A 69,352-nucleotide genomic window follows, 5' to 3' on the forward strand; every position below is an offset into this window, starting at 1 on the left:
CCCCCGAGCCGGAATCGCGCCGGCGCGCTCTACCGGCCTGGGGAGTGGATAGGAGTGCCTTCTAGTTGGCGTGGTCGGGGGAGAGAGGGAGGGACGAACCAGCCGAGCACATATCCTTTAACGCTCGGTTCGCGAGGTTACTAGATGGACTGTTGTCGTCTGTAAACTAACTAAGTGTAATCATCTTGAAAACCGCCTAAGCAAACTCTGTAGGCGATGACAGGCTTGAGCCTATAGATATCAGACCATCTAAGGAGTTGAAGGAAGAGGGTTACTTTCCTAAGGTAGGTAAGGTAAGCGTAGCGTGGGCGCAGAGGTCCTTCGTTGCCTATCTACTATGGGACCAACCTCGGTTTGGGTGGTGTAGAATCTCCTTGAAAACAGCACGTATACGAACGACTTCGCACCAATGACCCCGTCGTGACATATACAACAGGTTCTCACCCGTCGCCTACCGGTCTCCTGACGAAGCATACAGTATCGACGGCTGATCCTGATGACGGGGAAGCTCAAGGCTTCTGTATGTCTAAAGATTGCCTGCTCTGCGGGTCATGGGGCACGCGCAGCCGGTGCTGGCTGTCGAGTGGACCATAATGACCAGGCGCAGGAGGGACCGGGCGGGGAGCAAACACGGCTGCTACAATTAGCCATGTTAACCGGATTCCGGAGGGCATTGCCTTGCTCGGAAACTATCCAATTGTATTGTGAGGGATCACGAGAGCAGAAGCTTACATAGCCAGGACAACTGCATCTGATGTATCAACATTGGTTTATTCTTCGAGTAAGAACTATAACTTAATCTTCAATTACAGAGCATAAGTACGAGATGCCGCACGTTCCACGGCGTTGCTTTTTGTGAATGCGTCTAACAATGGCCCCTCGCGGAAGCTACTCAGCCGGTATCTACAAGCCGATCGCGATGACCCGACATGTGGGAGCCAAGCTGCTCAAGTAACGAGAGCTGCGCTCCGGTTCGGTGCTTTGCTAAGTTGGCCCTATACGGACCCCGCGGCAGTATCGTCAGCAGCGGCCTCCTTGGCAGCAGTCTTCTTTGAGGTGGTCTTCTTAGAAGCGGTTTTGCTCGCGGAGGTCTTTCTGGAAGATGCCCCACTGGTAGAGGTCTCGTCAGCGGTGGTCTCATCAGCAGTGGTCGCGCCGGTAGAGGTCTCATCAGCAGTGGTCGCGCCGGTAGAGGTCTCGTCGGTGGTGGTCGCGCCGGTAGAGGTCTCATCAGCGGTAGTCGCGCCGGTAGAGGTCTCGTCGGTGGTGGTCGCGCCGGTAGAGGTCTCATCAGCGGTAGTCGCGCCGGTAGAGGTCTCGTCGGTGGTGGTCGCGCCGGTCGAGGTCTCATCAGCAGTTGTCGCGCCGGTAGAGGTCTCGTCGGTGGTGGTCGCGCCGGTAGAGGTCTCATCAGCGGTAGTCGCGCCGGTAGAGGTCTCGTCGGTGGTGGTCGCGCCGGTCGAGGTCTCATCAGCAGTTGTCGCGCCGGTAGAGGTCTCATCGACAGTGGTCGCGCTGGCGGACACCTTCTTTGTAGAGCCTTTGGCGGCGGATCGCTTCTGGACTTGGGCCTCGTCTACGGAAGACCCGTCTGCAGTCGTCTCACCAGCAGACCCCTCAACGCCTGAACCCTCTTCGCCCGTGAAGCCGTCGGCAGCAGTCCCGTCGGCGGCATTTCCGTCGGCGGCGGTCCCGTCGACGGCGGTCTCGTCGGCCGCGGTCTCATCAAGGGCGGTCTCGTCAGCCATCGGCTGCTCCGCAGGAAGACCCCCGGAACGAGAGTCCCCGGCGGCCGTTTGGGATGACGCGGGGCGTCTTGTAAAAGGCCGTCCGGAAAAGGGCCGTCCGCTAGAGGGCCGCCTGGTGGAGGGCCGCCTGGTGGAGGGCCGCCTACCAAAGGGGCGCTTGGCGGCGGTCAGCTGGAGTCGGTCCATAAGTAGGGTTTAACATACCTTGAAACGGCTGAAGAAGGATCCGGACTTCCTGCCCGTGGCTCTCCTCGAGAGTCCGTCGCCTTCCCAAAGCCCGTCTTCAGCCGCGGCTTCAGAGCTCGGAGAGACACTGTCTACCTGATATCGGACACTGGCGTCTTGGCCCTTAGACCCAAGTGCGGTGTGATGCCCGGAAAGAGGTCCGCCAGCAACCTGGACCTCCGCTGGTGGCATGTCCCCGCCTCGGGTGACGTGCATCCCGTTCGCAGGCGCCCCATGGCTGGACAACACCCATAGAGAGGCGCCAGATAGAAGCACGAGGAGTGGGCGCGGTCCGACCATGTTGGCAAAGAAAACTAAAAGGAACGTGGGCGAGTGTGGGTAGCGAGTGGCAGACGTTGAAGGTCAGGCAGAGGAAGGACGAGAGAGAAAGATGGCTGTTGTGGTAGCTGGTTGCCGTTTGGCCAGGAAAAGATCTGGCTTTCAACAGTAGATATATACTGCTTCCCATCAGCCTCTGGACCATGGAATATGCCACAGTGACCTAGACTACCTCCACCTCCTCTCCCTTTGATAAGCCTGCTTCGTGGGATATCCGCGGCGGGGGAAAGGCATGTTGGCCCGTCCGACCAAGCCGGCCCGGTGACATCGGAATTGACGAAGAACGGCATCAGCGAACGCATGGGTCATGACGACTGGGCTTCCCTCCTTCGCGTGAGCCGTCGCCCGACAAGGCTACCTCGTAGCAAGCAACCGACTGACGGCCTCACCGGACGTTTGGTCAGGCCCATCTGACGAGCCGGAAGAAGTCACTCGACGGGACAACGGAGAACCCCAATGCCAGGCGGTAATATGTTTAGAGAGCCTTTCTTTCGTGCGCGGGATGCGGTTAACTGTCTTCTAGCCGGTCTCGCAGGTTCTCGAAATAGTAGTCGTCACTGCCGATACGTATATTATCCCTACCGCCCTCCACCATAGCTTAATTAGTCTTCTGGGTCTGCGGAGGCTGGGCAGGGCAGGGCGTGCCTGGCTGTGACTTGTTGACGAAGACCTGGTATACGTAGCACCAATCTGCATTTAGCCGGGGAGGCCAGTGGTTAGCAGATCTAACGACATCCCGTCCAGTGGGCCGCAAGTGGGGCCCTCTGGCCGCTAGGAACTATGTTGGTCTCGCCGTCGGACAACCCGAGGGCTGCAAGAGAAGTGATAGAGAGTGCGGCGTGTCTGTCGTCCATCCAATCCACAGGGCCTCCTCTTCACTCAAACAGCAGTATGGCCTTTGTCCAGCACTGTAGAGGCGCGTGTAGTCCACGTAGGCCTAGCCTGTGGTATACGCGGAAAAGTCGCCAGTTTATAGCTAGGCAAGGTAGTCGACGGGTCGTACATCTAAAAGTAGACGCTAGAGCATGTTTTGATGAAGCATCGGACCTCCCGACGACGGCTTTGTCCGTCTCTTGGCCGATGGGTGCGGGTGATTCTGACCGCGTTGTCCCGGCCTCCTCCACGACCGCGTCCGAGGGGGCCGGCGGCTGCAAATAACAGAGGTCGTCACGACCCACCAGGCTCCGCCTTGGGATGACTTGCGCAGGCCCCTTTGTGTAATAAGTCTGTCTGTTAGTAGACTGTAAACATACTGCTGGGCGATATACGCATCTAGGTACTACAAAGCCTCGAGATCAGCGAGGAGGACTAACAAGTGCAATACAGCCGCAGCTTGCGTTGGTCGGACGAGAATCCAAGGGGCAAACAACATGAAAACACAACAAAGGAAGGTGGGTCGTATATTCCCACGGTCGTGGCCCATTCGGAAGTCCAGAAGTAATAGAAGCCTTTGAATATATATGTATTATAAAAAAAAAAAAAAAAAAAAAAAAAAAAAAAAAAAATAAAAAAAAAAAAAAAGGAAATTAAAAAAAAAATTTAACTAATTCATTGACGCCTTCTCGGCGCAGGGCAAGCTGTGTACCTAGTATACTGCAAAAGGTGCGTTACATTGCGGCCCCCACCGAGACCGCTCGGGCCGTCCCGCGCACATTCAAACCGTGGACTGCGACCTCGTCCATGCTTGTACGCCAGTTCCAGCTAAAACAACAGGAAACCAGATACAAGCTATCCGCGGTACACTCCCCGATTGGCTCACTTTCGCTCGCCATCCGAACCGCCCGCCATCCGCCCGATGACCGTCAGCCCTACCTTACTACGTCTAGCCCCACACGGTGTGGCCAGGGGTGCCGTCAAACAGCCAGCTGACGAAGCCCGGCTCCTGGTTCGGCGGGACACCGACGATCTGCGGGGGTGGCACCGCGTGGAGACGCGCGCCGTTATCGACTCCGAGGAGCTCTCTGGCCTTAGCGACCAGGGGCGACCTCAGGCGGACGAGATGCATAATCACCAGCTGCCGCAGATCGTATGTCAGGTCCTGCTGGACGTTAACGAGGGCCCCAGGGGTCTTTTCAATGATCCAGCTGATATCCTTCATGTCCTTGTCGTTCTTGTTGCGATGGTCTGCGGCTAAAGCGTAGACCTTGGACTTGAAGATCTTTCCAAGTCTCATTACGTGGATGTTAAGCGCCTTCTTGGCCCTCGTCTCCTTTTGGATATCCTTTGAGTTGGCTCTGAGATTTTCGGGTGTCGTGAGCGTGCCTATGATGTACGTCAATATCGCTCCACGAACGAGCGAGCTCCCCACCCCCCGGGTGGGGGTAGGGCAAGGCAAGGCAAGGAGTAAGGTAAAGCTAACCTGCAATGATCATATCAACCTCGATATACTTCGGCTTCGACGAGCTCCCTTGGTTGTGGTAGACCCGCAGGTGGGAATCGCTTGGCCATCCGGGGCCGGGGAGAATGAACTTCTTGTCCTTGCTCAGCGCTGTCTTGAGCTTTGACATCGTTGTCTGGACGACGATGTCGATGTCGCCGGTATAACGGCTGGGCTGGCCGTGGATCTTCAAGGCAAGGCCGCCGGCGACGGCCCAGGGGATCTTGTTCCGGTCTAGAAGCTGGCTGAGGGTGTCGAGGCTGTCCATGAGGTGGAAGAAGTTGACGTCGGATTCCGACTCCTTCTGGAGCATCGCTGCCTCCTGGGCACTGAACCAGCCCTTCTTGATGTCTCTGCCGACGAGCGAGCCGGCCGTGGTGAGATGCACGTGCGCTCCGGCGTCGTCTTCGGCCCCGAGATCTCCTGCTGATGACGGCAGGACGGGAGCGGCGAGGCCCGGAACATGCTGCGTTGCGAGCGGTACGGCCGAGGCCGAGGCCGCCAGAAGGCAGCCTAGAGTGGCAAGAGACCAGTGCATGACGAAACGAGCGAGGGAAACGATAGAAAAAAGATTGATGGGGAAGGCGAAGCCTGAAAACGACTAAAGGAGCGTGAAGCTGGATTTCGCGGGGAAGGGACGCCTTCAATGTAGGGATCTGCAGCACAACGTGTCGGGGACCTCTTCAAGTCGGATCGAGGACGTTGCGCAGACCGGAGGGGTTAAGTAGTGAGAGGATAACGCTTGCGACGCACCGTGTTCCGCGGAGGACGAGGAGTTTACTAGTCTTCCCCGCTATCGAGCGAATTGGTTTTCTGGCGATTCCGGCACTTTGGTAACAGCAATAACCAGGCCTGGAGACTGGGTCCGGTCGGGGATCTCAGCAAAAGGCTGACGGCGGCGTCTCCGAAAACTGAGAGCCCACTTCGTCCGTACGGCTGCCCGGACGGCAATATCCGACCGAGAGCCACCGCACACGCTGGTGTCCCTCATTCTCTTCGACGAGAATGGTTCGATGGGCATGTTGCGATGCTTTCCTCGTCCCAAGCGCAGCCCCGGCAAGCAATCGAAGAGGGCTCTTCCTCGCAACGGGCCAGCCGCCAGCTCGGCTGAAGGCGGCCACGACCCCCTCACCCCCCAATGAGAGCCAAGACGCGGGGGTCCCGTGTCAACAGCATCCAACTTGGACGCACATGTTCGTTCGACTGCATACAGCACCATACGAAAAGTCCTGCGGTGTCAAGATGTTCTGGACAGCGGGTTGACCGTCTGGCCCAGCGTTAGTATCTCCTCCTCGTTCCACAGCTGGGCTCCTCCTAGCTAAGGAGACGCCGAAATGAAATATCTAGGAATGTCATTGATTGGACGCATGTTTTCATGATAACTTTGTGACCAGCCGTCATGTGAGAGCTTCACCTCCGTCTCTCTCTCTCTCTCTCTCTATCCCTCTCGCATTTACTCTACTCACCATCGTCTTCAATCACCGAGGCGATAACACCTACGTCCTTACATCATGTCTCTCGAGGGGGATGCCGCGAGGCTGTACAGACCGCTGCGCACGCTTTGTGTCTTATTGATATTCGCCCTCTTCGCTGGCAGCTCTCTTGCCGCCGTCGCCGCCGCCAGTCCCGTCCCAAGAGGTGCACCTGTTGAACCAGAGGGCTTGGAAACGGATGCTTGGAACAGCAGTGTCGCGGCTGAGGCGTTGGTCCCCCGGGGTATCCAGCGCCCGTCTACCGCCGCGGACTCTCAGGTCAGAGAGGTCATTGAGATCCTGGCCGGCGCCCCGGGCAGCAAGATCCCCGGCCCGTCCCAGGCTTTGAAGGCCGTTGAGACTCAGCTGCAGAGGGGCCTCCAGGCTCGCGGCAGGAACAAGGGGAAGATCGAGGTCTTCTTCATCATCTATGGCGGGAGCAACGGCGACGTCCCCCTGCTCTCGTCGGTGCTCCAGGGCATGCTCGATAGACCGGCCATCTTCGACGTCAAGCACGCTATTGTCCTCGGCGACAGCTACCGGGACTTCTTCCCCGAAGGTCTCAAGGCCAAGTTCGCCAACGACAACCGCGAGTGGGCCTCGAAGACGAACCCGCCCCGGCGCGACCAGGCGGTCGCCATGTTTATGCAGAAAATGGCGTCCATCCTCCACGGTTGGTCGCCCGACCTCATCGTCGCGAGCCACTTCATCCCCCCCTCTGCTACAACGCCGGACCAGCGCCGCCAGATCCAGCAGCTGACGGCGCCCGCCCGGGACCGGATCCTCGTCGAGCTCCAGGTCTTTTACCTTCCCGGCATCCGCTCCACCGCCCTCACAAAGAAGGACATCAAGCCCAACCATATCCGGATCTACGCACAGCAGCCCGAGATCTGGGACAGCTCGTCCCCCAACGCCGTCGGGGCGGCCATGGTCGGCAAGCTACCCCGGCTGTCGGCTCGCTCCAGCACGGCCAGACCGGGCCGCCAGGGAGAGGTGTACTCGTGGATCGACAAGCAGGGAAAGCGGCCCATCTTCTACATGGGCATGGGTATGAAGGAACGCCCCTTCGACAAGGATCACGCCTTCCCGGCATTCTTCGAGGTCGCCAAGCAGGAGCTGGCCGCCCTCACCGACTGGAGCTTCATCATCCTGCACAACGTCAAACGGTCCGAGTCCAGCTTCCGGCGCGTCACCCACAACGGACGCGTCTTCCATCTCTTCGTGGGCGAGACGTCGTGGGCCACGCTGTTCCCGGAGATGTCCCTGGTACTGACCCACGGCGGCGTCGGCTCCATGACGGACGCCATCGCCGCGGGCGTCCCCCAAATCATCCTGCCGACGGACTACGCCGCCGACCAGACGTACTTCGCACGTCGGCTCGAGAGGATGGGCGTCGGCATCGGCCTGCCGCAGATCCCCTACGCCGCGCTCTCCAAGACGGACTACGTGTCCGTCAAGGAGATCCGGGACGCCTTCTCCAAGATCAGGACCAACAGGAAGCACTACACGGACGGCATCAGGCCGTTCCGGAAGAACCTGGCCGATACGAATGCCCTCGACAACACCTTCGAGCTCGTCGAGAGGATGTGCGCGGGTTTGATTGCCCGGACCTAGCGCCCCAAGGCTGAAACCCGTTAGTATCAAGACAGTCTGAGCAAGATTCGGCACGCCGTAATAAGTGTGGTGTGTGGTGGACGGCCATGGGATGGATGGACCTCATGCTCTGTTTAGTAGCAATTTACTAGGTAGTCAATGAAGTACAGTAGACAATGATGGCGTTCCTTCATAGATCTCGTTGCCCTCTAAACAGCGGCTAATGCTATTCCCAACTAGGATGGTTGGCGTTCGGGGATATGTCAAGTAGAAACAGTATAGTTGAGGCAGGTTGACTGCACTATTAGTCTCCCGACCCCAGCTCCCCTTCCACTAGAACGGGCCCTCTACCTCTTTGGGGTGGAGGTGGTTCGCTCGCGGGGACAGTTAACGAGGGCCTAGAGGCACAGCAGACGCGTAGCTGGCTCGCAAGCGACACGACCCGGAAGAAGGCGAAGAGCTTGTGAACCACGATGACGAAGGATAACAAACGAACATTGCTGCAATCCAGGGAAGTTACTAATTGGCAGCAGAGTGGAGGAAGGGGATAAGTCGCGAATGGGAAACGGTGTCCATTAGTGGAGACGATATCTCTCCACTGACATACGTCTCCAAGCCTGCTCCATACATTCCTACTAAATCGTTGGTCGCGCTACATTTCTGCCCAGATGTCGAGCTTGCTCGGTTTTCTTCTCGAAGCCGTCGCCCCAATGGCTCACGGAATCGGCGACGCGACCGCGGCAAGGCGCGGATAATGCCAATATCAGTGTCATATTAACCTAATATCAGCTCTCTGCGAGCTTGAGGTACGAGTGGGGGGTTTTGTTTGAAGATTGGACAAGCAGAAAATCCCCCAGCGTTGGCCCGTACGCGTCTGAGCATGTGCATCTTGGGATCGGTTGCGGGACGTGTGGAAGGAATCTGTTTACTATGATAGGGTACGTATCAATAGGTATCCGGGTGAGGCATCCGAAACCAAGACGACGCAGCACGGCTAGGCTTGCGCCAAGAACACGGTCTTAGTTGACAAATGACGGCCGACCGGGTCGACCGAGGGCGACGACGGGCAGGTCGGATCCTAGTGAATCGCCGAGCATATTTATATATACGCTAACCTCAGCCTCCCAGCCGTTGGGTGGTGTCTATTGTCGTCAGACGATGGATAATAGATGCGGTAACTGGCCATCGATCCGGCTGGTACCGAGTAACTATGCTACAGATCAACCAAGGACAGGAGACGTAATAACTTTCTTATGGCAGGCGACAGTGTACAGATAATCGCGAGTCCCTAATCAGTAGCTGCTGACCCGGTAGCTAAAATGCGCAGTTATCCAGCTTGCCTACGGGCTGTCCGAAGCCGGCTGTTTGCGGACAGAAGACTTCTAACGAACAACCTCCCGCCGCGGGGGCCAGAACCGAAGGAGACAGGGAACAAAGCATAGCTTGGCCGGCAAAGTAGACTTCAACAATAATACTAACAACCCCGACCCAACCCAACCCTGACCCCTTGTCTTTCTAGTGTCTCTTCCCGAGGGCTGATTGCCTCATCTGCGGCTACCTCGGCCCCACTTGGTTCAGATCACGACTAGGGTTATAATGTAAATTTAAGTGCCCAGATAATGCCATCCCATCGCCCAACTGGCGTTGAATTCACCCGAACTTCGATCGCGCCGCGCTGTGAAGGCCCCCAACCTTTCCCTTTTCCTTTTGCTCTGTTTCTCTCTTTCTTCCCCTCTGGTTTCCCTCTCTCTTCCCTTTTTTTTTTTTTTTTTTTTTTGTTTTGTTTTTTTTTTTTTTCCTCAATTATCTTCATTTACCGGGTTTACTGCGTAGTGGATACGTGCCCTTGCTAAGGTTCGAATGGCACTACCGGTTAGTTATAGCCCCGCAATTGAATGTTAGATGGAACCCAATCCGCGACGGTTCCCGGTCATCGTGTAACTGGGCCAGTACGGCAGAGATGGTCTCTCGCTGGTCATATATTCGACCTTACACAGAGCAAAGTGAAGTCTTCTGCGTGAGGTAGCTGTGTAGGAAAGAGCTACAGCATCGTGGCGCCATACGTCGACAATGGCTTTCAACGTACTAGTTGCGTCTTTGACGTTGATGGGGAGTAGTCTTTCGTTCCTAACGACGTTTGGCGCATTGATCTCCATCGGTCTCCACCGCACCCGGCGCCGGTCTTTCCGCCACATCCTCATTCTCAACCTCATGGTGGCTGGTAAAGTGGTTCCCGTCAAGATTGTTCCGAGAGGACGAGAGGGCTAACGGCTTCCGAATGAAAAAAGAATTCATTAACTCAGCCAACAACACCGTCTCGGGGATTATATACATCAGGGACAAAGGGTTACAACGTGGAACAGCCTGTGTCCTGAACAGCGTGATTGGTCAACTGTCAGTGCAAGCGTCCGATTTTTCCATCCTCGCCATCGCCATTGCCACACTTCTGGTAGTAAAACAAAAAACGTCCATGGCGGAGGGGACGTTCCTCGAGAGGGTCTCCATCTGCTTCTGCGTGTGGATCGTCCCTATTGCTACCAGCGTCGCGGCGGCTGGCATCGGCGTCGTGGGGCCCGTCAGCGGGAACTGGTGCTGGATAACGTGGGACAGACCCGATCTTCGATTTGCCCTCACCTACGTTTGGCGTCTGTGGATCATGTTCGCCACCGTTTCCATCTACGCTTACGTCTGGTGGTACCTGGGCCAGCGCCTTCGCCCCGCTGCAACGGCGCCGGCTTCCTTGGGCTGGACCGGAAGCTCGACGAGCACTGCTGCTCCGTTGACAGCACGCCACACGACGGTGAGTCGATTGGACGTGGATTGGCCACGGCCGCAAGTCGCGTCTATGGGTGGACGACACCCTCCACGGACGGCACAGCCGCTGGGATACGACCTTCCCCCACTAGCGACGGACGCCACAGCGTTTCCTGTTACGAGGTGTTTGACATCAGACAGCAGTACCAGAAGCATGCTATCGCGGTGTCATCCTCAACCATGGGGAGATGATTACCTGGCGGACTCCCGACCGAGCTCTAGCCGAGACGTCGGCGCGAGTGATAAAGTAATGCTGCCGAATCTCACCGCTGCGGCGACAGCTCATCATTCGATCGACGAGCAGACCCGGAGATTGGAGCGGCGCATCAAGCGCATGATGCTTCTCAACTCGTACCCCATCTTGTACATCCTGCTCTGGATCCCCGCCCTTGTGAACAGAGTGATGGAAGCGTCTGGGGTCGAATCGCATGGTTTGCTACTAGCGGCTCTGCAGAGCTCGAGCCAGTTCATCGGCTTCGCTAACGCGGTCACATACTGCCTCCATGAAGGCCTGGAGCATAGATCAAAGGAGAATACTGTTCGCTAGTCACTCAGAACATCGTGAGCCTGCAGTTGGGGTTCATGCATTCATATAGCTGGATGACCCAGATCCTGGACGCTTTCGCAAACGCGCCTCGTCACGTATGACGACTATCCAGCTCGTGTTATCTACGGTATTAGACCTACGGAATAGATAGTGTCTAAACTACTTGGTGATACGGAGAGGTGATTGGTCGATTAATAAGATAAACCGCGCGGAAGGTTATTAGTTAGCCTATGTAATTGAAGATTGACTCTTATGCTGATGATGATGGGGCCTGTAAACCAGCGGACGCGTTATAACGGGTATGGTACAACTTCGTTAGTAGTAGGTGTTACCTATCTCGCATTACAGCGGCGACGCCGGCATTTTCAGCCCCTTCTGCGCCGACCCCATCTTTCGTGGCTTTGCCCCTCACGCTCCAGCTCCGTGATGCGCCATGGACACTCCACGCTCTTTCCTTTCCGTCCACGACATCGATACACACCCTCTCTAGGGCTGAAGCATCGGTCACAGGCCAACGTCAACCTACAGCAGCATGGTGCCCGTGACAAGAATCATCCAGCTTTCTCATTACTCTTATTCTTTTCCTTTCTCTAACTCCTTTTCTACTTCTTTTTCCACTTCTTCTATTTCTCCCCCCCCCCCCCCCCCCCCCTCCCACTCCTCTTTGTTATCAATCCCGGTCTTTGATCACACCCCCCTGCGAATTCTAACCTCCTGAAGATTATATTTACGTCATTAGCCTCTGAAACCCTTCGAATGATCGAGGTATTGTTGGACATCCCTCTTCTGCCGGCTGAAATACTCGATTATAGCACGCCTGCGCTCACCATCCACGCCTGCTAACCACCGGACCACTGCCCCAATCCATGCGTCAAGGCATATACATTGCCCTTACCACACTAAAGACCATTTTCGGAAGCCGGTAGCAATAGGGTCTTCAAACCACCTTGCGCTTAGATGAGACCGTCTGGGCAACAGCCGTTCCGCCCACCTAAGCATGCCCAGTCAACTGTGTGCTCCTCTCCCATCCACGATGCCGCCGAGATCTCCCGTAAGTCAACTGCAGGCCCACTCTGTCCCCGCTGTCCTAGTAGTGGAAGCCCTGACCGTTACAGTAAGGGACAGGGTAAACGGTGCTGTTGCAAAGTCGTATGACGCCTTTGACGAAATCGAGATTGCCAAAGCTTTGGTCAGTATAGGTGTCGGAAGTGAACGGCGTACTGGTTGGGCGATGGCTGCAGCCGGTGAGCAGACGCCCGGTGACACGGCGGACGAGCGGCTGTGACACGACGAGGCCATGCTGGCCTTCCGGGACGGTGAAGCTAAGAGTCTGGCTATCGGAAGTCGTCCACCGCTGGGCGTAATTAACCGATAGAGACATGCTTAGGGCCACTTTTGCGAAGGCAACGTTAGCGGTTGGGCCAACAATGACTGAATTCCCGACGGAGTAGCCTTTAGCCACGGAGACGGTAGCAGTGCCTCCATGGGAACTCAATATGGGCGAGATGGCGACATCCCAGTTAAGGAACTCCTCGTCAGACTCGACCTGGACCTCCGTGCTCCCTCTACAGTCACGACGGGTGAGGCCGCCCCCGTCAGTAGACCGCACGTTCACCTGGACGGTTTCGGGCGCAGCACGCGCTAGTAGAGCGTCGTACTCTGCTGTCTTGAGAATTCTGTGGGAACCATCCTCATTCACGGCGACGACGTCGTCGAAACTCAGAGGGTAAGGGGCTGACTGGGAGACATCAATAGCTACAGCAGCATTAAGTAGGTTGAATGTAGTGATGAGGAACGACCGTCTCATCTTGGATGATATGTGGATAATAAACGACCAGTCTGTTAATAGGTGGACGGACGATTGGGAGTGATGGGGGCGAGAAGATGTCAGCTGGTCGCGGGCTGGGTAAGAGAAACGAGCGTACAGCGTAGGGCGTAGAGTAGTGAGGAGGCGAGGTGTTCCCGGAGAAGGACTGGACGACTGCGGCTATTCATATACTTTTAGACGTTGTGCTTCTGGTATTGCTTAATCCATTGACGTCTAGTGTGATAAAACCTGTTTAGCAATAGTATCGACTGTCTGCTGCAGTAAGGTACTGCGTAGACGATCTCATGCTGAGGCATATACGGCACCCAGGTCCAGACTAGCAGCAGCGGCGGGGCGACATAACGAAGCTTGCGAGCCAGACAGGGCCCTCGCTAGGATTCGTACGGCCCGGCGACGACGAGTATCCTTGTTCCCGGCGAACAACCACTTTCCAGCAAAGGGAGCCTTTCGACAGGGAAGTTTCAAGATGATCTTGCTTTCCCTTTTCTTCGGATAGACGAAGCCTGACGCGCGGACAGTGGGAAACGACAGGCATAACGCGCATGACTGCCATCGCGGGCTGCTGGACGTAATCTGGATTGCTTTCGGGGCTGCCGAGTCGTTGCGAAGGACATGCCCAGTGGCTGCAAGAATCCTAATTGAGATTCTACTTAGTGTAGTAAAATGGGCCGGGGTTTCTGCAAAGGAATATGCAGAAGTTCTGCTCGGTGACAGGGGCATTCCATCCGAACACTATTGTAAAACACCCTGTCCTAACGAATGCTGTTCACCAGCTGTGGGCCTCGGGGCCACGCTGCCTATGACCTTTGACGCTATAGCCTCTCGTCGTCGTATCTTTCACCTAGACGATGGGTAAGACGATAATAGATAGGCTTGCAATCAGATGGGTATATGCGCTTCGCATGTGAAGAAAGAAAGAGAAAAAGAAAAAAAAAAAAAAAAAAAAAAAGAGGGCTGTCTATCGTTCCACGTGGCTCCGCAACAGCCATCTGCATCTAATGACGGCTGGGAAGGCGGAGTCTGCGAGACGGAAGACGGACACGAGAAGACGGAAATGAGCTTCGCTCTGTCCGGCGGCAACTCCAGCTACCAGGTAAAGAAGCGAACGTGCTCCTAGCAGCCCATAACTGGTACGTCTAGTGGGCGCGGTGGGCAAGCACCATGAGCCACATGGAGCTGGATGCATGTCGCTTGGTGATTTAACACGCCGCTGTGCTAGCTACCAGGAGGGCTATCCCCTACCACCGGGCTGTGAATATAAAACCAGACGGGCCGCCTCATACCATCATGATCGAGGCTTCCGCTTGCCCTAATTCTACTCAAACTTATTATTAAGGTGCCTCTCCACTTCTTCACTGCTGCTTTATGTAGCCTATCAGCCGGGCATAGCGTTTTTATCGTCCTACACAAGCGCCCAGGTTCCACTTGTTGTTTCCCACGGTGCAACGGTAGTAGCGGAGCATCGAAATTTTCTGTGTGACGATGCAGCTGTGTTTCTTGCAGGCCGCCGCCGGCCTAGCCCTCCTTTCTGTCGCGTAAGTCCCAGGCATCTCTAGCTATTGCACCCGGGCTGTCTCGCCTAACGTCCCCAAAGTTCTGCCAACCTTCACGATAGCTGCGCGTGTCACAACAGCGGCGATCCCAACCTGCGTATCACCGCGAAGGCATGCGAGCTGTACGCCTCAAAGCAGCACCGGTGGGGAAAGGGCGACTTCGACGCCTCCTCTGGACAGGTATGATTATCTCTGGCGACCTGATCGGATGACAGCCCTAACGACTCAAACAGTGCGTGAAGTCTACCGACAGCGACCAGATCGCAGGGAAAGAGTGGGAGGCTGCCTGCCGTGAGGCTGCTGATACCGGCTTCAAGTGCGCCGACGGGAAAGGGCTGTATTGCAAAGCGCCCCCTAATGAAGTTCGTGGGCGTTGCTGAGCGACTACTCGGGGGGGGGGGGGGGGGGGGGGGGCAGGCGACGGCATCTATCAGACTAATAGCACTTTCTTTTTATTTTCCTTTTCCCTCTCTCCTCTTAGCGTTTTAGGGTCTACTTGACACGGGAGCTTGTAGTTGTACTATATAACTGCTGAAGGATGCTAACCCATTGAACTACACTCCGTTGCGTTGACAGCGTCCGCCCCCCCTTTTTGCCGAAATTACGCACGCATAATCCCTGTATATACATGAAAATTTGCCCAACGCCACGTAGATATTCGTAGTACGGCAATTGACCTATTCTGATGGCTTCAATTGATCTATTTCTATTGAATCTCATTATCTGAGGGCATCGTGATGCCTCCTAAACGCCGCCGCGCGGCTCGGCAGGCGGATGATGACCCTTCTGGGCATCGTCCGTCACCCATCGCCAACGGTACGCGGAAACAACGACGTATACAACAACTGGCACAGGACGCCGCCAGAGATCCTCCTCAACGCTCTGCCTCGCCGTCGATCAGGATCGTTACGCCCGCCGAGAGGGCTCGCCGGGCTGCCGCCGCCGAAGAGGCCGCCGAGGAGGCCGCCGAGGAGGTTATCGTCGCCGAGGCTGGACCCGAGACTAATGATTTGGTGGCGGCTGAGTCTACATCGCGAAGAAAGCGTGTACTTATAGCCCCTCCGTCATCACGAAGAGCTCCAAAAGCGTCCTCTCGCCAAAAAGCAACGACAACGCAGAGGAAGCGAAAGAAGGATCCGCCGCATACGATCCGGCTCCGAAGTACTCTGCCTTCGTCGATGCCACCGTTTCGACCAGACTCGACCCCAGTTAACCCAACCCCTCGTCAAACCACTCGATTTGCGGACGATACGCCTACGGCCCCTCGCCATAGCGCTGATGATACGTTTATGTCGTTCCACGATGTATTTGAAGAGGAGGACGATATGGGTAACGAGGAACCAACTCTGCTACAAATCCAGGTTACCCGTGGCCCAGCGCTCAAGGGTAACGGTTTACCTGTTCTCGATCTAACCATCGAGAGCATCGCGTATAACAGATTCAGTATTGCTCCTGTATTAGATGCGAATAGTAGAGACTGGGAGGCAGACAGCGGCGCCCAACTTGAGGCAGAAGTGGCTCACTCGTATATTGTGAAGAAGGCCAATATCGCTGTTGTCGTTGCTTGGAGGAAGCCCACCAACGCATCTAAACCAACACCAATCTTCACTCGGGTCTATCCGTCTACTGGAGGGGTCACTTGGCCAAGTATTCCATGGGTTGATATTGTCCCCTCTCTTGAACAAGCTGAAGAGAGGGGTGAAGTCCACCTCACCGTCAAGTGGCAATACAGCGCCGTACCAATCTCTGGTGGTATAGTGACTGGCGTACGAACGCCTCGAAAAGGTGGCCGAGCAGGCGTTTCAGCCGGCATGCAAGAGGCGATCGATCGTGAGGCTAACGATCCTGCAAACGTCGAGCGTCGGAAGGAGGGTATGCACAGACAACTTCTCCGTACGCACATCTGCCCAGAGTACCAGAGATGTAAGAATAGTTCGGGCGACGAGAAGTTCAACTGGTGCTATATACTAGGCCAGAAGCACTACAAGATCAAATCTCACCATATAGAGAAGTGGGCGAAGGCTATTATGACTGGACAGGCTGGCGTTGACAATATGGAACCACCTAAAGAACTGCTTGGTGAGATTCTTCACGACCAGTTTATAGAGGATCAGAAACGCCAGGGCAAGAGAAGTAAGAATATCGTGGAGGTTGATGATAACCAGGAGACGACAGTGATGACGGAAGAGAAGGCTGAAAATGCCGCACTTCCATCATCAGGGTCAAGATCTGGCCTAACCAACGCCAACAGCAACGCCATCGTCAATATATACGGCAACGCGGGGGCGCCAGATCGTCATCTTCAATATCCTAACCCATACGTACAGCTGCCGCCGCCGGCGCCGCCGCCGCCGGCATATTGGCCATATGCGAACATCTCACAGTATTCGTTGCCAACTCTTCCGCCATTGAACCTTCCAAGCACTCGTCAACCAAGTATCGCACTCCCGATTCGTTCGTCCTCGCCAGTGGTACCGGATTCGCCTCGAAAAGCTCTAGATCAAGTGGCCAGCTTCATCAAGTGGTTTATATCCGTCCGCGGCAAGCGATATAACGTCGACGAAGGGTTCAGAAAGAAGCTACAGAAACTGCGATCAGTAGACAGTAGCTTGCGGGCAATTCGCAAGTTACCAGATATTTGGTTTACTGAACAGGGTTTTACTCAAGATCTTACCGAAGATGTCAGGAACTCGATCAAATCCTTCATAGACAACAGCGCCTACTACGGAGGGCAGTCTGACGCCCTCTCCGACGTGGTATCTCACTCTGAACTTCATTCAAACCATCGAGAGTCAGAAGGAGATGTTTATACAAGAATATACGCTGGATTGCCAGGAGGGACGGCGGCGGCGCCAGTTGAAAACTCTGCGGCGCTAGTTTCAGGCGAGTTGGGGTCATCCCGACATATCGACGCCCTAGTGCCACGTCAATCCATCGAGCAAGAGATCCGTGGTACGCCAGTTGAAGTTGGTCGACGTGGTGAGTGTATATAGAGCTGTTTACTGTCGAATATGGCTAACTTTGTAGGCGTTTCGGAACTCTTTGGTTTCGTTTCGTCACCACTGCTGTCAGCGTCGCAGATGCTGCCCACGCAGTTACAGATCGAACAAGACGAAATCGAGCAAGGCGATGAGGACAATCAGATTGAAATCTCGAGTGATACGTCGTCAACAGAGACGTATTACTCGGAGGAGGATAACGAAGAAGAGTGATACAGCAAGAGTGGTGTGAAGTTTGACTGTATGCGCGATTTTTTTGCATGACGTGTTCAACCACGGAAAAGTCTACCCATAGCCGTAGATTCAACACTGCCGCTCTATACGTATAAAAGCAATAGAATTACTGTTATTTTGGATCTGCAAACAATACACTTCGGTCCATCCCGATACTGGTTAGGGGCAGTTGAAGTCTCTGACTATGGTTGAAGTCTCTGATCGTGATGACGTGTCATCATCACAAATCATCGTCACAAGCATCAACAACGCGTTTCAGCCGTTATACAGGCAAAATTGATATGTATACGTAGCTACCGACGAAAACAATGGACGACGGTATATTTTTTGTGTTCTGGTGCGCTTGTGGCTAACCTTTTGGCAATCTTGTTGGCTACAATCATGGATTTGATGATTGACCATCATATGACGACACGATTAAGATCTATTGCGCGCGAACGCACGATGAAAATTTGGATTGCTTGCTGATGTTCAATATTGGCAGCAAATCCTCCCTTTTATAGTTCGATATCGTCAAATATATGCTCTGTCCCATCAAAGTTGACGAACGAATGGCGGAAATGGCCCTCGATCTGGGGTAGACGATACCCAATCTCCATAGCGCAGTCACGTAGATATTCCATGAAATCCCGAGTGTCATTCTCATCGTTGTTCCACTTCGAATACGTCTTCCTGATGTATCGCTTTAGATCGCCGAAGTACTCTTCGATGGGGTTGAAGTCTGGTGAATACGGAGGCAGAAACTCGAGATGGACACCTGATACCCGGCATAAACCCTCGATTTCAGGTATACGATGGCAGGAGAGGTTATCCATAACGATGACAGAGTTTGGCTCTGGAAAACGCCCACATTTCGGGATAAGGCACTCCTGTAGCCAACGAAAGAACCCATCGCCGTCAGTCGTACCATAATACGTAGTCAAGTGTAGGATACCGCTCAACGTGAGGGCTGGCAGGATCTGTACGCGAGAGTTCTGAAACCGATCAATCTCTGCAGTTCGAAACGCAGCAAGCCCTTTCGGCGCCCATCCAGTCCTCCGTATCCCAGTATCCTTATTGACGCCGGATTCGTCGACGAATACCAGCTGGTCGGGGCGATATCGTCGTATACGGTACAAGTACTCGTATCGTAGTTCGTCACTTCGCTGAGCAGCAATAATCTTGGACTTCTTGTTCGTCCAGCCAGCTGAGTTTAACTGTCGACTGATTGCAGAACGACTGATCTGGATCTCGAAGGCTTCAAATAGGAAATCTTGCATCTCTTCAAGAGATAGATCGCTGCGGTACTGCAGTAGTTCAAGAAGCTCTGTACGATGCCATATTTCCATCTTTTGTCGACTCTGGCGGCACCTCTTATATCTCTGCACTTCGCCAGTGATATTACGTCGTGATCTATGTCGTCGAATCGTTCGTTCGGTACAGCCAACGATACTTGCCAGCTCGTGGGTCTTTTGGTCTTCGAATGGCAGTATCATCGCGATCGTCGATAGCTGTAGATTCGATATTCTGGGCGCCATTGTATCGTCGTCGTCGCCCGGCGTCTTTCTCGATGTATCTGATATAATAAACCACGGACATGTACTGACCAGCGGCAAACTGTAAGTAACAGGGCACAATCTATACAGCAGTAGACTCTTGCTCAATATCGTGAACAAGCTGAGCTATCAGGAGAGTCATTAATCCTGTTGACTGCCAAAGCATTTGCTCTGAAGAACCGTATCAAGCCCCTTGGTATGCTTATATATTACTCAGAGCCATACAAACCGTATGCTGAGTAGATATATAAAGTCATACAGCAGGTCTCTTCTTCTGTTCCTCAGCAAATGTCATCTTGATCTCTCATGACGAAAATAGACCTTTTGTTGGTCGAATGGTATGGGGATGAGGTGACTAGCTGGGTTGGCAATGCCTCGATGGGTAGATTGACTGCTACGGAAGCATGAAATACACACCTTATGTCTCTATCGTGTAGTTATACGTTTGAATACTACTGGGACTATAGTGATTGACGGCAATTGAGGTGTTGGTGATGACTTTGACGCGTTTTGCGTGCGATGCAGAGAAATGCGCGTCACAGCGTAAAATTGGCTTTTTTTCATGTTTTTGCATAAGCGGGGAAAAAAAAGGGGGGCGGACGCTGTCAACGCAACGGAGTGTATTCCAAACATACGGCGATCGACTTACGTGACTCGCTTAAAGGGGACTGTCGATCACAACCAGTTTGCTACTACTCCGCATCCTCATGTACTGGCGTTATCCAGCAGGTGACGGGAGAGTACGGGTTACTGTCCTGTCTTTATACTATTTGCGAGAATAGGAACACGTAATTGACGACGAAGATGTGGTTTCTATGTGCACCGCCAATTTTCGGGGTCCTAGGACCAATATATACTCACGCTGACTCTTCGGTCAAAATGGAAGAACAAGTTTGCAGACACAAAAAACAACACCGCAGGGCGTCTCTGTCTATTGGTCATGCACTCTCGCACTATTCGGGTGGGAACTGACTTATAAAAGCTGTCACTAACACTAATTGTTCCGCAGACTATTAGACCTCAGTAAAATACCTCTCAACCTTGAATGTAACGTGAGGGGCCTCTAGTGTCCATTCCCCGCCGTCTGGATCTTATCAGAATCTTTGCCTGACTCCTCATCAGGAGAGTCCTCGCCCGGTTTCTTGCCAGACTACCAAAGTTCCATCTTCCGGTTCTGGCCTTCGACCAAGGCCGTTCCACCCGTCCGGTCAGAGTGATCAGAACTCTGGGTGACCGTTCATGTTACACCTAGTGCAGGTTTACTTTAGAAAGGGGATAGAACGCAGGAACTGATGGCTAAGGTTCCCACCTGATCCTTACACTTGTACTGTGATTCCGTAATAGACATAATAGCTAGCAGTGTTATTAACAGTTGACGGCAATACCGAATGATTAAGGGTTCATGAGCGCAGACGGGCACCCCGAAAAAGGCTTAGCCGGGAACGGGAGGGGGTTGGCCGCGACGGGCTTTAGTATATAAGGTGCCAGCTCTAGCACTGATAATAGCTTTCTCGGACGGTTTTCTCGTTACTACTCTATTTGCTCTGAGGTTACCTGTTGTAATATTTCGACTTGAGCAAGCCGATCCACACAGGTAGAACTCAACTCCCTCTACTCCAACCCCCCCCCCCTTCTCCCTCTTCTCGTTTTCTTTCTCTCTTTCTTTCTCTCCCACACACAGAGAGACGAACCAGGGAAAAAAAGAAAAAAAGAAAAACAAACCTAGACAGCTATCCGGCCAATAGAAAAGATGCAGTATTCCGTTTCTAACGTATGGTCTGTTGCACTTTGGGGTGCGTTTGCCATCCACGCCGTCACGGCACAGAATGGGAAAGACCTCTTGCCGGGAGACAAGGACGTGTGGCAGGGTATGAGGGGCGTCGATACTTAGCGCCTCCCCTCCGATTCGGTCAAGAGCGGAGGCAAAGACGGTTCAGGTGAGTAATAACCGCACACCTCAATCGCCAGATCAGAGCTAGCAGTTTATGAATTAACCAATGCTCCAGTGACCCTCAAGGGCTCCAAAGATCGCGTCCGATGCGGCGTCGTCCCTTATGACAAGGACGGCAACGTGTGGATGATCCCGGCGAATAGCAACTTCGACCAGGTCGGCTACATCCTGCCACGGGGAGGCTACGACTCACGCCACGACACCACGCTGGCTGATTGTGTGGTGCGAGAGGCGAAGGAGGAGGGCGGCCTCGTTATTAACGTCAAGTCTCTAGTCCCTCTTGGGCGCAGCAATCATGGGTCGGTGTACTGGTACAAAGGCAGCGTGACGAAGCATGTTAAGCCGACGGAGCCTCGGCCCCAGCCCCCGAAAGCGTTCAAGCTCAACGACGCGCGCAAGGAGATGCAGAAGCCGGCCGGCAACCCGAAGAAGAAGGCGGACATGCGGATGGCTCTCCATACCTCCGTCTCTGCGGACGACTCCAAGAATTATCGATCGACATTCAAGCCACTGGAGCGAGGTGGCCCGAGCATACCGGCTGGCCCGAGCAGACCGGCTGGTGGCCAAGGCAGCCGCCAAACGAAGCCTACCCGGTGAAACCCAGAGCGAATCAATCAAAGGGCGCTCGCTCCATAAAAGGTAGTGATCATAAAGGGGCGTCTAAAAGCATTGTTAGAATTGTCGAACCGACTCTTGAGGAATCTAGTGCGCCGCCTCAGTTTGAAAGTCAGATATGTGTTTCCTTGTGGCGCGAGAAAATGTGGCTGGTCATGGTGGAATAGAACCCGACGTAGAGCATTGTTTTCTTTTGTACGCCATTTGTATAGCTCGCAATTGCTTATGGTATTTGGGAAGGAATTGGATAAGGCAATATATTATTGGATAACAACAAGGATCACCAGGAGCAAAACAAGCGGCTATTGGTCAGTATGACCAGCGTAGTGATAGCTTTGATTACCCTCCCTTCGTCTCTGTCTCTCATCTCTCGTCTTTTACCCGTCCTCTGTCTCTCTTGTCTCCTGATTTCGTTCCGGCTCCTAAGCCATCCACGACCTCTGAAAGGTGTTAATATAAAGCCTGAGGTATGCTGTGAAGCCGACTAATATCTCCTAGCCAAATGCATGAATCACACGTTTTGCGTCACTCATCATATAGGCGCGTTGGGTTTCACGATATGCGTTGGTTGGGGAAAAGAGATCGTGATATGTGGGGTTGGTTATTGTGGCTCAACTTCGGTGTCTGTGAAAAAGCTGGAATCGAGCCCCTTCCGGCCGGCGCGGAGACGACTGCTGGGGTAACGGCGGTGTCAAGTCTCCGATCGAGGCTCCAGCCACGGGGTTCCCGAGGGCAACGGATGAGATTGGATTGCACTAGGCCCGCCCGACTTACCGACCCTCCGCACCCGCCCCCCTAACAACCCACCTCCGCATTAATTAGATTTTTGTTCCTTCCATCTGTTGCCTCTGCTGAGTGGGACCCTTTAGATTCTGCGACACTATATTTAGCGCATACCAGGTCTCCGGCTTCAACGAAGGTAGAACGTTGCGATGCTGGTGCTAGTTGACGTCCAAGCTCGTCACCTCGTAATTAGCTTACCTTTGGCCTAATCGGATATAAGTACTCCCTTGCGCCCTGACTTCGGGGTTCCCGACACGCAGGGTCTAGCAAACCGTTGACTATACACTCATTGTCTGTGGCTCCGATATCCTTCCCCGAGATTTCGGTGCTGCCGTCTGGGAGTCCTCCGCCTAGCCTGCAGGAACATGTCAATTTCCTCGCAGGGCAACGTAGACCAGGCTTGCGGCTTGTTGCGGCTTTCACTCTTTCAATCCGTCTGAACCACCCGAAACCACCTTACACGGCTCGGAGAAGCCCTAGCAGGGGATCCTTCTCAGTATTGAGGTAAGGCAGGATGTTGTCAGTTATATCGCCTGTTGGGGGATGTGTTAGGAGGCCATCTTATTATTAGGATCTCGCCCATGGGGCCTCGTCCGGCTATAAGTATCATGCCATCGGCGCCTTCTGCAGTCAACGTTCACCAGCCTCACGGCGTATTGCTCCTCACACAGATTAACTGGTTACCTCTGACCACAATAGGTACTGGGAACCGGGGCGTCTGTCAACCCTAACCCTCTGACCACCTCATTCCTCCATTCCACCACCCCCGATCGAAGCTTCGATGCGGTCTACCATGTCCCACAGCTGGATGGCCAGCTTCTCGGGCCTGCTTGTGCTGTTCACTATAGTTACAAGCGTCCTAGCCCAGGACCTCGGCATTAAGCTCGACAGAAGCGCCTACGAGAACGCCCAGCGCGTTATCTACTCGTCTAAACTCACGTTCACAGCAGACACTGCCACCCTCTTCACGGACGACCAACTCTACGGGCTTGCCAGCCTGGCCCACACGCAAATGCAGTCCAAGTTCCGGGCCGACGGTATCGATCAGAAACTTCAGCCGAGCATGATGGCAGCTATGGCTCTCGGGAACGACGTCTACCTGTCCTCGAGCTTAAAGGGTGGCTGGTTTGTGTATAACAAGTTCGCCGATTCGCGTTCCAAACCGGAGGTCCGACTTGCTCTTGAGCGATGCCAGGCACAGCTACAAGCTTCTAAGAAAGGCCCCGTCAATAAGGAGCACCAGACCCGAGCGAGCTGTGCGGAAGTCTTCACAGTTCACCAGGTAAGTCCATCCTACTGCAGGTTAGCCACACCATGTCGAATGGTGGGTCTGCCGCTAGATGCTTACTATTACTAACACGCCGTTCCAGTATAACTTGGATGATGAGGTGTCGCAGGAGGCGCGGAGACGGCCCCCAGCCACGCGCATTGTGGCCTTTGGAAAAGCAGGCATAAGTGGCTCCCTAGGACGTGAGTATTACACCCGTCTCACATTCTGTGGTGGGCAGTGCAGTCGATATGGTGCTGATGAGATTGTGACATAGCACAAAATGCCTGCGGTGGTGGTGAATCTGTCAATGATAAGGGTCTGCTCACTTGGGGATGCAAGCAGTTCATGGCGAACGAAGGCATTACCGTGGCGCGGAAGCCGGCGAGAAATGCTAACTTGGGCCTTCCGAGGCCATTCCCCACATTCACGAAGAAGCAGATCAGCATAATCCCCGCTACCCGTCCGCGCCCTGCCCAAGGCAGCAGGCCAACTAGAGTGGGGCAGCCATCCCGGCCGACCCGAGCTAGACAACCACCTACTCGGCCACACTAGCAGTCCCGTACGGATGGACCTATCGACCAAGTATGATGTTAGACTAGAGGAGGCTGTAATGGGCTCAGTGTACTACCGCCTGTAGACGATACGAGGAAGCGAGCCGTGTGGACATAGAGGTCATGGCATCAGTCGTGGTGGTGTATAGGTTAGAATATTTTCCGGCTCTTAGCCTGAACCGGTAGTCCGCTGTGAGACAGGGTTAGGCATATACTAAACCTGTTGAAAAAGTGCGATAGCTGGTCTGGTTTATATAGGCAGACCGAGACTGTAACACACATTGATTCAGATAACGGAGTATCAGATAATACGAGGAAAATGAGCAAGCGGCGCAGGAATACCTACCCCCTCTTTCTGTGAGCTAGATGATGGTGTGGGGATTAAAACAGACCTAAAGGCAGCAAAGCATGCGGCTGTATCGGAGCTGGCTACCAGGAAATCGACAACCACGCAATGGGTCGCAGAATGGAGACTGCTGCGAATAGTGTGTAGGCAAGTGACCGCCTCACCAAAGATGCTGGCGCGGCCAGTGAGCAAGCCATGACAGGCGAAGAGGACGGCAAGCAGCTAGTCCTGTCGGTAGCGCAGCAGAAACAAGGTCCTTATATATGGCTATCGGGATTGTATATAATACGTGGAAGAAATGCGGAAACGCAGGACAGGAAGACTAGCATAGAGATTATCACAAAGTTAATTACAAGGGACCTACGCACGATGAAGAACGAGATAGCGACGGGCAATGGGCACATGGAGCTTCGTCCAAGAATAAAGGTTCCAGGGAGATCAACGCAGCCCTTCCAAGAAGACACATACGTAAACTATGATACGGATTATCTCAGAAAGGAGCTATAGTCCTAGCGCAGCTACACACACCGGAAAGGGAAGGTTGAATTAGGACTTGCGCCAGAGTAGAGTATCTGCTTCATCGGAGTGTACCTAGGGACAAGCGGGAGAAACGGTGCGTTTTCTCCTTTTATTGCTAGACGGTTGGGCAGTCCCGAATGATTCGCCAAAGGGAAACACGGAGACGGGACTCTAATTACATTCTCTGAGGAAAAAGGGGCCCTCCAACCCGAAGGACTAGTTGCCTTGTGTAGGCATTGTTAATTAAAACAAAAACCACAAAATGAAGGGGGAAAGGACAGGCAGAAAAAAAGAAAAAGAAAAAGAACAAGAAAACTGGAAAAAAGAAAAAGGAGTGAAAAAAACACACGAAGAAGCTGGAGGCGTATATCAGCCCGCACTGAAACGGCGAATAAACAACTTTTATCCATACACCAACTAACGACGAAAGCTTAGACTGTCACGGTCTATGGACCGGTGTTCGGCCTTCGGCAAGACCCTCAGCCACGACTCATTAGACCCACCAAATCCAATGGCGCATTTGCTAGAAGGTTCCAGGAATATCGACAAGGTCAATGGCAAGGTTATAAGAATGCCCAGGAAATAGGGAGGATACGGTTCTGTTTCCTGTTCTTCAAGAAGATTTATTGTACTCGTAGTAGTAGGCTAGACCAATGGCATCGACCTTGTCCTAGACCCTTACCTAGACGAAGGACCTCGACATGGTCTGCTACTAGCCCTATAAGCAACAGCAACGCTGAGACGCTGCGAGGTAGGTAGTGATGTATATGGACACGGAAACAACACTAATAATAAGGCCTTTCAGGGGGCAGAACACAAAGATGTGAAAAGGATAGTGGAGACTATATAGATACTGGTCTGAGTCCTGAATGTCTTGGTCGGGACGCAGCTAACTAGGCGCGTATCTATATATGTGCGTGGAAAGATTCCTTCGATCTCATCCAGGATCTTTCAAGGTTCTCTTAACGTCTCGCGCTGCATAAGCAACAGAAGATCCAGATGTGCGCTAGCTGTGCGTCATTGCTCTTGCAACAAAGATTGCTCTGAATTACCCCTTACGCTTCACAACGCTCGGCGCTAGTGTATTGGAAATATAGTGATATGTAGCTTGGCGCTGCGAGCTAAAGCGGGCGGATGCAGCTTCTATAATCCTAGTAGGGCTGTATAAAAACCCACCAATTAACCTACACTAGCTCTCCTCTCCGTCTTAGCCCCATGGTCTGTCCTATATCCTTAATGCCTGAGACACGTCCCTGTTAGCGGCCCTATAAATGGTTCCCCCTCACTGGAGATTTATAGACGAAAGTAGCAGTTGAAGTATTTTGGGAGAGATTCCATGATTCTATTGGCGAGTGAGAGGCGGGCACTAAAAGGGACATGTCTCAGTTATGGAGAAGATAGCCTGTCTTGTTCAGAGCGCATCGTACGACCCTCCTTAGTAGTCCTGCAGACGCGAGGGAGCCCCCCTCTTCTTATACATTTGTGGTGGCTTGCAGCGATAGCGAACACGCCCCGAGGTAGCCTATCCACGCTCTTGGGTTGATCAGCATGAATACCGATTCTGCTAGTAGTAGTAGTCTATCCAGAAGCCTACTTATAACCCCTACGATATCTGAGGGCACTGCCTTTCTCTGCCTCTCTGCATTCTACTCCGTGGGCACTAGACTCCCTCATCTGTCTTGTCCTGCAGAGAGAGTTACTACCTGACTTTCTATCTTCCACGCCAACGGTTCCTACACCGCAATGACAGCGATGTGTCACCGTTGACCGAAAAGGCCTTGACCTTACCGCTCGTGGGCAGGCAGATAAACCTCCTGGTTACTACTACTGGTAGACTCACAAGATCCACTATAAGACATATTTCACAACTATCTCAGAGCGATTGGATTAGCGGTGGCCCATCCTAGCACAGTGTCCGCACGTCAGAGGGCTTGCGTACTGATCCGCCTTGGGTTTTGGGAGCCGTTGGCATGTAGATATCACTGCTGGGGGCGTGATCGCCACCAAATTACATCATATCGGGTTCCGGGCCCTCTGCCGACATAGAAGAGGCCTTCGGAAGCTAGTCAAGCGCATGTCTGACCCTGACCACGAACACGAAAACAACTAGTTCATGGATCTCTGCATCGGTTCGCCGGTGGAGCCTGCGTTGAAACCATCCGCTTGCTGCCTGCTGCGGTCCGGCGCTCTAGCTATCGCATCGGCGTTGTTGTCCGGGTCATCTAAGTTATCCGGTATTTGACAGGAGGGTTTCGTATCCTCTTTAATACCCGGTCGTCGTCGCCTACTCCGTAGCGTTTCCGACGATAGTGATAAACGTCGAATCCAGCCATTGGAGAGTCTATTATGTCGCGCGACAAGGTGGGTCGCGCTGATGCCACGTAGCAGTTGCGGAGAAGTATCGTCCGCAAAAGGAAACATCCATCTCCAAAGTTATTGCCACTGTTGTCTCTGGATCTGGCATGAGTGTTGGTCTGGGGGGATGACGCGACCTTGCCTTCTCTTGGAACCTCGCGTGAAGAACAAGGTCTCTCTAGGGGGGTTGTTTAGTACAGCTGAATTGATGCAGGTTGATATGTAAGACTACGCTACATACCCTAGTTAATTGCACGATATGTACGTATATACATACATACGTATGAGTCTTAACAGTCTGCTGGCAGGCTCGGGCGTGGTTCTACGACGACAGGCAATGGCGTGAACAGGACGAGAAAAGGTCTCCGCAGCGACCAGGTCTCTGCCGATGATCGTTTAGGCTATGGTAGACACGTTGGGCAGGAGTCTGCGCTAACCGAAAGACTACTTGAAGGGTATCTTCTTCCAGTCTGAAACCAGTCCAAAATTACTTTACAACCCTTTACAGCACTCACTATTACGACCAACCCAAATCTATCAGTTCATCACGCCGACTAGGCAGCCCACTCTTCTCTCTTTTCTTGTATCCCCCTTTTGCTATTTTTTCTTTTTTTTGTTTCTGTGTTTTTTCCGTCTTGGGTTCCCTGAACGGGCTCATGAGTAAAACTCTCGTCCTATCTTCAATCGCTTCATTCATCGCGATGATCGTTATAGTTACGTTCTGTCTCAATGTCGGAACCATGAGACGTGTATGTAAGCTGCGCCTTCCGGTCCCGATGCAGCCTGATAGTCTCTTCAGAATAGGCCTTAAAACAGTTAGACATCATACAGACCGGGCCTAAGGCAGAACTGACATAACATAAAGCCAAGGTTAGATAGAAGCGAGCTCAGTGCGCAAGGCGCAAGTCTATATTCACAGAAACGTAGAAGAATGCTTGGCCGTCTATGTGTACGGCCAGAGACTACGGGGAGCGAAGGCATAGTAGTTGTTTTAGAAACGGCGCGGCGGCGATAGTCTATTGCGGATCAGTTAGGGCACTATGGACAGTGTGTGTGTTGATTGAGCTACAAACCACAGCTCTGTTAGTGCCTCTAGTCGTCTCACGGTTGTGGGTAGGAGAGCACCCGACTGATTTAGTACCTACGGTGCCCTGCCGCCATAAGGGCGTCCGCTTACAATCGATAACGCCCGATTTCGCGGGTCGATGATTCAAAGACGCTTCGAGCCACCAACCCGTACCCGTCGGCACTTTAACCACCTCGTTCCATCTAAGAAGTCTGCTCCTATGGGTTGATTTGGCGGAGGAGGTGATTCCTTGTTTGGTGGCGGCCGCTGGACATACATACTAGGGGACGAGAAGTTACACAGCTTTTGCGATCGTCTAGACTGCGATTTCAACGCTGTGGGATGCTTTCTCCACAAGGAAGGTCCGTGTCAAGGACGAGCTCACAGCCGCGATTTCGAGGCATACGGGCCTACCCTGGATAGCATCTATCTTCGGGCGTTGACCTGAACTGACTCAAGCCGCGACGCTCACCACCCCCCTTATCATGTGAGATAGTGAGGCGGGCTCCAGATCGGATATAAATATACTACCTAGCCGCTGGCTCGGCTGCTTCCGCTGGAGGCCATGCCATGAGCTCCTGGAGGCGCGTCGCTTAGGTGATAGAGGTTGACGACCTTATGGGGACTCCTCTTCCTCTGCGGCCCGCCGGGCGGGGGGGACTGATATGGCTCTGGGCATGTACTGGACAAACTTCCGGCGACGTGCGTAGCCTCTGGCCCAGTTGGTCGGCTTATATCCGCTGGCTGGGACTTCTGTCACGCAGGCGTTGTTCATCAACGCAAGGGCATCGGTGCAGTCGGTGACACGAACGCCTAACATTTGGACAATGAGCCTGTTTGTGACTGTGGGATATCTGTGGCACGCCCCTTGTAAATGCCTTGCAGCCTCGGCTAGGACATGTTGTCTGAAGCGAATGCCGTGTTCGTCGCACCTATCACGCGTCAATATTCCCGTCAGACCTGGTTCCGCCATATCAGCCGCCGGCTCGTAGGGAACGTACCTGATGATGTAGAAGAGTCCGTTAAATTTTATGATTACGCTCTTGGCCCCAGAGGCATTATGGCGTCGAACCTCGTCGATAGTGGTCGTTCGAGCCTCGGCCTTTTGAGCGGTGGTGAGTCGCGGGCGCTTCGGCCCGAGATTCGCGGCCGAAGGCTGTCTGCGCCTCGTCGCACTCCGCCCACACTGCCCAGCCAACCCTTCTGGCGCTTTTGGTGTACTGCCAACAAGGCCGGTTGATCCCTTCTCGTGGCCTCGGCACGCGAAACCGTGTCTGTCACGGTAAGGACTCTGATAGGCCTGCTGAGCCTGCTGCGATGGCAACACGACGACGGGACCAGATACGCCTTCGTGGGACGCTCTCAATGTGACAGCAGATATCCCTAGCGGACCATGCGGGGGACGCTGAGCGCCGTCCGCAGCAGGGTTTGGGCATATAACGGCCAGCGGTCTGATGGTCAACCCTCTAACCGCGGGAGGAAGCGAGTGTGTCTTGGGCGCGATGACATCGTCGGATGCGACATCATCGGATGCAACATCGTCAGATGCGACATCGTCAGATGCGACATGGTCAGGCCCTCCCCTCAACTGAAGGTCGCTCGCCCGACCTGTTGCTTGGACGGATGTTTCGCGTTCCGGCGTGCCTTCGCCCGACCCAAAGCCCACTATCGGCATGATCTTGCTTGATAACGGGAACCGGCGGTGATGGTGTAAGAACACCTCCCTCTCCTGGCAATCGACAGCTTCTAATGACCGGTCGCGATCCTGTTGGATCTGTTCGAGGCGTCCCTGCCAGATCTCGCGTTGATAACGGCATAATAGTTCGACGACATCTGAGGGCAACACCTGACGGCTGATGAATTGGGCCTGGTTTGCCAGGTCGATTCGAACGCTCTGCTGCGCGCGATCGCAGGCGGCCCTAATACGTTCTCTTGCCTCCTTGAACTGCAGCCTGTTGCTGTCCAAGGTGGCGAACCAAGTGTTCCGTTCCTGCTCCAGTGACTCGCGTTCGTTCTGCTCCCGAGATCCGGGATCAATACGGCCGTGTGTTAGCATGCCGGCGGTCCCGCGGTTGACGTCGAACATTGGTAGCGGGTTATCTATCTTTAAGGTGAGGTAGCAGTGGGTGAACGTGACCTGTGTGTCGGTCTGGGCAGTAGGCTGATTCCCATCCAGCAAACCGCGGATGCCCAGCCCGGTCTCCCTACACCCGACCCTCGCTTCTCCTTAGCGACGGGGCAATGCGCACATAAGAGATGGTCCAGGCCAGACGGTCTCGGCGGTTGAGCTGCCGCGTTCGAAGTCGGCGATGGCGAGGAGCCTACCGACTCAGCGGCCCTGCTTAGATATGTCAGATACAATCGAGATAACCTCAATCACAGGATCAGACCACAATATACCTTTCGGCTAACAGAGAAGCACAGCTGGGGAAATAAGGCCCCGGAAGGGAGAGCTGGCCCTCGAGCGGATAGGGGGAGCCCAGTCTAAACGAGCTTTCTAACAGACACCGTAGTTGAGGTAGGAGTGGATACGGAGGTAATAACGACAGAATAGTCCGCTTTGCTCCTGTGCGTGTCTGCTGCTGCTGCTGCTGCTGATGATGATGATGATGATGATGATGATGATGATGATGATGATGATGATGATGATGATGATGATGATGATGATGATGATGATGATGATGGAATCTGACGGCGATGTCCTCTGCTAAATCGGATTGCTAAAGGCCCGCCGCGCGCCTTATGTCGCGCGAAGCTGTTTTAGCGTGTGAAGTGTGGTGATGCTGGACCCCCTGCCTCATGGGGCCCCTCCCCTGCCGGCTGTCCATGCCGGCGGTCCCTGCCAAGCGACATGGGGACTAGCCTCCACTGTACGGATACATGAAGAGCTATACATAGTATGTGGACTGGTAAGTAGTTAAACTAGCTGGGTCGGCGGCTGGTAGCACCCATAGCTCCATGAGACCCATTCTCCTGTATAATTACCTGCGGCTAACTGAACCTGCGACCCCATACAAGAGATGAGCTCGTGGCGGCGTCCAGCGAGCATTTACCCGAAAGACTGAGATGGTTCGACGATGCAGGAAACCTGCGGCGCGAGCGAGATACCAAGGGGTCCTTGGCAGCACCAAGTCCCATTCCTCTATCCTGCTGGCCATCACGCCTGCCGTCAAACCTGACGCGACCCATTAACTTTATCCGTAGACCAGCCCTCACTGCCCGAAGGACCTATCTTTGCCCACCCGGGAGCCCTCTGAATGGCCCCGCGCATGGATGCATTTTTTTCTGGGCCTCTGGCGCCCGACACCCTGGAATCCATTGTTCTTCGGGTCAGCGTGCATAGAGTATAGGCACGGGTAGTGAGTGTTGGCATTGAGAGTCGGGGGCTGGTGCCGTAGCTGCCCGCACACAGGCCGCGGCCGCGGCCGCGGCGTAGCCGTGCGGATCCCCGGCAACCCTGTCCGTTCGATCCGTCCTGGATACTCAAGGTCGTGTGCGTATTATCTAGCTGTCAACGCCCCAAGCGTCATAGCCGGACCTACAGCCCGGAGCGAACGGGATATCCATCCACAGGTTAGCCTCTAGGCGGGCTAGTGGCATTGCAACCTGGGCAAGGATTGCCCGAGCTTGGACAGGGCCGCCTGGGTATTCGTACCCGGCACACTGCCCCACAAATGTTTCAGACGGGCGTCTGTTGATTTTCTCGGCCTATACGATCCTTGTCGATCGTGAGGCCGTCGTTGACAACAGTTCGGACGTTGCCGCTGCGGGCGCCCTGATCTGACCACTGTACGTACCTTAATACGATCACCACACAACGAAAGCTGCTGTAGAGTAGAAGGTCGGACAAGGCTTGGCGTATTGACGTCGGATATATGGTTACATATACTTATATGAATATGTAAAAATATGTGTATTTTTATATGCTTATACATATGTATGTATGAAGGCGAGGCGGCTAAGCAAACGTCGTACGGTTCCCCTCCTCCGACCTCATCCCTCAAAACAACCTCAGCGAACGTACCTTCTCAGAGCCCAAGTGATCACATCCCCGAGCCTCTGACCATTAACCATAACTTACCCCGAAGCCTAATCTTCAACTAACCCCCACCAGCCCGAAAACGTACATCTTCTTACCCAAAACCACTCTGAATTAATCCGCGTATTTATGCGACATTTCCTCGAATTTTGCGCCCGGTTTAAAGACATCCTTCTTCAGTCGGCGTGCAACGGGCGCGCCGTGGGTGGTATCGGCCGCCCGTGTGGGGCACCTAGCATGGGCCTGGTACCGTGGCTAGCCTACGCACAAAGTTGTGGCGTGGCCGCACGAACACCAGTTTTCATCCGTTCGGATAACTCTACAATGAGCAGGAAGTCCAGGGCTGCCATGTGTTCCGCAAGATTAACGCCGGTCGGTCGTAGGGCTAGGGTTGCCTGACCTGCTTGGTAGGGTCGATACTAAAACGCCGCTACACTAGGTAGTTAAGCAGGGGTCTTGCTCGTTGGCGGTCTGTTTGGCCTCTAAGGGACACCTCAACTGTCAAGTGACTAGGGGCCGCGCAAAGCGAACAGAAAAACGGATGAGATACATACGCTGCATGGAGCTTGCGACAAGTCGAGCTCAGTGTAAGTAGCAGTTGAGTCGACGGCTACCGTCGCCTCGCGCGTCGCTCTCTACTTGAAAGACGGGTATGGACTGCGGTCTCTGATACAGCCCGTCTGCCTGGGTTGATGGATCGGACTCGGCATTGCTTTCACATGCACTTCGCCTGACTTATCTCGCCCGCGAGAATTTAGGTCGACCAGATAAATATAACTCATAACCAGACCCTATGAACTAGACGACACTCAGTGATGCTTGTAGGTGTTCATTATCCTTCGGAATGCACGATACAGGGCGGTAGACCCCGGCTGCTACGCCTAACGGACGGACGGGGTGTCCGCAAAGCACGATCATATGCGCAGGGTATACAGGCATTCCAACACAGAAAACGTTGACGCATTCACCTAGTAGACCTCAGAATGCCCCATGTGGGAGAGGGACTTCAAAGTTCAGACTGGCTAGCTTAGGCCCAAAGAAGCCACAGGTATATTCGGCTCACCGCCGCCGCAACAGCAAATCACCTTCGCTGAAATAGACCCGGCGACAGATCACACACCCTGACGCCAACGCCGACGCGCACACCGATCCTTTCGGTGATAGCCGACGTCACGTGAGTATTGCTGGGATGTATATTGCGTCCACAGAAATCATGAGGGACATGTCGAGGATCGCAAGTCGGACCCTTGGGGTGGCATGTGACGTCACTATCTTGTTACCTCAAGAGTCACTCTATAAGTAGGCAGAAGCTTGGCGTGCATTCTATACAAAGACCTGTCTCTTTCTTTCTTTTCTCTCTGAACCCCCCCCCCCCCCCCCCCCCCCAACACACACCATGTGGATATGCTTGATGTGCTAATTGAGCTTGGATGCTTGTCGATAATGCCTTAACAACATAGCTACACATCACTTGGGCGATGTTTCCATGCTTACTATTAGGGATTGGGTAGACGGAACGGAGAAGCCCGGGAGCAGCTCGGCCAACGGAGGCCGGAGGGCCGGAGAGGCCTGCGGGTCCAGGGCACAGAACCATCCACAGAGAGGACTTGGCGAGTACTCGTTGAAGGCTGGAAAAAGCGAATCCTCGAAGAAGCAAGCAAAAATAGCGCAGCAATACCATACATACCTTTTAGGTTCTGCTTCTATCAGTTTGACCTAACCGTGGCCCGTAGCCCCTAAATACCTTTACACTTACGCAGTACGTAGCATGGAGTATGATTAAAGCAATGTTTCAAGTGAATCTAGCTGGGGAGGGTGCGCGATTGCTGAGCAACATGTTGTATGCCGAGATGAAAGTCCTCGCTAGGAGTCCACGCAGTTCACTACTGAACTATGTCTACTTACTATTCACTAGATGTAGCTCCTAGTACGCAGGTATAGCTATAGAACCCAGGTACAGCAAGAGACATGGAGCAGGCGCTTCGTTGAACTCTTCTCTACTTCTCTATATCGGGGTGTTGGTATATATGTACGCTAGCGAATCATATATTAGATCCTCCCTAGCCCCCGGTTCTGTGTCAGGATGTTTGGGATTTGTAGCATTGTGAACCATTTAAGACAGCGAAGGATTGAACCACATCCACATTGGAATCTCACGTTCACTGTCTGTCACTTGAAGAAACCAAGGACAGGCGCTGGAACCGCATCCAGTGATGTAGCCTCCTAGCTTTGTGGTCTCGTACCTATCTCGCCAAGTATCGTTCCCAAGCCTAATGTTATGTTATAGATAGAGCGGCTTGTGTGATAAGTTGCTAATATAACACTCGAGGGCCTCACTTTATCAACGTGGGCGTCTCTCTCATCTATAACGTAGGTCTACAACGCCTGTCTTGTCAGACCAGTATGTGATCCCCCAACCTAGTTCTACCCTATATAGTACCGGAAGACGGAGAGGGAAAGAGAGGGAGATAGTGGGGGAGATTGATGCCGTTCCCAACATCTTCATACTAGCTCTCCACGCTGGTTTGGCACCAGTGGATGACCTAGCGAGGCCTTGGGCTGACCCTCAGAGACGGAGAGGAGCAGATTTTCCCTTTTCTCAGTCCGTGCTTGCGTGGTGCTGTAAAGTGGGACTGGTCCCGTCCGCTCCACATTCCCGATCGCAGAATAGGCTAAACCGACCTGAGGGACTAACAAGAAACCGCAAGTGTATTAGCAGAAAAGCTTTACGGCATTGGAATCTCATGACATGCTGCGTCTGGCCGCCTCTCTCGTCTTACGTTGTGGGATATCTGATTTCCAACCCCGTTCATCCTACCCATGGGTTCCTTTCCTTGTTTCAATCCCCACGTCACATATAGCAACTCGGCATGCCTATGGTAGACGAATAGGGACGACGAAATATCATAGACACCGTCCTGCCCTAGCAGAACTCGGGCTTGATTGAGAAAGGGTCAGCAACTTGCCCAGCCTTCCAGAGTCTGTCTCACGGGACAGAGACCAGTTCAACATGTGGCTTACAAGCGCTGGACCGTCCCTATCACAGCCCCTAGCACCTTCAGCCGTCGTTAGGGACATATCGCACATTAAAAATTGCCGAGTGGCCCTGACCATCTCGACATAGTACGTCGCGTTGGTGTGTACTGTGTGTGAGCGTTGGAGTGCATGAAGGCCGGAGACCTTGCTGCGTCGCTCGGCAGCGGAGCATGAGACACCCCCCCGGCCGGATGCCACGTAGGCGAGGCAGCGAGCAGCTGGCACCGGCACATGAGGACACCAGGGTCTCCGGGCAGCCGGTTGACGAGCTGCATGTAAGAGGCGTCGCCGGCGCCTTTGCCGTCCTATTGCCGCGCCTTCCTGCTCTGGAGACGCTTGAGATACGGACCTTCGACCGGGCTGGGCATTGGCAGGGTGATAGACCGGCTATGACACTAGCACTCGGAGACCTTACAGTCTTACTCCTACGTCGGATGATACTTTCGGCCAAAAGTGCCAGCTTTATAAACCGTGAGGCGGCTAGCCGGATTGTCGTGCCATTATCCGGCCGCAGACACCACCGCCAGGTTCGACTTCCACATCAGCGTAGACGCCGTGCTTTGTATCTTATGCCGGACGGCCCCCGTCGGCAACTACGCTAGAATAATTGGTTCTGAGCAAGGTTGACCTCTGCGAGGTAAGCGTGAGCCGGCTGCCCCGCCCGTGCGTGCCCGAACCTCAGGATTCTCCGCAGGGAGGATATCATCGACGCCGAGCACACACCGTCGTAGGCCAACATACACGCCTTTCGCACTTCCTTCGAGGCTTGTGCGCCCTCGCTGGGAGATCTCCTTCAGCCTGATCCTGTGGCTATGCGGCTTCGGTGTGTCACCGTATCACCACCCGCGCTGCTCAGATGGGAGATGGAAAGCTTGGCGAGGCTCGCCGACGTGCTCCGTGCTAGCATGGAATACCCGATGTTCTTCTAGCGATATTTCCAAGGGGACAGCCCGATCGTGCCGTGGTAGTATTCGTTCGAGACTTACATCATGGAACATATGGCAGCTAGGCCGTCCAGCTTGAGGGAGTCGAAGGTGGAGATATAGTCGGCAAGTGAGACATCATAGGCCGAAGCGTTAGGGAATAGCATGCATCGGCTCAGGAGGTTTACGGTATAGGCGTCATCACTGCTTGGTTGGGGGGTGGGGGGGTTTCGAATTCACACCGGTAACTTTCTCAAACGCACGCACAACCCTAATTATCTCACTAATAGCCTTTGACTCGCCTGAGCTTTGATGCTGCTATCCGTACGTCGTGTGGGAAAGGAGGGGAAAGAAAAGGATAAAACGGGGAGTGTCCCCGCATAGGCTAAAGGGGGAAGAAAACAAGAATGGAAGAGAGAGAGAGAGGAGATCCTGCGTGCGCAGCTTGGCTAGTGCTGGGGTGAAGCTGTATGGCCCGTCAGCTGACAATGGCTTTCAATTCACTGGTGGCGTCCTTAGCCCTCGTAGGGAGTAGTCTTTCGTTCCTAGCAACCTGGAGCGCTTTAATCTTGATTGGTCTTCACCATACTCGACGCCGGTCTCTACGACACACCCTCGTCCTTAACCTCATGGTTGCTGGTAAGGTGTTCTCCTATCAACGTCAATGTTAAGCGGGATGAGACACTAACCAAGACAACCATCAACGCAAAGAAGTCATTAACTCAGCTAATAACACTATATCGGGGATCATCTACGTTAGGGACCAGGAATTACAACGCGGAATAGCGTGCGTCTTGAACGGCGTGATTAGTCAGCTCTCAGCGCAAGCATCCGACTTCTCCATCCTCGCCATCGCTATAGCCACGCTGCTGGTGATATGGCAGAGAACAAGTATGGCGGACAGCTCATCAGTTAAGAGATTCTCAATCTGCTGCTGCGTATGGCTTATTCCGATTACTACTAGTGCCTTGGCTGCTAGGATCGGTGTGATAGAGCCAGTTGGCGGGAACTGCTGCTGGATTGCGCGGGACCGGCCCAACCTTCGACTTGGCCTCACCTACGTCTGGCGTCTGTGGATCATATCCACTACCATTTGCATCTACACTTTCGTCTGGTTTTATCTCAGCCAACGTCCTCGCCCCGCCGCTAGTACGTCCTGGCTTTCGTGCGATACCGGATCACTAACAGTACGCCCGACGACAATGGTCATACTCGAGCCACGAGGAAGAAACTTCACACCAACCAGGCTTATGTGGGGTACGCCTATGAGGTGCTTGCAAGACAGCCAGGCAAAACGTACGAAGTGTTCCCTTTCCCGCGCCTCAGAGTACGCTCTAACCAGGTATTTAGGAGAATCGGATAGCAGATGCGGCAGTGCTGCTGATGATCAAAGTGGGCAGCAAGCTGGGCCGTTGCCTCCGCGTGCTCCTTCCGTGGCCAGAGTCCACAAGGAAAAGAAGCCGCACACGACGGTACGCTCGGAGACGTCGCGGCAGAACGAAACCAGTCCGGATACGAGCCAGGTATTCGGACCGAGGGGGGCGGGCAATGGTCGATTAGGCACCAGGGAGCAACAAACATACGTTAGGGCAGTAGGTGAACGACGTCCTCTACAAGCTACACAGGCACTTCCAGCAACGCTTCTTCAGACAGTCAGGGACTGCTCAGATTTCACCAACGGAGAAGATACTGCGGAATATAACAGCGGAGGTGGGACTACAAGCCAGTCATGTATTCCTCGACCGTGGGGAGCTTCCCGCCTCCTGGAGTACAGATGGAACCCCAGCAGAGACACCACCGTCGCAAAAGACGGTGTATCGTCAAACGTCACGGCTGCAATGATGGCTAATCTTTCTACCAAAAAGCAGACCCAGACGTCAGAGCGGCGCATTAAGCGCATGATACTGCTGAAATCCTGTCCTATCTTATACATAATTCTCTGGATGCCCAGCCTGTTGAGCGGAATCATAGAGACTTCTGAAGCTAAGACGTTTAGCTCGGTATCAGCAGCGCTGCAAGTCTCCAGCCAGTTTGTTGGTCTTGCTAATGCAGTGACGTACTGCTTCCACGAGAGCGTAGCGTGTATATTAAGAGATCGTAATAGTTATTGATCGCATCAAAGGCTGTAAGCATAATAGGTCTTTCTTTCTTCTTTCCCCCTCCACTCCCACTCCCCTGGCTGATTTGCCTTCGCGGTTTCCTAATCTACCTTACTAACCAAGCAAGCAACCAACCGAGCCACCAGCCAACCAGCCAACCAATTGACCAAGCCCTCACCCGTCTCTCAACAGAAAGAAAAGAAAAGAAAAGAAAAACGGAAGAGTCGTTATAACTACGTGGGGTTGGTTAGTATGTGCATAATTTACTTGTTCTTCGTTTTAATACTGAACCTCTCACATGCTTTTGCCCCCTTTACCTTCCTCTGTACGTGGCCGGCTTGATTCTCATGATAGGTCAGTATTAATATCTTGGGTGTCTATAATTAAAGCAAGTGTCTGTCTATGCTCTCCATCATAAGTTAAAGAGATGAAGAGAGTAGTCAAGTACACTAAGGACTTAGCACGTGAAGCCATAGTGGCCTTGGATAACTCTAGTACCGCATCGAATGAGTATACGAGGTGGTTTAGCTATGGATAGTCTCTCTCATTATGTCTACTGCTCCCCTTAGTATTATTGACCTATACTTAACTTATTTTCAAGAAGAAATAGGGCGCTTACCACAGCGAGACCAGATGCTAACGCTAACAGAATCCAGCTCTTCGTAGTAAATACTAGCAGCTTCGAGGTAATGGAAAGATGCCTCCAAGCACCCTCAGGCACTGTGAAGTCTTATGAAGAGGATAGCCTGAGCCTGCAGAGACTAATAGTGTACGGATTTCCTCCCGCGGGCGCTGTTTCCTGCAGGGGCGAGGTGGTCGCTAGCACTGCTCATACTAGCGACCAATTCTTCGGAACTAACACCCTCATCGACTTCCATTCTTTCTTCAAAAAGCCCAGCACTTCAGAGATGCTTTCCAACTGCCGAAAGGGGAAGTACTCCTCATTCGTAGGCATGATTTTGCTTCACAACATGCATCATGTCAATACTATCATTAGCCAGGGTAAGAGGTGTGTTGATCCAGCATGTTCTAGTAGAAGATTTGGGTTTGATTCTCTTCTTTTCCCTTTCTTTCGCCCTGATATGTTTGACTCAATAACAAGCTTCCGCTTAGGAATAGTTAGTCATTATGAGATACCAATATAAGAGGCTTAGAGACAGAGAAAGACAAGGCCAGGAACGTATAAAGCTCTGTGTTATCTGCTATAGGAGTCATGGCAGTCCCATCTAAACGCATGTTATATGTATCATGTCGGAGGGTTCCGACGACACCTTTTCAACCTCTATCCAAGCTACGCTCGAGCTGCTGGACCGGACAGTATTCCGGCTTCGGCGTATACGTCGGCCCTAGATGTTACCACGTCACCTGGCTTGCGGACAGACACGGCATTATTAGGCTCGGGGAGCACGAGGCTATAGCCCTCGCAACGGTTGAGAGGATGCAATAACCTCATTCTTATTGTTTTTGTTGTTATTATGACAAGGTAAGCTTGGATTAGTGATAGTAATGACAGGATTGCGCCTGAGTGATTCTGGGTCACTGGTTTGTATATCCTTTCATTTGTTAGTAGTAGGTGATAGGGGGTTCGTTCTTCCTCCCAGCGCCCACCTCAATTCGATCAATCAAGTTTGGGGCCCTATAATTGAACTCATTGACTGGGGATGGTTTTGTGATTGGTTGGCTTGTTGAACTTGACTGATTTACTTGAATTGCGGTAGCCGCTGCTTCGTCCACCGCAAAGAGGGGCTGATATCGGGCCTCAATCGCTGAGCTGTCGGGGACCCCGTAAGCTGCAAACCTGGTGGTATCCCGCCTCGTTCGTACCGCGGTAGTACCGATGGGATGTTAGGCTGGGGATAAGACATATCTATCCGTCTTTCTATAATCAAGAGGGTTGGTGGTTTTAACAGTCGTAGTAGGGCCGAATAACGGTTAAACAAGTGAAAGTTTTAGGAGGCATGCAAGGAAACACCGTCTGGTTATGGTTCATGTATTCTGGGCTGAGGGCATGCTTGCTAGGTGCAATCTAGGGAATAAGAGGTTTGTGAAGGTGTTTTTTCTTTGTCCTCTTCTTTTGTTCCTCGGGAGAATACAACATGCTGGCTTTATGCCAGGTTCTCAATTACGGTCCATGCTTATCTCTGCCCGCATTGGAATTGGCATCTATGGATCATTTTCTGCTGGACGGTGCTAGTCAAGAGAACAAGAATAGCCCGGAGAGGCCGTTCAAGGAGGTGAAGGGGGGGTGTGCAATCCTTACGTAGCTGGGGACGTTTGCTGTGTAAAGGCAAACTCCTACACTGATTGCGAGCGTCGTTCCACGTCTAATTATCTCAAACCTTGGAGGTAAAATTTCCTAAGACGCTGGACGAAGTCACGGAGATGAGCGGCTACACCTAGGATCCACCTCCACAGTAAAATGGTCCTATATGTAGAATAGTGGGGGCTTGTGCGTTGACTACAGGGCTGACAAGGGCAGGGTAGCTTGGCGCTAGTCCCACACACAGGGAAGGGCTGTGAATGAAGGGGTTGATGGTTTGGACAGAATCGGAGAGATCACAACAACGCTATGTATAACATCCACACCTGGACCCTCCCTCTAGTACCAGGGTTAAGGGGAAACGCCACGTAACCTCTGGCTGTTGGCTTAGGTGTGCAGATAGTGGTTTAAGAACAGCCTTATATAAGATCAGCTGGGCTTTACAAATAGGACTATCAGTCCCTCGTCTAGTTAGAATCTCCTGTCAAGATGTCTATATCATCTGTCCTTCTCGCCCTCCTTAGTTGAACTTGACTTTTTTCTAGCACGGTTGCAGTAGAAGCCTTTGACTCTTTGATTCTCCGATTAAGCCACTCCCTCGGCACGATGAGGCTCACGAGCGTTCTGGCGTTTTGCGCCACGGTCTACGGTCTGGCCATCTCGAACGTACTGAACGGAACTGACATCTCGGTGCCTCAAGACGACAGCACAGCTGCGACGCACGAGGATCATTTCACTGCAAGTGGGATATTCTCACGAGACCAGAGTAAGGCCTGGCGAGAGGCCGAGAAGGTTGTGGGACGCCCGCTTCAGAACAACAAGTATTACTACTTCATGTCCTGTAACCCGGCGTATCGTAATCATCGCCAAACACGGGAGCCTTACCTGAAGTACGTGGTGGACCGGACCGACTGCGTCCATGTCGGCTTAGTGATTGGGAAAACGGCTAGATTTCAGAAGAAGTTCGAGGCCGAATATTTCCACGTGAGAGTTCTGGATAGCAAACCGGGCGAATGGAGCCAGACCCGCCACAAATGGGACGGCCCTGTTATAGATCAACGGTTAGTCCTTGCCCGGCGCATGATTGGTCTTATGCTAACGCAGACATCTCTAGTATAACCTACAAGGGGCAGAAGGCTTCAGTTAACATTAAAGACTTGTGGAATTATGGTTAGTCCTCCCTAGTGTCTCCCCGCGCGATAGATGCTTAATTACGTGGTGTGTTTTAGGTAAAGAGTGGGTGGCAGCTGCCGGGAAAAAGATAGACGCAAACCACAACTGCCTGAGGTACTTCGACTTCCTAGTGTCTAAGATCTGAGAGGCCCTCGCTTAAGCATAATCTCGGCCGTTTCCTCTTTTCTTTTTTTTTTTTTTTTTTTCCTCCCCCCCCCCCTTCTTCCTTCTCTTTTTCGTCCTCTTCCTCTCCTTTGTTTGGGTTTCTTTTGCGATAGATGGACATGCGCTACCACGAATATATAGAGACAGGAGTGCTTCACGGTTAGCACGAACCCACGGAGGCATCCCAAGAGCTCAGTTACTTTGTATAATAGAAAAGCCCTCTACCGAATGTTCATAGCGAATAGGACTTATGTGACTAGGAACCGCTCGCTGAGAGGATAATCGCTAGGTCTGAGTAACCCTTCCCTGTGCGCAGTGTCCGAGCCGAGTGATACACCGATGAGCTTTTGTTCGTTCTGGGTCTACACCGTACGAATCAAAACACCTGGGTTCCCCTCAGCCCGTATCCAGGTTCGACATAGCACATAAATCAGAGGTAGATTGATTTCAAGCCGCATGAGAGGAAACATCGTTAACAGCGGGGAAAGGACTTTAAAAGCAGCATCTGTAATTACTGGTTGTAATAGTCTTGCCTGCCTTAACGAAGGCAGCTCTGGGCGTAAGATGGCTACCTAAAAGAACACGACGAACTACCTTAGACTGATACAGACGTGCCAGCTAGGGGAAGGATGTTTAGACGTAGTTGACGTCAGCTACCCCTAACAAAGCTAAGTGGCGACGATCACCGACGCCAACGATAACGACGAGCTCAAATACTCTTGTTTCCTACGCTGGAGAAGTATAAGGCTAGGATATATCTGTTCACTACGTACAATGCCTGTAGTCTCCCCTAGTAAAGGAGGCCGGGGGTTGCTAAGGGTCGGCAGGCCATACGTTATTAGTGCTGTCAAAATTAAGATAGGAAGGGAGTCGGCATAAGAATTTGGCAGACAGTATGAGTCTAGCATCGTGAGGTTGTAAGCGTCGATATCATGGTGACTGAGGCGATTCAGAGCTTTAAAGGTAGGGATAATATCGACGATCGGGAGGGGATAGGTAAATCTGGATGACGATGACGATGCAAACCTGTGACTCTTGAATAAGGACACCTTGCAGGAACAAAGGGAGCTCATCAGCTCATATGGGCGATAGTGCTGGCTAGGACACGAAACCCGAGAACATCTGCATCCCACGCGACAGGTGGCAAGGCAAAAACCACAGACGCCCACCTAGGAGAACAGACATTAACGAGAGGAGACGCGCATTCCACACGTATTTAGCTCAGGAGGAACGCTTATAGGATCAATTGAAGCGTGTATCAGAGTGGTGATGAAGATGATAAACTGTCTCCCTCTGATCCCCCGTCCCCCTTCTGGGCCCGCGGGCCCACGATAGGCACATACAGCATAAAAGGTATCTAAAAGATTCTCCATGGCGATCATTCTCTTAAGAGATTTATTGCCGACTCTCGACTGCCCACTGCAACGCCAGCCCCAGCACCATTCTTGTGGACAACTAGGTGCTATCCCTTCTTCTTGTCGGAGACCACCAGGGCAGCAAGGCAATGCTACCGGTTCTTTGTTCATCTATCTCCCCCGCCGATTCGTGTTCGAGATTGGCCACTGAAGAAGCCTAGCCAGGTTGCTTTGCCGCCTCTTGAGGCTCTGAGAAAGTTACCCATAACGTCAGAAGGAGTAGCGTCGGCGAGGTATAGAATGCGCGGATTTCTCACTGAAGCATTGTCGTAGGCAACGACTCGTGGGTGTATGTGAGGTACTTCTGAGCGTTGAAGGCCTTGTGTGAGGAGTAGCAGATATGCGGTCGAACGTAGTTTGGGGGTCTTCTGGCAGTTCAAACAGGGCAGAGGTGTCTGGGGATGAGTCTGCCTTTGAAGACATTTATCTCTCGCTCCGACGCCGGCTAATATAATTCTGCATAAGCTTAGACGTATAGAGCGCGAAAAAGGGTTTCGAATGATGTAATTGATAATCGTGCTGCATTGGTACTCGCTGAGATTTCGCATGTTGAATAAGTTGTTATATGTATGACTTTCTGCCCACTTAGCTGCACAAACCGCGAGGCTGGTGCTGTGATTAGCCAAAACCTGCTCTGTGGTGGGCCCGCAGCAGGCCTCAACTCAAGGCCCAGAGCCGTTATGAGCTTCTCAAAAGCAACTCTTCCCAATGGTCTCGTTAACCTATCAGCAGTCTGCTGGTTGCTTGTTGGTGTATAGCGGGGTGGGGGCTGATAATGTCCGTCTGACCCTCTTTGCGAAGGAGAATGGTATTGAATATGTCGCCGTGCTTTGTTCTGGAGTAAAACTGGGGGGTTTTGCTTTTCTTTTTCTTTTCTTTTTCTTTTTTTGCTAAAGGCGAGAGCGCAAGAGCTTTCTGATTTTCACTGTAGAGCGATATAGCTATCCTGAGGTTTTTAGTATAATTCACGGTAGATGTAAGCGTGCTGGCTTTGCTTATTTCACCAACTAACCGCTCTAAGCGCTCTGAGCCATATGGCTTCTTCTGTGCAGGTGTACCTAAGGTAGGCTGCTCATGTGTGCCCTGCCTACCCGGCTTCACGGGAAGAGATAAGCAACGCAGTGCCGGCGCCCGACGCGCGCACTGCTGACCTATAAGATACGGGCGCGCCGTATGAGGACTGCCAGGACAGGTTAGGTAAAAGGGACGGAGCAGCAAAGGCGATGTGAGGTTATGTATATGTAGATAGCAGGTCACATATCTCTTAGGAGGGGGCAGATTTCGGTAATCCAACTTTTGACCCCTAACTGCAGTTGATCCCTGTGAGCCTTCACCCCATGTCATACATCTATTGATAAAGGTGTTTCAATTAACCTCTACGGCTGCATTATAATAAGCTGAAGCACCTATGCCTAGATTGAGGCTACCACAAGCGTATTTGACTTTGTTTTTTTTTAGCAGTGACTAGTTTTTTATGAAGACATCAAATTGAAAGGTTTCAAAGGACATTCAGATTACTGTTCCTATACCCAGTCTTTATGATTTCCATAGATTCAGGAACATGGGTGCGAGCCTGTTTGCTGGTCCTGGCCATGGATGACATCAGTCAGACCTTGGTGAGGCAGGCTTCTGCCACGAGATTCCCAGGCATGTGTCGGAAAGCGCTTCGTTTAATGCCTTAATGATGGGTGGGATCGTAACAGTAGCAGCGGATGAAGCGGATGAGAGTGAGAAGATTAATCGGTTACTTCACAACTCCTCATTAGAACAACACAGGAACTCTAACTTCTACCCTCTCTCATACGCTTTCTATATATCAGGCGCGATCACTATTCAGACAGACAAAATGAAGAGAATATTATCACCTTGCCATGAGTGCTCTACTTCTACTTTGAGAAGCCTTTTATTGATGCCGAAATTCGCAATGGCGCCCTTGATAGAGGCAACAAAGATGGTCTTTCCGATCCTGGTCCAGCAAGCCTTCTGGGCGACGTTTGTATCCGCAGCTGATACGGCGAAAGGGGCCACAGCGCCCAACTTCATGGTCTTGCGGCAATCCGCAAGAGCCTTTTTCATGTTGTCGTTCTGAACCATTGAGCCCTTGATTTCCTTCGCCGTGTTGGTTTCGAGACCTGTCATAGTCCAGCACTCCCTCAGAATCTCGCGCATCTTCAGACGCGGCTTAGTGAGATCGAATGCATTCTGGGCGTTGAACACGGTCAGGCGCTTATTTGTGGTATCGATCTCGAGGTAGTTGAGAACCATCCGATCACCATCCTTATCGAATTTCCTGAAGCCGTGGGAGTGGACAGAAAATTCCCAAACCTTGCCGCCATGTGACTTTGTGACATCAGCCCAGTAGGCAGAATTTCCCTATTTATGTCTTTATTAGCGACCCATCGCAAGGTCAGGCTAATATGTGAACTTACAGCAAAAGGACGTATGACTGCGGCGGAGGTCAGCGAGGCGACCGCGAGGAGAAGTGCGCAAAAGCATTGAGGAAACATAGGATTAAGTGGGTCTTTAAGCTATACATGCGTCAGAACCTTGCAGTAGTAAGCAAGTCAGCAGCTGATGTTTAGGACTGTCGAAGTATTTCTGAGCTTGTGGGGATGAACGAGGTTAAAGGTCACTGTAATAACCGTTATATCAGTCAGATCAATGTGATAATTCGCTCAAGCCTATGAGACAAGAGGTCTGAAAGCAAGACGTTTAAATAGTGACCTGTTTATTACTGTTGTCCTCTATTCCGCACAGAGTCATGACACTGATCAGCGCCCTGGCTGGTGGATCCATACCTTGATACAAGGTACCTTGTCCCCCGCCCTTCTGAGTCTTCTTGAGCGAAGAGTGTACCCAATTAGAAATGTATATTATGATCTGTTTATTTTGGGATATTGGAAGGCGGCCTCGCCGAACTCGGCTCGTGGGAGGTGACTGATCATCTTCTACCCTTTGAGCCCAGCCACATCCAATTTGTGGAGGTTTATGCCACACTATGAAAATTCTGTTTATACTTTGATAGATGCCTACTATGCATCGTGATGCTGTTTATGATAACCAGGAAAGCTTCGATCCAGGTTCGCAAGAATATTGTCAATAACCTCAATGGCCTGCAGATGACTCACTGTATGAGATTATATAGGAGGAAGAACATGGGTCTGTTCTTCCTCTACCCATCAACCATCCCTGACAAGATCAACTCATCATGTCCAAACCCACATTGACCAGAATGCTGATCACAAGAACAACCAACGACCAAACAGGAGCAAAGCATTGCCCTGTCCAGACAGCAAAAGAAAACAAAGATAAGCTTGAACAGTTCATCAACAATACTTTCCCTGATATCGCAACCAAGGACAATCATGAAGACTACTACGAACACCTCATCTGCATCCTGAATACGTAGTATTATCTCAGCAGTAGGTGGGTGAATGGCAAGTCAGCAGGGAAATTGCGGTCGATGTCGGCAATCTCCGAGCTAACCGGCATCAGCGCGTTCGCGAGTGGAGTCATCTACTTCGTACAGTAATAGCTATGGGATCCCCGATAGACAAATGAGGGATCTCACGTAGCTGAGACGACACTAGTGCGCTGGCCAGTCCGCCGCCTTAGTGGCTCTAATGCCCTGATATCTTAGGTGAAGATGCGTATTTTCCTCAGGGGAAAAAAAAGTTAACTTACAAATTGATTTGCGTTCCACAGGCCCTTTTATTCGTATTCTCTTTCCTATTTCTCACACTTTTCTTTTTGCCTTCTGTTTTTTTTCTTTTTTTCCTTTTTTTTTCTTTTGTTTTTTCTGTCCCTCTTCCCCCAACCCCGTTTTTGGCCCCTCAAATATCAATTGAAGCCAGCATTCGGTATTCCTTATCACGGCCCTTCTTCTCAGCACCCATGCGGCAGATTCCAATCTTCTTCAGGGGAATGCTTCGCATCCATGTGTAGTCGCGATATTTCTTGATGATCTTTCTGGCGTCAATGACCCCATTCCGGGTCTTTCTAGCATTGACGATGGTGGCGTGGAGCGATAAGGGGGGACCCGTCTTGTCGACGATATTGGTCCTCTCGAAAACGTGCCTAATCTTGTGGCAAAGAGCGTTGAAATCGTAATCATGACATCGGGGTTGCGCAAAGAGGATATCGACGTGTCTTGGGTCGGCAGCCGGAAAAGTCCCCAGGCCATGCAGCGAAACCTTCAGTGGCGTGGTAGGGATTAAAGGCTTTATACTCTGGAGAACCTCAACAGCTTTCGCAATGTCTTTTGATCCCGCAAGGTTCATTACCCCCAGAGTAAGGTGAATAGTACCGAGAGGGCGCACTACGAATTCCGGTATGCCAAAACCGTTCGTTCGGGCAATGTCTGTCGTGAATGTGTTTAGACTTGCGGATAGCTGGGGGCGAGAGAGTTCCGTGACAAGCGGAATACAAAGAAAGTGTGTATATGCCATGATGTACACCTGGTGCGTTGTAATGAGGTAAAAGATGTGTACTCTGCCACGCTCCAGCCTGACTGACTGCCTGGTGTTGGGTGGTATTAATATTCATCTTTTCTAATTAGTCTTGTCCTGCCCCTTTACTTGACGCCAGTTAATTACTAATTGCCCTCCTTGGTTACGTTATAGCGATTTTTAAAAAGGTACTTACAATGTGGATATGCTCGGCGTTACCGAAACCGAAATCCTACTTCATGCACGGTCATACCGCCCGAGATAATTGGCGAAAGAGTATCTGTATTTGATAGGTTGACGGCTTTACCTGGATAAGAGTAGGCTATCTAGGTATATACCATACCGCTTATCGTCTCCTGCGTCCTCGTCATCATTGGATTTAGTTATCATCGCTGCTGCCTCCTCGGGCTCGCCCACAAGCACATGGACCCCGATGGGAACAGGATGCGCGGCCTTTCCGCCCCAAACAAAAGCATTTGGCTTAGCTGATGCTTAGAGGATGGGGTAAGCAACGCAACTCGCTAATTAGGAGGTGTGACGCGGCAGAGTAGTAGATCCAACAGGGCCGGATCTCGGTAACTGCTCCGGCGAAGCCAGAGATCTCAATCCTGGCTCTAGCCTATGACAGGTGAAAATACTAGTGAGGTTGAAACGTGCTCCTCCTCACTGGCTTAGTAGCTATCTAGGTAGAGGTCCGAGAAGTACTAAACATCGAACGGAATTGCGCTTTAGGAACAAACAACGCTTCGTTATGAGCGTATACTTGATCTGAAAACCCTTTTGGGTGCGACGTATAGCTGCTGATAGTGTTTAAACGTTGTTATATGTTACTATTCCGTCCCATTACAAGGCATAAACTTGCTTTATCTCCCTTATTACTTCCAAGTTAAGACGGCTCTGGGTGGGCACAGGCCGCGCAGGCTCATTGGCCCTTGCTTATTCACAGCGCCCTCGTCTAAGAGGCTAGTAAGAGCAGTCTAGAAAATAAGAGGATGCACAGCATCTAGGCTAGTTATCAAGGCAAATAGCTCATAATAAGAAGGAGACTGTTGAGGGTGGAGCTTTGGTAATAAAGTGAGTAGTGGGCGATAAAGCGACAAAGGGTCATTTTACATGGTAGAGGAAGTGAGATGTTGAACCAGCTCTGGACGTGGTCTACATAGAGCTAGTAACTTAGTGTGGTTAGATAAGGATAGGTAAGGTTACACTTAAGCACAGTGGTTAATATCCGAAAACTATTGTAGTAAGATATACTGCCTGTGACGTGTGGTATGAATCGTTCATCAAGTGACTGTAAACCAACGGCTGCTGAAGGTGGCTAGTGCTAGTGAGTTGTGCGATACTGCCCCTTGATTCGTGTGAAACATTGTCCTTTCCATATTAGCATCAGATTGTGAAACCGAAGACTAGGTAGAGGGGGTTTGCTCATACTGTAGTTGTAGACAGGTTGATGGGTGCAGAAGATTAGTGCTGGGGTTGGCTATAAGATGGGCGCCCTTTGAACAGGAAGCAAGAGGGATGCTTTTAAAAACCTGAGGGTTGGACTGTTTATCTTGTGGCTTCACATTATGACTGCTTTTGTTTAGTACGATGTGAAGCTGTGAGTGAACTTGCTACAGATTGTTAACTTTCAGTTAGATTTACAAGGATTAAAGCCTACTTTCAGCTTGGTGTCATTAACTATCGTCCCTAAGGAAAATATACACTTCTTTATATTGAAATCTCGCAGTACGCTCTCTTTCTAGGTTTGGGCTGTAAGTGGGAGGGGGGTGGGGGGGGGGGGGGCGACAGCCCTGGTGTGTGCTTTGTAGTAGATGTGTGATGATAAGGGGTTTGCTGTGCGAGATGAGACTAGGTCGTTTCTCCCTTTTTTCTTCCTCTTTCCTTTTTCTTCCTGCCAAGAACCCATGATAAATACACCAGCTAACTGACCCTCGCAGCTCCAAACACAGAGACACTGCCACCTGCTGCAGTTCAAAGGCACAAAAAAGGAGCACCAAAGAGGGGCGAAACATACAACAACGGGTATTCGCCGGTCGTCACCGACCGAACTACTACTCCAGCCCTCACTAGCTTGTCTATGGGAGAGCGGACGGGATCCCCGAGTTCTCCAGTAGGTATGGTTGTATGTGCAAGCGTAAGTAATCAGAACTTCTCTTAATCCCAGCACCATCCCACCCTGTCACCCAAGTCTTCGCCTTATCCGGGGGACTTCGAGAAGTTTACGGATTCTAGAACTATTTCAGTATATAATCACAGCTGCTGTAAGCCTTAGTACCTAATGTTGTTACATGTCACTAGACTATTAACAAGAAGACCATCGTGGATAATAAGATATGATGCATCATCTATATCCATGGATATCTATGCTGAGCGTCTCACAGCTTATACAACATTCTTTTATTTGAGTATGCTTATGGTGCTGTTCTTGCTACTGCAGTTTAGAATGAACCCTGACCTTAACCCTTTTCTGCCCCTGCAGCAAACGTTGCATGCTTCCTCGTTATCCTCGCAGCTAGAACAGCTACTTCTCCCATCCATCACTTAATCGAGAACAACCCGTCTGCAGTCCTTGCTAGCGATATACTCTTCTGCTGCTGCCTCCTGTTGCGAACTGCTGCTGTTACCGCCGCGGTATATGACAGCTGATGCGCTCGGCTGCCTGTCGCACCCCGCCCGCCCGCTCTTCTGCACGAATCGGCAGAGTCCCATTGGTATGTCAGCGTGGGTCACGATCTGCACGTCTGGGATGTTAATACTCAGTCCTAGTACATCCATCATCACCGTTTGGAACATCAAGGAGATAAGAGTGCCTGCTGAGAGGTTAAATCACCGGCACCTTCGACTGCTGGTGTCCTTCTAAGTTGTTGGTGGTGGAAGGTGGGAAGGTGTGAAGGTATAACGGCTACTATCTCTATAGCTGCTGCTGCTGGCTTCAGAGTGCCCTCGCTGCTGCTGATTGTTCTGACGAATGTCAAGCCAGAAACGACGAGGGGCGGCGCTGAGTGTTTATTCTTGTTTAGCATGAAACCTTATAACGTCTCCTTAGCAGCGTGGGGGCGACTGTGACGAATGCCAGCTTGTGCCAGACTGTTATCAGCTGGGCTTGGATATCAGACGCATTTTGCTGCTAGCCTATAAGAGAGTTATAGTGAGCCCTCTTTTTGTATTTCCTTCTCTATATATATTTGATAGGATGTGCACTACAGAGATCTGGCAGCCATAGTTACTAGCTATATACTTGTGTTAAATATACATGTGGAAATGGCGTTGCGTTACGCCTAGGGGTTGTGGTAGACGAGGGTGACGATCACGTCGCTATCCGCCGCTGGGCTTTGTCGGCGACGTTACTACTCTTATTCCTAACACCAGTCGAGAGGCCTCATGGCTTGAAGGTAGAGCGCTCCTCTAGCTACGGAGAAGATTCAGGTTTGAGTCTGGGTGGTGGATGGGGTTGTTAGCTTTTATCTTTTCCTTTTTTTTTTTTTTTTTTTTTAATTCTCTCTTTTTTTTTTTTTTTTTCCTTCCCTCTTTTGCGCTGGGCGTTGAGCATGGTTGACGTTGTCAGTGCCGCGACCGGTCTCCCCGCCCCGTCCTGCCCCTCCCCGCCCTGTGCAGGCGCCGCCGCCGCCGCGCAATCTCGGCCAGACCCATCTCGGAAGCATGGAACGACGTCGTCCATGATTACGCGCTACATAGCAGATACGTGGTGCTCCTCAAGCCGTGGCTTTGCTTCCCATGGCTTCTAGAAGGGGGGGGCAGCTTCCTCTCTTGGGGCTTCTGGGAGCGCGGAAAATGAGGTATGGGCGGTGGGCAACAACACGGAGGGTTTGTCTCCAACGGGCCTCTAAGCCGGGCTAATCGATCAAGTCGACCTTGCAGTCGGTAAAGTCCCCTTTCTTGAATAACTCGCGAATACGCTGGTCCCCATAAGCAGGGCTGTTCCATCTAAGGCAGACCGATTGAGGGGGGGGGGGGAGGGGGGGAAGGGGCGGGTCCTTATGATATCAAGGTCACGTCCTGGCAATTTTTGTCCATAGCCCCCACAGCGCCGAATTAATTATTCATTTGCTTATGGCCAGGGTCTGCTGGAAAGTTAAGATCGATTATTAGCCTGGGAAGGTATATATATCCATTTAGAAAACGATGCTCGGCACATTAGAAGCATCAGTGATGCTCGCTGCTTCTGCGGCAACTTCGTAGCTTTTGATGAAGTATATAATGTTGTTTCCCGTGAAGAAAGGTGCTCCAGCTATCCCAGATCCCTGGAGTCTATAGTCATAAGCTCTAGAGAAGAGACCTTTTAACATGATTCAGCAGGGTCTGGACAGCCTTCCTTGTATTGCCTTTTCTCTCGAAGAATACTCGCTGAGCATCTCATTTGCGCAAGAGGCGGTGCCCTCAGAAGCCATAGCTTCAGGGACTTTGGCTTCTGCATTTGCTTCAGAACTCTGGTCTGAGTTTGGGATCAAGGGGATCCTCTCTTGCTGAGGTTGGTGAAAGGAAGGACCTGCAAAAGGACTTGTTGAAGTATTGCCAGTGACTGGGTCAGCCTTATTATCTGTTGTTTCTGGTCCAAGTCGTTGATCTCGAGCTGGAGTCGAAGTCTTTGGATCTCCAGGGTCTGGCGCCGCCATTCTGAAGGAGATACAGGTGAATCGATAGGATAAGAAGTAGAAGAACGCCCTCCCGAAGAAGGCTCGGGTGAGAGGATTGCGCAAGACTCAAGTAAAGCTGATAATTCGTCAACGGAAGGAGCGATAGAATAATTCCCACCGTGTGGATCTGGAAGGGCGATAGAAGGTGAGGGAAGAGATGAAGAAGGAAAGAGAGGCTCTTGCTGTTGCTTCTGCGCTTGTCCTTCTCTTTCATCCGGGAGGCGTCTCCGTATTCGTCGTGCTTCCTCTTTTCTGCTGTCTTGGCAGCGGGGTCGTTTTATACCTTGGACTTCCCTCTCTTCTCCCCGCGAAGGGAGACCAGCTGTCGCTAGCGGCATCCTTCGTAGCTTCACCCTGCAGCACTTCTCTTTCACAGGTCAGGCCTGGGATTCAACAGAAACACGATCGAACTATGGAATCGGCTGTGGACCTTGAGAGATATGCTCCGTGCTCACTTTACTTATTCGCTATATAAGCAAGTGTGGCGGGGAGGTAACGAGAAAGATGCGTGTGTCTTCCGTTCGGTAGAGTTGGTGTGGAATCGTCCTTAGAAGGGAGGTACGCGTTCGGTCAGGCCTGGAAAACGTTCCTTTGTCTTTTTTCTTCTTTGAAAAGTTATTGAAGTTGCGATGTCTTTCCTTTTTCGGCTTTTCGTGCTCTCGCCCTCGCCGCAGCTTCTGATTCAAAGAAAGCAATCCTCTATATTTCTGCGTGCGAGCGCAACTTAGATCCTGAGTTTTCGGGCTGTTTGGTGTTACAGTGTTTCCCCTCACTAGTTGACGCAGTATTGAAAACCTTCTAATAGGTTGGATTGAGGGGAAGTTTCTTGGAACGGATCAATCGGTCCCGCCCTTTTTAAGGTTTGCGAGAGGGGCAAACCGAATCCAGTCGCGCTCGCGCCTTCGGCTCTAAAAGCGAGGGGTAGGGGGGGAGGTTTATTAGTCCATGGTTCGCAATGGTTATGCTCGGCTGATCATCACAGCAGCGGGCGATGACGCAGTATCTGATGATGATGATGCGAATGGGCAGGTAGCAGGCTGATAAGGGGGATATTACGTAGCTAGCGAAATGCGAACCAGCCATGTTCATGGTTGAATACGCTATGATTCTCAGCTTTGCTGTGCGTTGACTTTTCCCTGTTATGGGTAACATCTTCCTCTTCTAAAACTCGAACCTGTTTGACTAGTAGAATGAGGTGCGGTGGGCCCATAGGATCTTTCGGCGTTTTCGGCGTTTAGAGATTGTGTTTACTAATTAGGGGCCTAAGGCCCAAAAGGTTAGCTTAGGTATTATCCTCAGACCTCATATATAAGAAGCGTTATTCACTCCTTTCTTACCTTAGTGGATATAGTTATGATATTAAGATCATCAAACCCACTGCAACTCCGCCCTAAAGGGCAGCAGCACAGAGGAAGGAAAGACTACCTCACTACCTCTGTATAATGCAGTAAGGATAACAAAGCTGATTCCAATGTTATAGAAAGTATTATGAACAGATAGACTAATATTGAAGAGCTGAGATCAAAGGGGGAAGAAGCCACCGCGAACACTGTAACACTTAACACAAGGCCTTTATGAATGACTCATGAACAGTGCTATTATCAGCAGCCAAGCAAGCATATTAACTATATTAACGCCTAAACTATAAAAGAAGGGATGCTTACCCTGCGCTACCTTTTCATATTTTCTCAAAACAATTCATATTATACACTTTGCCTCACCATCATCAGGACCCATCAACCAAAATGAACTCCGAAAAAGCCCCAAAGTCCCCTAAACAGCAGGACGAGGAGTGTTTCAATCCCGAATCGTCGACCGAACAGCATCCAGCTGACCCTTGTTGTGCTGAAGAGAATACCTCTCCTGCGGAAATACCTCCCAAGCCCAAGTCGTCATGGGTTGCGTTTTCGCTTCGGAAAAAGGCTAAGGTTGCAGCCCAAATTTTCTGCTAGATGCAAGATCAGATGAAGTAGCAACGGAGCACCATGTTCGGCGGCCCCCCCGATCCGTTATTCGGCACCTCCCAGCTAAGAGAAAAAAAACTGATATCTTAACAGAAAACCGAACTTCTAACCACCAACCCTAACTTACCCATAACCCTAACTACCTAACCTAACCCTAACAGAGTAACCGCATAAGCCTCCGTATCCTAGCAAAATTTGCCTGCTTTCTTTTTCGCTCTCCGATTTTCATCGATTATTTTGCGACGCTTTAAAGCGTTTCTTTTGTCGTTCGCGCGTGAATAAGTGCAACAAAGGTTGGTGCGGACGGCTGCTACACGCTGGTTTCAGGTCAGCAAGTGTCTAGCGTGCACAGCCTTTCTTTTTTGTTTTCCCTTTTTCCTTTTCTTTTTTTTTCTTTTTCTTTTTCTTTTTTTTTTTTTTTTTTTTTTTTGGGTATGGGCGTACTGCTAAAAAGGGTTTGAATGGGTGCTGAAATAGCGACTAAGGGGGGGGGGCCGAATATGGCTCCTCAGTAGCAATCTTTAACTATCTTCAAGCCCTGGAAGTAAACTTAAGAGGTTGAGCCCCTCATCTTCTACACAGGGTCGTTCAACTTAGGACCTAGGGAAAGGGTGTTAGCGGGAGGGAAGGGAGTGTTCAATAACATAATGAAATGAAGAGTGAAGAATCCATCACCGCGTGATGGGGGTATAGTCTAGTTAACTTCCTACCCTAGTTGAGATGAAACTACTATCCATTACTACCTACTGCTAAGGTTGCTTAACCTATGAAGTCTAGCAATGTGACGAAAGTGTGGAGACGGCTTCGGGGCAGGGAACCCGAGTATCTTCTAATGAGAAAAGGCTTTTCCGAGGCTCTTTACACCTCGATAACCAGCTGAGGTGTGCTTCGTACGATAAATTCGCGGGACTAAGGGAGACCACGCGTAAGTTGAGCAGGCTTAGTGACTTCTGAGGAAACGAAATCGTTCGCCCCAAGCTTACGTAAGGATAAGCGGAAGAAAGGCTGTCAATAAGACACACGATTACGCTAGTTGCAATGGCTAGGAAAATACGCAAACTATTTAGCACACGGATGCGTATACAGACGTTGATCTCCTGTTCCTTCATAAGCCTAATCTTAATCCATCAACCGGATTCGCATCTAAGCTACCCTGAGATGCCGTTTTAGGCCCATGGGCCGGGTTTGGGACCATATGGAGACAATGCTAGCCTCTCCTCTATTGCCGCTTATTTCAATCAATCCTATAACCTTCAGATGGAATACAGACACATTACGGAAGAGGAAGGAGGCGCTGGTACTCCGGTTTCGCATATAGGTTGTGGAGGAGGGCCATGGATAAAAGAATCATTATGCAGTTAATGAATTTATCCTCGAAACGTACGTATTGACTACGTCCTCATGAGGAAAGGTATTGTCTGGGGATTGCCCTCCTTCTTGTCTAGTGGCTCTATTCTGTCTCCTTTAATAACCATTTGGTATGTAAATGAACTTGGTGTACATTATCATGTGCTTGAGCTCTTCCTAACCTTCGCTCGCTTTGTTCTGACCTAAATAGGGTCTCGGTTGCTCATTCTGACCTAAAGAACTACCCTGCGATTGACCTATTTCCGGTCCTTGACCACGTCTTGACGACTCAAAGAACTGTCATGCGATCAATGAATGCATCCTGGACCCATCTCAACTGTGTCCTCCTCGTCAAGTGTAGCCACCTCTGTTCCAAAGCTCTCCCGGGCGCACTTGTCTGCTCTTTCAAGCTCTGATTTGACGTTAGGCCAGGGGATTTTGGCATAAAGAGATGTCACGAGGCGCTTAACCGCCTTAATGAATACTATATCACCATTTTTCTCAACCTTATCTAGGCGAGGTTCATACCCAATCCAGGGTCCCATGGCGATGACGGATGCCCACTTGATAGAGGGGTAGCCTACCCCGTCCACCTCCAGTGTTTCATCATCTGTTATCTTCTCCCGCCCCTCACCAGGAAAGAACGCAAAGGCTGGTGGTGTACCTGGCTCTCCCTCTATATCGTCTTGTTCCGCAGTCGTAGGCTCTCCCTCTCTGGCCTTGTATTCCTCTGCTAAAGACTTACAGAGGCCGTCGCAGTGGTCAGAGACGCGGCATCTGAACCAGGGGGGGACGGAGTTGGAATAACCCTTCGGGGGGACAAAAACCTGAATGCTGGGAATGCGGACGTGGACACTGCCACTCCCCTGTGCTTTGACGCTGAATGTGACTACGCCGTAGACCCGGGGCGTGTCCTTCACCTCCAGACAGCGGTCTCGGGGGTGGTGCGTGTACAAAAGGGCCCGGAATATGACGGACTTGTCGGCCTGAGACCGCGCGGCGTTGGCCGCATATTCAAGCCAGTCTCTGGCCCTTCTGCTGCCGAAGAATCTTTCTATTCCGGAGCTCACCAGGGGCAGCGGACTGCTGTAGACATCCTCCGTGAGAAGGCTCTTCTCGGGCAGCGGTAGACCACCCTCACACTCCCTGTAGCGGTGCATGATGGCTAGCAAGACGAGTAAGGCATCCCTCAGTTTGGCGATCTTGTGGGGACCCTCCTTCTTGATGTCTGACAGCAGATCCTTCGGCTCGTATTTGGGATCGGCAAGGCGTTCGATGAGGGGCATATAGTCAGGGGAGAAGGTTGGGTCGGTGATCATGCCCGTGATGAGCCTCGCTAGGGGGTCGAACTCTTTAGGTACTTGCGCCATATCGTAGGTGATTTATGTCTCTGTTGGGGTGTCTGCGAGGCTGTGATAATGACAGGTGGGTCTTCTCTCGCTGCGGCTATTATTCCTAGGTAGTCGGCTGACAAAGATAGATGTGTGAGGACGATGTGGTAAGTATATGGGTGGCGTGGCTGATGTTGATATAGATTGAGGGTGGGCAGATCTAGATATAGCTGGAAGCTAGGATGGGTAACTTAGAAAAGCGATAGTCTGCGCAAGCACATCTTGACGGCAGAACAATGAATATGCGGTCAATGCATTTGTCCCTCGATGGATTTGGTAGCCTCTTGGTGACTCAAGTGATTGCTCCGTGCGCCTCGTACGTTCGTGTTTCAATGCCTGCAGGATGCTTTGTTTGAAGGCCACCTGGTTATTGAACATACTACACTGAGAATCACTCTGTGCTCACTAGATATATCCCATCTTTCAGTTGCGTTTCAATGGCAGGAACCATTGACGTGCGCTCAGCAATCAGGAGAGTTACCCTGTGGTCGATCTATTTCCGGCTTCTTTCGGGTGCTCGTTCCAACCGAGAGAGTTGCGCCTGGCCTGACCAGTTTCCTATTTCCTCGACGACTACCTAACGGCAGGACTACTTTGTGTTGGCCTATTTCCCATATGTTGGTTGCTTGTTGACAATAGGAAGAGCTAACCCGAGCTCAATATATCACCGCTTCAGGTTGGTCATTCTGATGAAAAGATTTGCCTTGCGCATAATGCACTTCCTGATTTTCCTTTATTTTATTTATTCTTTTTATTTTTTTGAATTCCCCCCCCCCCCCCCCCCCCCCCCCTTTCTGTCGCTAAATCGAAACATGCAGGAGAGCTGGCTCGAGCTCGAACCCTTTCCCGCTATGTTACGCCGGCCTTCAGTTGCTCAGTTAACCCGAGTTGTTGCCTTTATCTCCCTTGCTTGTCCTGGGACTTCACTAACGCGCTCAGTCCACAGCGTTGCGGCTTGGGAACCTCATGCTTCTCGGCCAGGCGGTGGCTCGCGCGCTGCCCGAACGACTTCAAGGCGTAGCCGCAAGGCCGGCAGATGAGGACCGGCTCAGGTTTATTCAAATCCAGCTGCAAGGCTTCCAAGTGCCGGCGTTGCTTATGCGTCAAGCTGTGCGGTGCCATGAGCCTGGGCAGCCGCGACGACGCAAGGGGAAATGGGAGAGTCATGTTACGCGAGGGACTGATGCAACTGTTCTTCTCCAATGATAAAGGTGCAATATAAAACGTTCCTCTTTTTTCTTTTACCATGTCCCTGCTTTCTTCATCCCAACTGTTCCTTCCCTACAAACTTTTGTCTTTTCTTTTCTCTCTTGCTTCCTTTTCTTCGTTTTCTTTGTCTCTCTGTAGCAGAAGCTGTTGACCTAATATTCTTTATGTAGAGTTCATGAACAGTCAGTCAGGAGAAGAGGTTTCATTTTAGAACGCGTTAAGATTTCAATCGAAGATGGAGACACCAAAGCGCCAAGCGTATCCTACTCAGGCCAATGCCGGCTAATCAGAGGCCCTGGGGAACGCGTCGAGGTTTCCGGGTCGGACAGGGGGGTGACAAGCGGGGCTCCGGACCGGTCGGGCTAATAGCTGTACATGTATAGCCGTATCTCGACGCGTTCCGGCATGGAGTACTTGAGTAGGTCCGGTTCATTGCTAACTTAGTAACGTTGGATACTAGACATAAGAGGGCTATTATTATGTATCTGAGAGGACCGAAGTGTAGTTACTAGGCGTTCTACAGGAAACGTATGAAGTATCTATATGAAAGTATAGTGGATATAAATATCTCTGTTCCTCAGTAGCTCTGAGAAAAGACTAACCCAATGCTTTGGAAGGTCTGCTACACAGAGAAGGAATCGTTAATGAATACACCAACATATTGAGTTTGTAGTTACGACGCAGCCCCCCCGCAAAAAGACTACGGCAAAATTCACCCCATACGCGGGCACAATTCTGGAAACACTATATGGGCACTTTGACCTATGCCCTCTACCAATTAAGGAAAACAGTACAGAAACCCTATACGTTACACCAACATATTCAGTTGTATTCATAAGGCTACGCCTTGAGAAGCACCTCTTTCGTAGATTCATGGCTATCGCGTCCTTTCTATAGTATACTGATAGGGATGATATAACGATAGAGACGATGGACGATGCTGGATGACTGCGTCGTCTCTCACGCGCGCTTCCTGCACACAGAGTGTAGTTACTATGTATTCAATTGAAAACGTGCTGAGTATTCATATCAATATTACATATAAACAGTCAGGCCTCCTGATTGGCTATTGAGAACCCAAGGCAATGTTTGTTCCAGCGTGAAGACGAGCTCCGGGAATGCACCTAGCTGTGTAGGAATCTGTGAGAGGTATGCTCTGAGGAGCATTCTATTTATTGATCACTAGCTGCTATGACCTCCTCGGAGTATACCAATAGGATTAGTGTGACTGTAGGGATGACGGACGGCGCTGGAGAATTGCATCACCTATCCCCTAAATCATCCGCAGTTAAGATGGATGTGCTAGACTAGACGCCCACTAAGCAGGACCCCAGATAACGAGGAAGCTAAGAGTATATTTAGCTACACTGTGATCCCCCGTAGGCTGAAGGATCCTTTCATATCCGCTATACAGATAAGGGTTTCTACTATACGACTAAATCAGAGTCGGCTTCAGAGCAATGTGGAGGCCTTAGCTCGATCCTTCCTAATATAAAGGCTGGATACACAGCATAAAACGCTGGGAGATAGAGGCTTTTGATCGATAATGCTAGATAAGAATAGGCGTCCTAGTATCCGCATTGGCTCCCAGTGATACATACGTAAGGTAAGTATCAAATATGAGGGAACACTAGCCTTAATCCTGAGGGTTGACTTGCCCTGGGAATAGCACCAATCATTATCCACCTCATTCGTGTTTGAACAAGTCTTAAGGCCTTGAAGGAAGGATCTTCCAGGTTACTAGGTACCTAAAGGTGGTAAAACTACTTAATTTCTCAGAAAGCCTGAGTAAGAACCGGGCGATACTGGACGATAGAACCACTGTGTGAGTTTGGGGCAAACGCTATATAATAGGATCTATTATCGTCGCGCGCTATAGTGTGTGCTGGGCCCTCGTGTCTTTAAAGAGGATCAAGGCCCTGCTTTGGAGCTAGATTTGTATAGGCATGGGGGAATGATAAGGGGAATCATCAATAGATGATGACGACAGGGGATAACTTTGGATGACGCGATCTCCAGATGGGCTGCTGAGACTGTGAAGTGTTCCCCACTAACGCCGAGGGCTGAATAGACATCAGATTACGATGGACGATAGAGATGCTTTATAACTCACGGGGTGAAGAGCCTCCTACGGCCGGATTCCTAAACCTGGGTTTAGGATTATACCTACTAGCTAGCCTATGATATAAGTCTCTAAACCCAGGTCCAGAGTTACCATAGCCACGATGCGATTCTATGAATCTGATCCTAGTGTCGGCATAGCTGCTAGCTAGTAATATAAATCTTTAAACCTACCTAAGGTTAGCATATCCTATCGCTAAGAGTCAAGCCAGCATAAAGCGGAGTTACTATATGAACAAACACGGCGAAACGCTGGACGATAGAAGTGCTGCATGAACTGATCCCCCTACTAGAAAGACCTCAATGATCGCTAGATAACGCAGGACGATAGAGCTGTTAGTTTGTAGCCTTAAAAACAAAAGGAAGTTGCTGCGTATTCTATAGCAAACATATCAAGTATTTGGATCCATCTTAGATATAAATATGTAGTCTCGTTATCAAGTCTTGGGAAACAAACGTAGCTAAGCCGACAGTTTCTTCTGGTTCGCGGAAAAGCCTGACGAGTACACTTGGGCATCCCGGTGTCTTTCAGGGGTTACGCTCTACGGAGCACTCGTCTTTGTAAAGTTCTAGGTATTATGGTCTGCTTAGAGTATACTGATAGGAATAGTATACTTCACGATAGGGACGACGGATAACGTTAGACGGTTGCGTCACCTACATTATGAGCTCTATGCATTTTGGAAGGGTTATAATGGACTTGACGCTCCCTAAGTAGCACTCAGATAATAGCTAGAAAGAAGCCACGAGGATTTTCGGATCTTTCTTCCAGGCATGCCTAGTAGATTTGCGTGGCCTCTTATAAGTACTATATAAGTCAGGGTGTCTGGTTTCTAACCGGATCAGAAGCGGTCTTCAAGTAATTCGGAGGCCTTGGCTTGATCCTTTATAGTATGAATGAGGAGTAAAAGGCTTGCAACGCTGGACTATGGAGCGCTTAGACAGCGCTGGGTAGGAGTAGGCGCCTTAATATCTATATTTTCTCATAATAATGGGTATATAAAGGAACACCGGCATCACTACCGTCGGTACGCTTCCTCTAGGATAAGCGCCAATTATAATCATTCTCTTGCGTATTTGATGGAGTATTTGAAGGTTGATGATCACCTATAATACTAAGAAGGTACTGCGAATCTACGGTTGGGGAAACTGCTCATGGGAAGGCCCTAATAAGCACTAGGCGATACTGGATGATGGAGCCGCTTGGTAGGTTGAGAACTTTAGAGTAACGCCAGGTAATGGGAGTACTGGATACGAATACGCCGCTGGGGCTGTTTTTTAGTGCCTACTTAGTAATGAGTATATAATGCGGGAGATACACTCGCTTACTTGAGAAGTTATGTAGGAAAATCTGCGTTCGTGTCTGCCGCACTTATAAACTTGGAGGGACTTGGAAGGGTTGGATATCACTAGCTATAACCCTATGAGCTTCTAAGGGTTAAGGGTCCTTCTACAGCAGCAGCAAGGTCTGAATAACCCCAGTACGATGCCGGGCAGCAGAACCACTGGGCGAGTATAGCGTTGAAGGGGTTAGGACGAGTGATTTGTGGTGGGGATATGTGAATAGATACTAGGCGAGGCTGGATACGAATAGGGTTTAGAGGTGAAGGATTTGTCCTTAGGAATGGGAGGCTGGGATTTGAATGAATAAGAGCTCTAAAAAGGGTTTACTGTATAAAGACCACTTCGTAGAACAAATCCTACTTTCCCTAAAAGCAATTGTCGCCACTTAGGCAAAGCTAAACAATGTCATGGCAATGCGGGCTTTCGTAATACGAGGCCTGTATAACTTTAAAGAAGGGTTATGTCCTCAGTTAAGACTTCGGCAAATAGAAAGATCGGGAAGTAATAGGGCGAATAACGAGCAAAAAACAGTGACAGGGGATGACGCTGGTGAGTGGGTGAGTCTAAGGGCTTATATTAACTATTAGCAGCAGCAAGGCCTGGATACACATGAGATGATGCTGAATAATAGGGCTGCCGGTGTAGTTAAGTGTTATATGACTCGGCATTAGTGATACATGGTAGAAAGGTCTGAATAAACACTATGAGACGCTGGACGATAGAACTGCTGCGTAGCTTTAGCATACTGGGGCGTACGATTGACTATTATAGGCAAGGAGGTCGAAGTACACAGTAGGGGAGGACCCTTGTAAAGGCTTTACTACATAAGCACTACTTTATAGAATACTTCCTGATCACAAGGCAATTATCGCCTCTTAGGCAACGCTTAATAATCTTATAGCAACTTGCACCTTAGTACGGGCTAGGCCCCTATGTGTTGGAGGAGGATTAAAGTCCTCACTTTTGTATTTGGATTAATGAAAGGGTACTGTGGTAATAGGGGGGAATAGTCAGTAGACGACTATAGTGAGGGATGAAGGTGCACAACGCGATGTTGACGTAAGCTCCTCTGGCTGTGAAGTTATCCCCCCATCCTAAGGCTTGGTACCGAATGAACACGAGGTATACCTCCAGGTGGGAACCAGATGCTGAGGCTATGGATTGATTGAAAGTAGCAGAGATGGTCACATATAATCTAGACCATTATTGAGCTTGTTTCGAAACTACAAGAATGCGCGTGTTGCTGTGGTGCAGTTATAGCTTTCGAAACCCCTTGGTAACTATAGTGGGTTCCTAAACTGAGGTTTAGAATATAGTTTGAATGAGGGTTTACTTTCTATTATAATAAGGCCTGAACAAACGCTGGAAGATGATGGACAACAGCGTACTAAGTATAAGGAACGTTCTCAAGAGTAGAAAAAGTCCTTCTTAGTAAGGATTGGGGAATATACGCTGGATAGCACTGGATGATAGAGACGTTAGACGAGAGTCAGCCACTAAGGTCTAGGATACTAGTGACTGTTAGCTGTTAATATTAAGTTCTAAAACTGGGTTTAGGATTTTGGCACCTGCTGGCTGCTGGGCTGCATTTCCAAACCCGGGTTTAGGATTCTAGTAGCTGCTTTTTGCTAGTAAGGCTGGTGAGGTCAAGGTGCAAACAGGTATAGTCTGGCACGTCTATGCCTACATAGCACTAGCAGGCACCATATGTTCAAACTCACTGACTTAGCAAGTATGTTAGGAAATACAAAGGTACTAAGTTTGAGGAAAAGCCTAGGTATTAGGGTACAGTATCAAATTGAAAGCTGGAATAGAATTGAACCGACGCCTCTTTGGGTAAGATAGCTTAAAATATTACTTGGCCCCCCCCCCCCCCCCCCCCCCCGCTTTCTCTCTTCCTCGTCCGGAATCCCCGCGTCTCCTCTTTTGCCTTTCTTATACTTCTTCTTCTTTTTCTTCTTCTTTTTCTTCTTCTTCTTCTTCTTGTACTGCCCTGTTTTCTCGTTCCCGTCGCTCCATGCCTAGGGTTACGCCTGTTGATATTAACTTCAATTGTTCCAATCCCTGAGCAGGCCGAACCCGTTTGAGGACTATGCTGTGTGTCCGCTAATTTAACCGCTTTCGTCCTCTAATCGCCCTGAGCCGCCCATGCCACACCCGGTCCCCGCTTACACGTTTTCGTTTGTCGCGGTCTGTAAAGCTCCGCAGGGGCTTACGTCTCAGAGCTGGCCTTTGGGGGGGAGGAAGGGGCTCCTCGACAACAGATTCCCTGAATGCAAGGGGGCACTTGTTGTAGGCGGCCTTGGAGACGTGGACGAATTTGATGTCGTGCTGTAGTGCGTTAGCGATACATTCCGGGACACGTGACGGGGAGGCGGAGACGTGGGGACATACGGCATCAGGGTCGTCACTAGCAGCCGTGCCTTCCTTGTAGTCATCCTCGTCATCGTGAATGATACCGTCATACAAGGTGGGAAACAGCTCTGGGGACAACGCTATGCGTTGATCATGGCGGCCCGCGCCGGGCTTTCCATAGTACTTGGAGGGTAGGCCGCGTTGGTGAAACAGGCGAAGGTTTCTAGAGCCATCGAGGATCGTCTTCATGTCGTCTGCCTTCTTGTAGACAACAATGAACCGCGCGTTATCGGGGAACATGTTGTACTGGCGCTTGAATATGAGCCAGTTATAGAGGCGGTCTGCCAGGCGACGTGCGAGGACGTGGTTGCGGTAGCTCTGCTGTATCTTCGAAGGCCTCTTCAACGGCTTTCCGGGCTCGCGGACCGTGTTGACTCGTATCATGACGTTGAGCCGCGGCAGGGTGGGGGGGCCTCCTGCGTGGTTTCCTTGGGTACGCGGCATATTGGTGGGCGGGCTGCTACGCGTGTGAGGGCGGCGAGAATTCGTAAGGTATAGAGGGGCCGGGGGGCTCCTTCCTATCCTGGGCGTCGGGGTTGATGGCGGGAGGTGGAGGGCTGGGTATCTGTGCGAGATGGTGAGATTAGCGGTAGTTGAGGCGAGATGTGAAGGCTGGGGATAGTCTGGAAGAGAATGGCGTAACTGAGGCCCTATGGTAATAAGTTCGGATATTGCTCGGATATTGCCGGACTGGATCGTGGTATTCAATCCAATAGGTGCTGCCTCAATGGTGTGGGAGTGGAAGCTGGAAGGTGGGAGGCAGATGAGAGTTAGAAGTTATACAGGAGGCAGGACTTATGTAGAAGTACTGAAAGTTGAGGGTTGGGGTGGGATTGGAAGAGGAAGGTGCGGATGGGGTGCTGGTGAAGTTGGTGGCTGTGAAGAGTGAAAGGCTGGTAGAAGGGATAGATAGATATATATATATATATATAGGTAGATATGCATATATATAATCAGCATGGCATCTACAGGCTGGTCACTTGGCATGAAAGATGGGTATAGAAGGCGGAAGGTCCCATACGGCACTCCATTGCTACCTACTTATCTATATATACATACCACTAATCCGGCTTCACCGCTTCATCTAGAGATCGTGGTATCTACTGCGCGGGTGAGTCATACCTCAAGGTAAGATATCCACATGATGGCAGGCTGACCCTGGGCGCGTTTTGCGGCCACTGGCAGGTAACATGCTGTGTTTTTTTGCTAGTGCAACGGGGTGGAAGGGGAAAAGCGTCATCAAGCAAGCTTGACTTTATCTCTATAAGGAAGCGATCCCATAATCAAGACCCTAACACTTAGCTAGGTATACATCAATCTCTCAGTCAGCCAAGAGGAATGTGAAGAATGAGTGGACGGAAGGCTGACTAGGTCGTGCTTTACCTATAATTAACCTCCTTTTTTTTTTTTTTCCGGCCTTGCGTTATACCAGGCTTTAGAGAAGGATTAGGCAGCCGAGAAGGAGATTGGCGTTGCTGCCCCTGTAGTATTCTAACCCCACTAGGCTGCGAACAACTCAACATGTAGAGTGAAGATGGAGAAGGGGGGCAAAAGGCAGGGCTAACCAAAGAAGTGGGCGCTCAAACGTGAACTGCTTTATTCGAATTTCAGGAGGTAAGGGGAAGGTAGGTTTGTTGTGTGTGTTATAGATGGCAAGGCCTCGGCGGCCCGCCTGGCAACCTACCTTGGTCACTAAGGCCATCTCGAGGAGCGGAAGTTATACAAAGACGAGCGTGGTTCTTGCTTATCTGCTTCGTTCTGTTTGTCATGTGCCGACTAGGCCTCTGTCTACTTCTGTAAGCCATCACCCTTGAGATGACGCCTAACGCCAACAGAACCGCCCATGTGACCCATTGCCTCTAGGTCAGGGATGGCAGAGTTCTTGAAAGCTCCGTCCTCTTCACACTCGTAACCGGGCTAATCCGACGTCGGGAGGAGCCTGAGTGGGACTACAGGCTTTGCCTTCTAGGTAGAGTACTTCCTGGGTTATAAAGGGTGAAGATGAGAGCTGCATTGGATATGACGTAGTGTCCACTTTAATGGTCTGGATGTAAAGGTAGTAGATCGGAATGAAAATCTTGTTAATTAAGTAGTAGCCTGACTGATGTCTTCTGGTCTACATCCTTGTCAGGTTTCAATTGGAATGCTAGGAGGATGACATATCCGCATGTTGAGTAGTTACTTACCCTACATATATATATATATGTATCTAAATCAACATGTAAGCTCGGGCTAATGAGTTCTGAGGGACGGTTTCCTGAAGACGACGTTGGATGGCTACTAAGACGCCGCTAAACGAAGTAGACTGTGAAGGGGAGAGGGGTGGTTGCTGCTGTGAGCAGCTGGGTGGATTCCTCCCGTACTACCTACCTACATGTAGATATGTGTACTGATAGAGGAGAAGCTGGGCGAATAAGATCAACTAGAGCAGAAAAGGTTAAAAGACCTGGTATAGATGGCTGTAGGTAAAGGGCTCTTTCTTCTGATATAATAAGGCGGAGATGTGTTTGGGTTAGGCTTATGCATTCGCCCGGATGGATAGGCGTCCTTAGATTGCTGGAAGAATGTCCACAGACTAGTCCTCGGCGTTCAGTAGGTTGTCAGTCGTCCCAACCCAGCCTCGCGCTTAATGCTGGGTAGTGGCAGCGAGGGACGTTGAATGAGGTCAATGAATCCACTAGGGCCTGGACACACGTAGGAAAGAGCCCTAATGGATGGCGGGGCGCGGGTACCAGAAGAATAACCCTAAACCCTCCCTTATTCGTTACTAGGTAGGCAGGTACCTTAGGTAGGTCTGCTTAGCTACGTAAGAATGGGACCTCCATCAACGGTGAATCAACATCCATCTAAGTACTATTTATTACTGAGTATCATCAGCTCTAGATATTACCGTAGTATACAGGACATATACAGTCCCCGTATAACTTGATCAGCACTTGCTGCAATGAAAACAACAACAACAACAACACATCCCATAACCCAAACAGCCTAACCATAACCCGAACAGCCTCGCTGTCTTTGCATGCGTGGGCTGGCGTCCGCAGGGACGAAGGCAGGAGGAGAGGGTTAGCGTGGAGCTGACGACAAGGTTGCTATCGAATACGGTTTAGGGGTGGGTAGTAGATATAAGATGCTGTCTCTGGTAAAGAGAGACAGAAGGTCGCAGTCCCACTTGATATGATCATCTCCTGAGGAGGTAGGTCTCAGTGGCAATGGATAGCAGGAGACTATATGGTAGTTCAGAATGCTTCTTCGTGTGGAGCTGGAGGTCTGAGAGGTTGAAATGGGACAGGTTGCGCACGTCAATGGGTCATATTAGATAGTGGTGGTGACGTGTCCGATAATGAAGACGGGTTCTGACATCGACGACAGGCCATGGACGCTCTCGTGCTATCCCAGCAGCCCTTAGTGTGTTAGGTTAGGTTAACCAATGTGGGATATCTGATATCACCTTGTCCATAGGTACTGAACGGGGTGAAGTCTGGCGCGGACCCTGGCGAGAGTCTCCGCCCCGTGTTGATGGCGCGGCGTGAGACGAGACGTATCTGGATTGCAGACACCTTGTAACTTAGGTAAGGCTAGGCCTGCCTTCTTGGCTGCAATGTAAGTATGTATCCAGGCCGAAGCGCACATGATCATGTGTAATCTAGTTGTTGAAAGAAGGGGGTAGTATTCTTCTAAGCTGTGGAGGCCTGGAGGACATCCCAGGCTAAAGTAGCTAACTCCGCAGTCTCCGGTTGCAACTGAATCCCTCTTATATCGCTTGCTAGGTAGCAAGCAGTATTGACGAGAGTGGGCCTTATCCGACTAGAACGTACGAAGCCCTGGAACTGAGCTTATGCACAGTCCTCGCTGGGCGTCATCTGCCGAGATAAATTTTTTGAGATGCGGGAATAGTCGGCGTAGCTTCCTCGTATCCTCCGTTATATCACACGGTGGAGTAGCTGTACCCGTGAACCAGTTTTCAACGTCTCTATTTGATGATCTGTGGGACGCTACCTCTAAGAACTGTAGGGCTGGCAGTGCGACGCTTGTTGGCGTAGCGTCCCACGGCGGCAGCGGGAATGGCACCGTGAAGCCGAGACGCAGCTTCTCTATCCCTGGGTTATTGGTTGCAAGCAACGGCAGGAGTTTGTGTGCTGCCTTGGTGTGGTTGCTGCAGAGGTCTGACGGAGGGAGATCGGGAGGGAGATTGAAGGTGAGGGACTGCAGCTTCGTCAAGGGCTCGACGGCGGCGGCGATATCTACCACCTTGAATGCTGAACTCCACGAACCCCTCACATATCCTCCTCTATACAGGCAGGCTTGCACTTTCAGACGTCTGAGATTGGGTATCTGCGGGAAGATGTCCATAATGTCTCTCTCCGTCCTAGACATGTCGAATTCGACGGTGAGCTCGGCCAGTGCTGGGAGCTCCGGGAGATGCTGCAGGGCTTGGTGGCTCTCGACGCGGATTGTCAGCGCGTTGAGCGAGACGAAGGGCTGCTGGATTGGTGTAGAATTGGATGATGGGTCCTGGTGGGTGCGCGGGCGGACCAGGCTGCCGACCGTTTTGGGGACGTAGGCCTGCAGCTCCTTGAGCTCCGGGGCGCCCGACAGGGCGCCGAAGAGTGCGCCGGCCATCC

The 69,352-nt window shown here is 51.3% G+C and overlaps 14 protein-coding genes across 14 annotated transcripts; 7 read left to right on the top strand and 7 right to left on the bottom strand.

The window, feature by feature from the left end:
- Positions 1–995: 995 nt before the first annotated feature.
- On the bottom strand, positions 996–2,273 carry CGCS363_v015176 (uncharacterized protein; the record flags this gene model as incomplete). Its single annotated transcript, XM_036647025.1, has 2 exons — positions 996–1,904; positions 1,953–2,273. 2 exons carry the CDS (start codon positions 2,271–2,273, stop codon positions 996–998), a joined length of 1,230 nt encoding a protein of 409 aa, XP_036487744.1.
- Positions 2,274–4,134: 1,861 nt separating this feature from the next.
- On the bottom strand, positions 4,135–5,227 carry CGCS363_v015177 (uncharacterized protein; the record flags this gene model as incomplete). Its single annotated transcript, XM_036647026.1, has 2 exons — positions 4,135–4,574; positions 4,672–5,227. The coding sequence occupies 2 exons, from the start codon at positions 5,225–5,227 to the stop codon at positions 4,135–4,137; spliced, it is 996 nt and encodes a 331-aa protein (XP_036487745.1).
- Positions 5,228–6,200: 973 nt separating this feature from the next.
- Positions 6,201–7,775, top strand: CGCS363_v015178 (Sterol 3-beta-glucosyltransferase; the record flags this gene model as incomplete). The annotated part of the gene is made up of 1 exon (XM_036647027.1): positions 6,201–7,775. The coding sequence occupies one exon, from the start codon at positions 6,201–6,203 to the stop codon at positions 7,773–7,775; it is 1,575 nt and encodes a 524-aa protein (XP_036487747.1).
- A 2,049-nt stretch (positions 7,776–9,824) lies between these two features.
- On the top strand, positions 9,825–11,115 carry CGCS363_v015179 (uncharacterized protein; the record flags this gene model as incomplete). Its single annotated transcript, XM_036647028.1, has 2 exons — positions 9,825–9,975; positions 10,058–11,115. 2 exons carry the CDS (start codon positions 9,825–9,827, stop codon positions 11,113–11,115), a joined length of 1,209 nt encoding a protein of 402 aa, XP_036487757.1.
- Positions 11,116–12,202: 1,087 nt separating this feature from the next.
- Positions 12,203–12,922, bottom strand: CGCS363_v015180 (uncharacterized protein; the record flags this gene model as incomplete). Its single annotated transcript, XM_036647029.1, has 1 exon — positions 12,203–12,922. The coding sequence occupies one exon, from the start codon at positions 12,920–12,922 to the stop codon at positions 12,203–12,205; it is 720 nt and encodes a 239-aa protein (XP_036487754.1).
- A 1,503-nt stretch (positions 12,923–14,425) lies between these two features.
- On the top strand, positions 14,426–14,876 carry CGCS363_v015181 (uncharacterized protein; the record flags this gene model as incomplete). Its single annotated transcript, XM_036647030.1, has 3 exons — positions 14,426–14,478; positions 14,538–14,676; positions 14,730–14,876. 3 exons carry the CDS (start codon positions 14,426–14,428, stop codon positions 14,874–14,876), a joined length of 339 nt encoding a protein of 112 aa, XP_036487753.1.
- Positions 14,877–18,226: 3,350 nt separating this feature from the next.
- CGCS363_v015182 (uncharacterized protein) lies at positions 18,227–19,057 on the bottom strand (the record flags this gene model as incomplete). The annotated part of the gene is made up of 1 exon (XM_036647031.1): positions 18,227–19,057. One exon carries the CDS (start codon positions 19,055–19,057, stop codon positions 18,227–18,229), a length of 831 nt encoding a protein of 276 aa, XP_036487755.1.
- Positions 19,058–23,406: 4,349 nt separating this feature from the next.
- Positions 23,407–24,435, top strand: CGCS363_v015183 (uncharacterized protein; the record flags this gene model as incomplete). Its single annotated transcript, XM_036647032.1, has 3 exons — positions 23,407–23,895; positions 23,984–24,083; positions 24,158–24,435. 3 exons carry the CDS (start codon positions 23,407–23,409, stop codon positions 24,433–24,435), a joined length of 867 nt encoding a protein of 288 aa, XP_036487750.1.
- Positions 24,436–29,336: 4,901 nt separating this feature from the next.
- Positions 29,337–30,806, bottom strand: CGCS363_v015184 (uncharacterized protein; the record flags this gene model as incomplete). Its single annotated transcript, XM_036647033.1, has 1 exon — positions 29,337–30,806. The coding sequence occupies one exon, from the start codon at positions 30,804–30,806 to the stop codon at positions 29,337–29,339; it is 1,470 nt and encodes a 489-aa protein (XP_036487748.1).
- Positions 30,807–37,206: 6,400 nt separating this feature from the next.
- CGCS363_v015185 (uncharacterized protein) lies at positions 37,207–38,829 on the top strand (the record flags this gene model as incomplete). Its single annotated transcript, XM_036647034.1, has 3 exons — positions 37,207–37,357; positions 37,430–37,905; positions 38,230–38,829. 3 exons carry the CDS (start codon positions 37,207–37,209, stop codon positions 38,827–38,829), a joined length of 1,227 nt encoding a protein of 408 aa, XP_036487746.1.
- A 415-nt stretch (positions 38,830–39,244) lies between these two features.
- On the top strand, positions 39,245–39,962 carry CGCS363_v015186 (uncharacterized protein; the record flags this gene model as incomplete). The annotated part of the gene is made up of 2 exons (XM_036647035.1): positions 39,245–39,347; positions 39,451–39,962. The coding sequence occupies 2 exons, from the start codon at positions 39,245–39,247 to the stop codon at positions 39,960–39,962; spliced, it is 615 nt and encodes a 204-aa protein (XP_036487756.1).
- A 1,721-nt stretch (positions 39,963–41,683) lies between these two features.
- Positions 41,684–42,252, top strand: CGCS363_v015187 (uncharacterized protein; the record flags this gene model as incomplete). The annotated part of the gene is made up of 2 exons (XM_036647036.1): positions 41,684–42,138; positions 42,192–42,252. The coding sequence occupies 2 exons, from the start codon at positions 41,684–41,686 to the stop codon at positions 42,250–42,252; spliced, it is 516 nt and encodes a 171-aa protein (XP_036487752.1).
- A 3,411-nt stretch (positions 42,253–45,663) lies between these two features.
- Positions 45,664–46,337, bottom strand: CGCS363_v015188 (uncharacterized protein; the record flags this gene model as incomplete). Its single annotated transcript, XM_036647037.1, has 2 exons — positions 45,664–46,203; positions 46,260–46,337. 2 exons carry the CDS (start codon positions 46,335–46,337, stop codon positions 45,664–45,666), a joined length of 618 nt encoding a protein of 205 aa, XP_036487751.1.
- Positions 46,338–47,663: 1,326 nt separating this feature from the next.
- CGCS363_v015189 (Uncharacterized protein) lies at positions 47,664–48,110 on the bottom strand (the record flags this gene model as incomplete). Its single annotated transcript, XM_036647038.1, has 1 exon — positions 47,664–48,110. The coding sequence occupies one exon, from the start codon at positions 48,108–48,110 to the stop codon at positions 47,664–47,666; it is 447 nt and encodes a 148-aa protein (XP_036487749.1).
- Positions 48,111–69,352: the final 21,242 nt, after the last annotated feature.

This window comes from Colletotrichum siamense (genome assembly GCF_013390195.1).
Source record: "Colletotrichum siamense strain Cg363 chromosome Unknown KSG_Cg363_contig21, whole genome shotgun sequence".
In the NCBI taxonomy this organism is placed as follows: domain Eukaryota; kingdom Fungi; phylum Ascomycota; class Sordariomycetes; order Glomerellales; family Glomerellaceae; genus Colletotrichum; species Colletotrichum siamense.